The sequence below is a fragment of the Balaenoptera physalus genome (genome assembly GCF_965194825.1).
Source record: "Balaenoptera physalus genome assembly, chromosome: 17".
NCBI classification, from domain to species: Eukaryota; Metazoa; Chordata; class Mammalia; order Artiodactyla; family Balaenopteridae; genus Balaenoptera; species Balaenoptera physalus.
In genome coordinates, this window is record NC_138895.1 from 42,051,107 (window position 1) to 42,123,195 (window position 72,089).

The following is a 72,089-nucleotide window of genomic DNA, read 5'->3' on the forward strand; positions in this document are numbered from 1 at the left end:
GTAATCTCTCATGATCCTTTGTATTTCTGCAGTGTCAGTGGTTACTTCTCCTTTTTCATTTCTAATTCTATTGATTTGAGTCTTCTCCCTTTTTCTCTTGATGAGTCTGGCTAATTGTTTATCAACTTTATCCTCTCAAAGAACCAGCTTTTAGTATTATTGATCTTTGCTATTGTTTGCTTCATTTCTTTTTCATGTTTATCTGATCTGATCTTTATGATTTCTTTCCTTCTGCTAACTTTGGGGTTTTTTTTTTTGTTCTTCTGTCTCTAATTGCTTTAGGTGTAAGGTTAGGTTGTTTATTTGAGATGTTTCTTGTTTCTTATGGTAGGCTTGTATAACTATAAACTTCCCTCTTAGACCTGCTTTCACTGCATCCCATAGGTTTTGGGTCATTGTGTTTTCATTGTCATTTGTTTCTAGGTATTTTTTGATTTCTTCTTTGATTTCTTCAGTGATCTCTTGGTTATTAAGTAGTGTGTTGTTTAGCCTCCATGTATTTGTATTTCTTACAATTTTGTTCCTCTAATTGATATCTAGTCTCATAGCATTGTGGTCACAAAAGATACTTGATATGATTTCAATTTTCCCAAGTTTACCAAGGCTTGATTTGTGACCCAAGATATGATCTATCCTGGAGAATGTTCCATGAGCACTTGAGAACAATGTGTATTCTGTTGTTTTTGGATGGAATGTCCTATAAATATTAATTACGTCTATCTTGTTTAGTATATCATTTAAAGCTTGTGTTTCCTTATTTATTTTCATTTTGGATGATCTGTCCATTGGTGAAAGTGGGGTGTTAAGGCCCTCTACTATGATCGTGTTACTGTCGATTTCCCCTTTTATGGCTGTTAGTATTTGCCTTATGTATTGTGGTGCTCCTATGTTTGGTGAATAAATATTTACCATTGTTTGTTATATCTTCGTCTTGGATTGTTCCCTTGATCATTATGTAGTGTCCTTCTTTGCCTCTTGTAATAGTGTTTGTTTTAAAGTCTATTTTGTCTGATATGAGAATTGCTATTCCACCTTTCTTTTGTTTTCCATTTGCATGGAATACCTTTTTCCGTCCCCTCAGTTTCAGTCTGTGTGCTCCTAGGTCTGAAGTTGGTCTCTTGTAGACAGCATATGTACGGATTTTGTTTTTGTAGCCATTCAGCCAGTCTATGTCTTTTGGTTGGAGCATTTAATCCATTTACATTTAAGGTAATTATCAATATGTATGTTCCTATTACCATTTTCTTAATTGTTTTGGGTTTATTATTGTAAGTCTTTCCCTTCTCTGTGTTTCCTGCCTAGAGAAGGTCCTTTAGCTTTTGTTATAAAGCTGGTTTGGTGGTGTTGAATTCTCTTAGCCTTTGCTTGTCTGTAAACTTCTTAATTTCTCCATCAAATCTGAATGTGACCCTTGCTGGGTAGAGTAATCTTCGTTGTAGGTTTTTCTCCTTCATCACTTTAAATATGTAATGCCACTCCCTTCTGGCTTGCAGAGTTTCTGCTGAAAGATCAGCTGTTAACCTTATGGGAATTCCCTTATGTGTTATTTGTCATTTTTCCCTTGCTGCTTTTAATATTTTTTTTGCATTTAATTTTTGATAGTTTGATTAATATGTGTCTTCGCATGTTTCTCCTTGGATTTATCCTGTATGGGATCTCTGCGCTTCCTGGACTTGATTAACTATTTCCTTTCCCATATTAGGGAAGTTTTCAACTATAATCTCTTCAAATATTTCCTCAGTCCCTTTCTTTTTCTCTTCTTCTTCTGGGATCCCTATAATTCACATGTTAGTGCATTTAATGTTGTCCCAGAGTTCTCTGAGGCTGTTTTCAATTCTTTTCATTCTTTTTTCTTCATTCTGCTCTGCAGTAGTTATTTCCACTACTTTATCTTCCAGGTCACTTATCCGTTCTTCTCCCTCAGTTATTCTGCTATTGATCCCTTCTAGAGAAATTTTTATTTCATTTATTGTGTTGTTCATCACTGTTTGTTTGCTCTTTAGTTCTTCTAGGTCCTTGTTAAACGTTTCTTGTATTTTCTCCATTCTATTTCCAAGATTTTGGATCATCTTTACTATCATTATTCTGAATTCTTTTTCAGGTAGACTGCCTATTTCCTCTTCATTTGTTAGGTCTGGTGGGTTTTTGCCTTGCTCCTTCATCTGCTGTGTGTTTCTCTGTCTTCTCATTTTGCTTAACTTACTGTGTTTGGGGTGTCCTTTTCACAGGCTGCAGGTTCGTAGTTCCCTTTGTTTTTGGTGTCTGTCCCCAGTGGCTAAGGTTGGTTCAGTGGGTTTTGTAGGTTTCCTGGTGGATGGGACTGGTGCCTGTGTTCTGGTGGATGAGGCTGGATCTTGTCCTTCTGGTGGGTAGGTCCACGTCTGGTGGTGTTTTTTGGGGTGTCTGTGGCCTTATTATGATTTTTGGCAGCCTCTATGCTAATGGATGGGGATGTGTTCCTGTCTTGCTAGTTGTTTGGCATGGCGCGTCCTACACTGCAGCTTGCTGGTCGTTGAGTGGAGCTGGGTTTTGGCATTGAAATGGAGATCTCTGGGAGATTTTCTCCATTTAACATTACATGGAGCTGGGAGGTCTCTTGTGGACAAGTGCCCTGAACTTGTCTCTCCCACCTCAGAGGCACAGCCCTGACGCCTGGCTGGAGCACCAAGAGCTTGTACTCCACATGGCTCAGAATAAAAGGGAGAAAAAAAAGAAAGAAAGAAAGATGAAGATAAAATAAAATAAAATAAAGTAAAATAAAATAAAATAAAGTTATTAAAATAAAAAATAAGTATTAAGAAAAAAAAAATTTTAAGAAAAAAAACCCCCAAATCAGACGGCACCCTAGGTCAAATGGTAAAAGCAAAGTAATACAGACAAAAATCACACACAGAAGCATACACATACACAAAAAGAGAAAAAGGGGAAAAAATAATATATATATATCATTGCTCCCAAAGTCCACCTCCTCAATTTGGGATGATTCGTTGTCTATTCAGCTATTCCACAGATGCACGGTACATCAAGTTGATTGTGGAGATTTAATCCACTGCTCCTGAGGCTGCTGGGAGAAATTTCCCTTTCTCTTCTTTGTTAACACAGCTCCCGGGGTTCAGCTTTGGATTTGGACCCGCCTCTGCATGTAGGTCGCCTGAGGGCATCTGTTCTTCGCTCAGACAGGACGGGGTTAAGGAAGCAGCTGATTCGGGACCTCTGGCTCACTCCTGCCGGGGGGAGGGAGGGGTACGGATGTGGCACGAGCCTGCGGCGGCAGAGGCCAGTGTGATGTTGCACCAGCCTGAGGCCCACCGTGCATTCTCCCAGGGAAGTTGTCCCTGGATCACGGGACCCTGGCAGTGGCAGGCTGCACAGGCTTCTGGGAGGGGAGGTGTGGATAGTGACCTGTGCTTGCACACAGGTTTCTTGGTGGCTGCAACAGCAGCCTTAGTGTGTCATGCCCATCTCTGGGGTCCTCACTGATAGCTGCAGCTCGTGCCCATCTCTGGAGCTCCTTTAAGCTGAGTTCTTAATCCCCTCTCCTCGCGCACCAGGAAACAAAGAGGCAAGAAAAAGTCTCTTGCCTCATCGGCAGCTCCAGACTTTCCTGGACTCCCTCCCAGATAGCTGTGGCACACTAGTCCCTTCAGCTGTGTTCACGCAGCCAACCGCAGTCCTCTCCCTCGGATCCGACGGAACCCCGAGCCTCAGCTCCCAGCCCCCACCTGTCCCGGTGGGTAGGCAGACAAGCCTCTTGGGCTGGTGAGTGCTGGTCGGCACCAATACTCTGTGCGGTAATCTCTCCACTTTGCCCTCCGCACCCCTGTTGCTACGCTCTCCTCTGTGTCTCCAAAGCTTCTCCCCTCCACCACCCACAGTCTCCGCCCAAGAATTGGCTTCTTAGTGTGTGGAAACCTTTCCTCCTTCACAGCTCCCTCCCACTGGCGCAGGTCCTGTCCCTATTGTTTTGTCTCTGTTTTTTCTGTTTTCTTTTGCCCTACCCAGGTACGTGGGGAGTTTCTTGCCTTTTGGGAGGTCTGAGGTCTTCTGCCAGCATTCAGGAGGTGTTCTGTAGGAGTTGTTCCACGTGTAGATGTATTTCTGATGTATTTGTGGGGAGGAAGGTGATCTCCACGTCTTACTCTTCCACCAACTTGAGGATCCTTCATGTTATATCATTTATAAAATATCAGAGTCAAGCTTCCTCTGCATACTTACACAAATTTGCAGGATAATTTATGATTATCTCATATACATGTGACATAGCTATTTTATTGTGAGCTGACATAAAAAGCATAAACGTGTTAATGTGTATTCATTCTGCTATTTCTCTATTACTTTTAAAAGTATTTAGACAAGGTAGTTCCTGGATAGACTGCCCATTAATTACTGGAGACAAGAGCTAAAGGTGTTCCTTTGTGAAAGGGCTGCTTTGTTCCTAGACATCTAGGGAAGTCCTTTATTAATTACACAAATTTTATTTAGTTTACCTCAGTAAATAAGAATGAAACAGGAGTAAAATGATTATATCACTCTGGGGTTGTGGGGGAGAAAAGCACTAATGCAAGAACCCACTCTGTTTAATTACCCAGGTTAGTTGCCCTTCACTGAGACATCAAGGGTATCAATGCTTTTTTGCACTGTAAGAGCAAAAGGTGACCTACGGAATTTATAAACCATATTATCTTTCTTGAATCTCTTTAAGTACATTTCCAAAGTATTGATGTTTATATGAAATACTCTAATTTCGAAGTGTGTGACAAATCAGCTGCTAAAAGGAGGGATGATTGCCAGCTCTCATAAGAAAGACATATTTCAATTTTATTTTATTTTATTTTGCTCTTTTCATGGCAGTGTAACTTCTTCCCAATCAGTTGTGGAGTACTTTCATTCTGTTTATCAGGATAATGAAAGTCTCAACATTTCTTCTTTCAGGGAAAAGCGGCTGGAAAGAAATAAAATGAGCAATGTTTTCTTGTTCTTTTGTGAATTTTATAGAGACAGTAACTTGGCACAGACCCATGTTTCCAACATCTTACCCCTAAGGAGCTAGTTAGTGTAAAAAAAAGAGAAAAAGAAAAAGAAAAAACCCACTTGGGCAAATGCAGGCACCAATCCCCTCTCTCAAAAACTAGAGGAGAGAAAACAACCCATGTTTTATAGTGTATTACCTGCAAGTGCAGACGTGACTGTGGTAATCTCACTTTCGTTGCCCACAGACTGTAAAATATTTATGGAGACAATGTGATTTGGGTCAAGACATTAAATAAAGTAAAAGTTGCTTTATTCAATATGTGATGAACAGTATCCATGTTAAAAACCATTGGGAAAAGTGTTCAAATGAAAAAAATATGCTTAAAACAAATTAATCTGTTCAATGTTCATAAATGTTTTAAGAAATGCAGACAAATGAGTCTTGAAATCCATATTTATTGTATACAGTTGAAAAACTAATAGCATTTATTTAATCCAGAGGGGGAAGCAACTCAAAATTTGGCTTTTAATGGTCAACAGGAAATATTTTTCCTAAGAAATTACCAAAGTGTTTGTTGTCAACCAAGCTACAATAGGGTTATAACTCTTCTCTTGGCAAATAGCTAATGTTATTAGTCTAACATTGATTTATAAAGAATAGGTTCCTTCCAAACCTGCAGAAAATCTTAAGTCCTGACTAAAAACACTGTCTAGATTGAAAGAATGTGTGTGTGAGAAGTGCAAAGCCAAGTGTTGACTTGAGACTTGTGTATTGCTCCGTGGCTATTATGCAGCAAATTAGGTAATATATTCACTCAGGGATATTATCTGGTGCTGATTAGGGTCAAACTGTGGGGTCTTGCTCTGCTGGGTCATTCTCTAATCTGTATTCATGATGGAAAAAAAAAAAAAGCTTCATAATTTAAACAGAGAAGTAAAACACAGCTACCTAGTTTAATGGTCTTTATGAAAGCTGCCCCTTGAAGCCTACGTTCTGGGTTAGTCAGTGAACTTAAGGTCAAGTTGATGGTGACAGTTTCACTCACTCACTCATTCAATGTTTGCTAATTATTTATAAATTCCTTCCTTGAGAAGAAACAGAGATATCCATTTTCACCAAAGCAAACTTCATATAGGTATGAATCCAAATTCAGTCTCAAGCATTATGCAAATGAGTGTATGTTTTGCTTTCTTGTTTGTGTAAATGAAAGATGTGGAAAATCCTACATGACACAGTTCAGGTAAGCTTGAGTCTAACTTCAAGGTAATATTAATAATAAAGCCAACATTTATTAATAGCCAACAGGATAATACATATTGGGCCTGTACTAATTGCCAGGCACTGTACTAGGTGCTTTCTTTAAGTTATCAAAGTGGTTTAAATAATTTTTAGGTTTGAGCGAATCATAAAATTTAATATAATATAACATGGCAAAGAAATCTGTTTGTTTTTTCTGTTCTTTATGGGCATGAGGCTTTGTGAAGCATCACCAACTAATCATAGACATGATGCCTACCAGTGAGAGGGTTTCATGGAAGACTAAAAGAATATATGCAAAAATAGTGCTAAAGTTATTAAAATCATTACAGTTCAAAGGAAATTGAAATGTTAAATGCCAATAATTGTCCTTTTAGTGGTATATTTCCTTTGCATTCATACAACACTCTAGATTATGAAACAGACAAACTGAAAAACATTAGAATCTGAGGTTGGAAAATGAAGGGTTAAGTGACAGTGAATTTTTATATTCTACTTATAAAAATATTTCTTATCCCAAATGCTCCATGTGATTATGGTTCTTCCAGATCAATTAAAACAGAAAGAACAAAAAATAAACTAATATGTTTAATTTTTTTTGGCAGTCTTTTTCTATTCCAGTGGTTGGTTTAGCCTGACACTTGCTTTTATACAACCTGTGAGATAATTGCGGTTTTAAAATTTTTAAATGGTTGGAAAAAAATTTAAGAAAAATAATACTTAATTACATGTGAAATTATAGAAAATTCAAAGTTAAGTATCTACAAATAAAGTTTTAGAGGAATACAGACATGCTTATTCATGTACATATTATCTATTGTGATTTTGTGCTATAACAGCAGAGTTGTGTAGCAGCAACAGGGAATGTAAGGCCCCAGAAGCCTAAAATATTTAGTAACAAGATCATTAAGAAAAAGTTGGCTATCTCTATTCTAACCCAATAAAATGATAGACTCATTGCTAAATTGTACTAAGTCCAACTAGTTGTTTGAGACCCATCTTCAATGCGACACACCTGGTTGTCAAGAACTGCGAAGGGTTTGATATTTTACTCATAAACTTGAAAGTTTGCCTGACACATTTCATGAATGCAAGTAGAGGACATGAAACTCCTGGGTCAGGGACAAAAGACAGTTTACTACTCAGCATTAGCAGTAGCCAGAGTATCAGCATTTCTGAGCTGGTTTTCCCCAAAGGGTCAGATGATTACTGCATACAGGGTGGGTGGGTTGAATTGCAGGAAAAGAACTCTGAGCTTAAAGATCTGGAATCTTTCATACTTGATAGTAGGCATGCCTGCGTTTTGCTCCAGAAAAGGGTGTTATCTGTATCCTCCAAGGCCATTTACACTACAATCATCATTGAAAACAAAGGAACAATGGTAAGTCAGTGCATCACTTGCAAGACATGAAGAAATACAAGAGAGTTATTCTGAATCATTTCCAACACTGATTATTTTTGTTACCTTTAGTTATGAAACCAAATAAATATTGCAAAACTGTTTAGGAAAATAGCTGAAAAATCAGAATTTACTTGAAAAATTTCAACAATGCAAATAATTTTAATTTTTATCTATAATTGTTAAAAGTCATTTAGATAGGTAACACAAAATGGGACATGGATGTTTTTTTATCAATTTGGGAATACACATTCAGGCCTGTATAGCTCAAAATCAAATCTCTCATTCTTTCAAATATGTAGTAAGCTGTACTGTTTACTTTATAGTGGAATTGTTTACCTTCTCTGTGGTTTGATTTTCAGAATGGAATTTTATTATTTGATAGAATTTAACAATCTTCTGAAATTGTGGTTTTAAAGATTACTCATGCTATTCTGTTTCCCTGTGGCTATTAGAATTCTCATGGAAATGTTTCATTCCCTTATCTCCAAAGTAGAAATTCATTGTTAGCTCACTGTTTACCAGCAGTCTGCAAGGGCACTAAACTATAGCCCTAGACTGGAATCCATGATCAGGGAAGTCAGGCTAGCAAGGAGGCTGCATCAGAATCATAAAATTACAGAAGAAACATCTTTCAAAAGTACAATGCACTCCTTCACAAACACTGGCTTCCTTCCAACAGTTTCTGTCTTAGAAGGTAAGTACTCAGAGAGGTAAATACTCAGAGAGGTAAATGATATTAAGGGTTTGACAAAACAGCTCTGGGAATCCAAGCCCATTTAAAGAAAGTAACGTATTATCTCCTAAACATGTTGAAAAATAATTTAATAATTTAAAATAATAGAATGTAGCTTTGCTAAACATGTTATCTTCTTGTTGTCTAAGGATCAGTTGTTCCTGAATGAGCCAGTTGGACAATACATTTTGTGTTCCTTTCCATTGGGCTGTCCAAAGACTCTAAAAGACTGACTGCTTTGGGATTTGCTTTTTTGAATAGACATCAGTAGGGTATAACCCCAAACTGTTTTATTTATACATATATTTTTTTTCCTCTTTGCCAGCATTTTCTTTTCCAATTAATTATTACTAGAAGTAAATAAAACAATTTTTAAAACAAATTAGTCTCAATCACAAATAACATACTATCAAAATGTCCTTTTAAAATGGCTGTTTTACTTTATTTTTACTGAAAGTGAAAAAAAAAAAGAAATGTTACAAACTGAAACTGTCTGAAGTCAGGTAATTGGTGAGGCAAATATTTTTTTTTCTCATCACTGTTACTGATTGAAGGAAAGTTTTGAAATGCTTTAAATCACAAAGGCTTTAAGATATACTGAATTAAATTTTTGGATCACCTTGGTGACAGTGCTCTGAAAGGAATTTTACATCAACAGTCCCCCCAAATTTAGTGGTAGAAATAGCTTCTGATCAGTTCTTTGGAACACTGACAGGTGAGAAGTGAAAGTGAGAAGTCTGGGACACCATATTTAGGTAGTTTTTTAATCTTGAAGTTGAGGAATGTCATTTATACGTAACATCTTGTATTTTGTGGTAATGAGACTTCGGGGTAGGATTTTCCAGTTAAATACACTGACCTCCTCCAACTCCCAGAAATCCTGCTCCTGACAGATAGTGGAAGTTGGATGACTATAGCTTCATGTATTTCACCTTCCAAAAGATAGACACTATTCTTTTTGTTTCCTTCCAGATTTATTGAGATATAACTGACACATAGGACTGTATAAGTTTAAGGTGTACAGCTTATAGCTGTATTTCATGTATTTAGCTTCACGTATTTCACCTTCCAAAAGATAGACACTATTCTTTTTGTTTCCTTCCAGATTTATTGAGATATAACTGACACATAAGACTGTATAAGTTTAAGGTGTACAGCATAATGATTTGATTCACATACATCATAAAATGATTACCACAATAAGTTTAGTGAACATTCATCATTTCATATAGATACAAAATTAAAGAAATAGAAATTTTTTTTCCTTGTGATGAGGACTCTCAGAATTTACTCTCTTAGCTTTCATTTATAATATATAGTAGTGTTAATTATATTTATCATATTGTACATTACATCCCTAGTACTTGTTTATCTTATAACTGGAACTTTGTACCATTTGAACTACCCTCTCCCCCACCCCCTCCTCTGGAAATCACAAATCTGATCTTTTTCCATGAGTTTATCTGTTTGTTTGTTTTTGAAGTGTAAGTGGCTTCCAACACTCTGATAGTTCCTTGAACACAATATAGTGATTCGATATTTCTATACATTTCAAAATGATCACCATGATAATTTAAGTTATCTGTCACCACAGAAGAATATTACATAGTTATTGACTATTTTCCCCACACTGTACATTTCATACCAGTCACTTATATTGTAGTAACTGGAAGTTTGTACCTCTTAATCTCCCTCACCTATTTCTCTCCTCCCCCAAACCTCCTCCCCTTTAATTATCACCTATTTGTTCTCTGTATATATGACTGTTTCCATTTGTTCATTTGTTTTGCTTTTTAGATTCTGCATATAAGTGAAAACATACAGTATTCTTCTTTGTCTGGCTAACTTATTTCACTTAACATAATGCCTTTTAGGTCCATCCATATTATTACAAATGGCAAGATTTCATTCTTTTTTATGGCTGAGTAATATTCCACTACATCCATCCATCCATCCATCTATCTATCTATCTATTTATCTATCATCTATCTATCTATCTATCGATCTATCATCTATCTATCTATCATCTATCTATCTAATCTATCTAATTTCCTTCTTTATTCATTTATTAATTGATGGGCACTTAGGTTGCTTCAATATCTTGGCTATTGTAAATAATGCAGCAGTGAACATAGGGTGCATATATCTTTTCAATTTTTCTTCCAATAAGTATCTAGAAGTGGAATTGTTGGATCGTATGATGCTTCTATTTTTAATTTTTTGAGGAACCCATACTGTTTTCCATAATGGATGCTCCAACTTACAGTCACACCAACAGTGAACAAGGGTTCCCTTTTCTCCATATCCTCATCAACACTTCTTTTTTCTTGTCTTTTTTGATAATGGCCATCTTAACAGGTGTGAGGTGATATCTCATGGTGATTTTGATTTGCATTTCCCTGATGATTAATTATGTTGAACATCTTTTCATGTGCCTGTTGACCATTTATATGTCTTCTTTGGGAAAATGTCTATTCAGGTCCTCTGCCCATTTTTTAATCAGATTTTTTTTTTTTTTTGATGTTGAGTTGTATGAGTTCTTTGTATATTTTGGATATTAACCCCTTGTCAGGTATATTATTTGCAAATATCATTTTCCATTAGGTAGGCAAGATTTTCTTTCTGTTGATAAGTTTCTTTTGCCGTGCAAAAGGTTTTTAGTTTGAGGTAGTCTCACCATTTTGCTTTTGTTTCCCTTGCCTGAGGAAACAGATCCAAAAAAATATTACTAAGACCAATGTCAAAGAGTGTACTGCCTATGTTTTTTTCTAGGAGTTTTATGGTTTCAGGTATTAACTTAAAGTCTTTAATCCATTTTGAGTTTATTTTTGTGGTGTGAGAGAGTTGTCCAGTTTGGTTATTTTGCATGTAACTGTCCAGTTTTCCCAACACCATTTATTGAAGAGGTTATATTCTTCCCATTGAATATTCTTGCCTCCTTTGTCATAGATTAATAGCCTATGTAAATGTGTGTTCATTTCTGAACTATTCTGTTCTGCTCTGTATTCTGTTCCATTGGTCTATGTGTCTGTTTTTGTGCCAGTACCACACTGTTTTGCTTCCTGTAGCTTTGTGGTATAGTTTGAAATCAGAGAGCATGATACCTCCAGGTTTGTTCTTCTTTTCAAGATTTTTTTTCTTTTTTTTTTTTTTGGCTAGTTGGGGTCTTTTGTGTTTCTGTACAAATTTTAGAATTATTTGTTCTAGTTCTGTGAAAAATGCCATTGGTATTTTGATAGGGATTGCATTCAATCTGTAGATTGCCATGGGTAGTATGGTCATTTTAATAATATTGATTCTTGCAATCCATGATCACAGTGTATCTTTTCATTTGTTTGTGTCATCTTAAATTTCTTTCCTCAACGTCTTTTAGTTTTCTGAGTACAGGTCTTTTACCTCCTTAGTTAGATTTATTACCAGGTATTTTATTCTTTTTGATGAGATTGTGAATGGGATTGTTTCCTTAACTTCTGTTTCTAATAGTTCATTGTTAGTGTATGGAAATGCAATAGATTTCTGTATATTAATTTTGTATCCTGCAAATTTACTGAATTCATTGATGAGTTCCAGTAGTTTTTTGGTGGCATCTTTAGGATTTTTTTATGTATAATAATGCATCATCTGCAAACAGTGATAGTTTTACTTTTTCCTTTCCAATTTGGATTTCTTTTATTTATTTTTCTTGTCTGATTGCTGTGACTAGGACTTCCAATACTCTTTTAAATAAAAGTGGTGAATGTGGGCATGCTTGTCTTGTTCCTGATCTTAGAGGAAATACTTTCAGCTTTTTACCACTGTGTATGATGTTAGCTGTAGGCTTGCCATACATGGCCTTTATTATGCTGAAGTATGTTCCCTCTATACCCCTTTTGTTGAGAGTTTTTAATCAAAAATGGATGTTGAACTTTGTCAAAAGCTTGTTCTGCATCTATTGAGATGATCATATGGGTTTTATTCTTCAGTTTGTTAATGTGGTGTATCACATTGATAGATTTGCAGATATTGAAAAATCCTTGCATTCCTTGGTTAAATTCCACTTGATCATGGTATGTAATCCTTTTAGTGTATTTTTGGGTCCAGTTTGCTAATATTTTGTTGAGGATTTTTGCATCTATGTTCACCAGTGATATTGGTCTGTAATTTTCTTTTAGTGCTGTCTTCATCAGCATTGTGTACCAAGGTGACGCTGGCCTCATAGAATGAGTTGGGAAACCTTCCTTCCTCTACATTTTTTGGAATAGTTTGAGAAGGATAGGTGTCAACTCTCCTCTAAATGTTTGGTAGAATTCACCTGTGAAGTCTTCTGGTCCTGGACTTTTGCTTTTTGGGAATTTTAAATTACTGATTTGATTTAATTACTGATAATTATTCTCTTCATATTTTCTATGTCTTTCTTATTCAATCTTGGGAGATTGTACATTTCTAGGATTGGCCCATTTCTTCTAGGCTACTCATTTTATTGGCGTATGATTGGTTGTAGTAGTCTCTTATGATCTTTTGTATTTCTTTGGTGTTGGTTGTAACTTCTCTTTCATTTTTGACTTTGTTGATATGGACCCTTTTTTTCTTGATGAGTCTGGCTAAAGTTTTATTAATTTTGTTTGTCTTTTCAAAGAACCAACTCTTAGTTTCATCAGTCTTTTCTTTTTTTAAAATTTTTTTAAGTCTCTATTTCATTTATTTCTGCTCTGATCTTTATGATTTCTTTCCTTCTATTAACTTTGGATTTTGTTTGTTCTTTTCCTAGTCCATTTAGGTGTAAGATTAGGTTGTTCATTTGAGAATTTTCATGTTTCCTGAGGTAAGCTTGTATTGCTGTAAATTCCCTCATAGAACTGCTTTTAACGCTTCCCATAGATTTTGGATCATTTTGTTTGATTTTTATTTGTCTCCAGATAGTTTTGGATTTCTTCTTTGTTTTCTTCAGTAATGCATTTGTTGTTTAGTATCATATTGTTTAGTCTTCAAGGGTTTGTGTTTTTTGCAGTTTTGTTCTTGTGGTTGATTTCTAGTCTCATTGCATTTTGGTTAAGAAAGATGATTGATATAATTTCAGTATTCTTAAATTTACTGGGACTTGTTTGTTGGCCTACCATGTGATCCATCCTGGAGAATGTTCCTTGTATAATTGAAAAGAATGTATATTCTGCTGCTTTTGGATGGAAAGTTCTATATGTGTCTATTAAGTCTATCTTGTCTAACGTGTGTTTTAAGGTCAATGTTTCTGTGCTGATTTTATGTTTGGATGACTTGTTCATTGCTGTAAGTGGGGTGTTAAAGTTTCCTACTATTTTTGGGTTACTTTTAATTTTTCCCTTTATGTCTGTTAATATTTGCTTTATGTATTTAGATGCTCCTATGTTAGGTCCATATATATTTACAATAATTATATTTTCTTCTTGGATTTATCCCTTGATCATTATGTAATTTTCTTCTTTGTCTCTTGTTACAGTCTTTGTTTTAAAGTCTATTTTGTCTGATGTAAGTATTGCTATCCCATCTTTCTTTTCATTTCCATTTGCATAAAATATCTTTTTCCAACCCTTCACTTTCAGTCTGTGTTTTTCTTTAGATCATTAATGAGTCTCTTGTAAGCAGCATATATATGAGTGTTGTTTTCATATCTATTTAGCTACTCTATGTCTTTTGGTTGGAGCATTTAGTCCATTTATATTTAAAATAATTATTGATATGTATGTACTTATTACCATTTTGTTACTTGTTTTTAGTTTGTTTTTGTGGTTCTTTTATTTTCCTTTCTTCTTCTTTTGCTCTCTTCCCTGTGATTTGATGACAACCTTTAGTGATATGTTTGGATTTTTTTCTTGTGTGTGTGTGTGTGTGTGTGTGTGTGTATCTAGTATAGATTTTTGGCTTGTGGACACTAGGAGTTTATATATAGCAATCAGTATCTATATATATTTCTATATCTATATGGTTATTTTAAGTTGCTGATCTCTTAAGTTCAAACACATTTTAACAACCCTGTATTTTTACTCCCCACCCTACCAATTTACTGTTTGTGACATTAAATTTTACATCCTTTTGTTTTGTGTATCCCTTAACTACTTATTGTGGATATAAAAGATTTTACTACTTTTGTCTTTTAACCATCCTACTAGCTTTATAAGTTGATTGATCTACTACATTTACTGTATATTTCCCTTTAACAATGAGATTTTTCCTTTTATAATTTAATATTTCTAGTTTCAGCCTTTTCTTTTTAGTTTGGAGAAGTCCCTTTAGCTTCTTGTAAAACTGCTTTGGTGGTGCTTTTAGCTTTTGCTTGTCTGTAAAACTTTTGATCTCTCCTTCAAATCTGAATAAAGCCTTGCCAAGTAGAATACTCTTGGTTGAAGGTTTTTTCTTTCTTTCATCACTTTAAGTATATTGTGCCACTCCCTTCTGTCCTGCAGAATTTCTACTGAAAAGTAAGCTGATAGCCCTTTATGAGTTCCCTTGTACACAATGTTGCATTCTCCTTGTTGTTTTTAATATTTTCTCTTTATCTTTAATTTTTGCCATTTTAATTATGATGTATCTTGGTGTGGTTTTCTTTGGAAACCTGTTTGGGACTCTCTGTGCTTCCTGGACCTCGATGTCTGTTTTCTTTCCCTGATTAGGAAAATTTTCAGCTATTATGCCTTTAAATATGTTTTCTGCCCCTTTCTCTCTCTCTTCTTCTTTTGGGACCCCTATAATGCCAATGTTAGTTCACTTGATGTCCTAGAACATCTCAAACTGCCCTCATTTTTTAAACTCTTTTTTTTCTTCTGTTCAGCTTAAGTGATTTCCATTACTCTGCTTTCTTGTTTGCTGATCTGTTCCTCTGTATCATCTAATCTACTGCTTCTTCCTTCTAGTGTATTTTTTATTTCAGTTATGTATTCTTCAGCTTTGATTTGTTCTTCGTTACATTTTCTAACTCTTTGTTAAAAACTTCTAACTTCTTTGTTCATCTAGTCTTCTCCCAGGTCCTTTGAACATCTTTATGATCATTACCTTAAACTCTTTACTGGGTAGATTGCTTCTCTACTTCACTTAGTTCTCCTTCTGGGGTTTTATCTTGTTCCTTCATTTGGAACTCATTTCTCTGTTGCCTCATTTTGTCTTATTTGCTGTTTTTATTTCTGTGTATTTTTATGTAGGTTGGTTACATTTCTTGATCATGGAGGAGTGGTCTTATGTAAGAAATGTACTATGGGGCCCAGCAGCACCCTCACCTCTGATTATGAGAGCTATATGTTTTGGAGGTGCTCTTTATGTGGGCTGCATGTGTCCTTCTGCTGTGGCCAGGCCAACTCCTGTGAGCATGCTGATAGGTGTGGCTGGGCCCTTGTCCAATTGGTTGTCAGACCTTGCCTTGTGTGGTGACTGCCTGCTGCTGGTGGGTGGGACTGGGTCCTGGCACTAATAAGTTTGAGGAAGGATTTCAAAACGGCACTTAACAGCATTAGTGTTCCTGTGGTGGGATGAGCTTCTCAACATGGCTGCTGCCAGCATGTATGTCCCCAGGGTGAGCTTTAATTGCCTCCTGCCTCACTGGGAGGCTCTGAAGGATCACCAAGTAGGTATGTCCCAGGTTCCTTTCAGATTACTGCTGCCCTGGGTCTCACAGTGTGTGAGATTTTATGCATTCCTTTTAAGAGAGGAGTTTCTATTACCCATAGACCTGTGGCTCTCCCAAATGTAAGTCACACTGGCCTTCAATGCCAAATATTCTGAGGGTTCCTCTTCCTGGTGCCAGACCCCCTGGCTGGGGAGACTTATGTGGAGCTTGGATCCCTTGCTCCTTGGGGAGAACCACTTCAATTGTAATTATCCTCCCTTTTGTGGGTTGCCTACCCAGAAGTATGGGTCTTAACTATATGTGTCTCCGTCCCTCCTACCTGTTTTATTGTGGTTCCTTCTTTATATCTTTAGCTGTAGAAGATCTTTTCTGATAGTATTCAGGTTGTTCTCATGGATAGTTTCTCTGTAAATACTTACAATCTTGGTTTGCCTGTGGGAGGAGGCGGGCTCAGAGTCTTCCTTTACCGCTATTATGGCCACTCACTAAGAACAGAAGCTATTCTACCTGGAGCTTGCTGACAGCATCTGAAAATTCTTTGTCACATATTTTATTGGAGGGAAGTCATGTTGAAGTCAGTAGTAACATGGAGAGAGTCTCAGCAATTTATGGAATCAAAGTTGTTTGGTTTTGATATTCATTTTTGCTTGGGTTCTAAATAGTACACATTATTTCCACCCAGAAGACATTATACTGGTATATCATGATATATGGCAGCTTAACCATTCCAAATGGATTCTATTCTAGCCTTAAAAATTATATTATTTGAAGTTTTAAAATGACTTACAGTTTTAGTTTTCAGTTCCACATTGAGAATTCTAAGATGAACAGTGATTTAAAAAATATTTAAAGTCTACAGATACACAGACAATATTTTCTTAATAAAACATGAGTTGGTGGATTTTTTTCCCCATTCTTAGCTAATTTTTCAAGACAAATCACTCTACCTTTGAAACTGTATGCTCATACCCACCGGGTTAAAATAAGGCAAAAGATGATTAATTAAGACCCTTTAGCTTAGTTTGCAGAAAAATAGGAAAACTACAGATGAGAAAACAGCTGCTGACATCTTCCTTTGACTGAACATCACTCAGATGTATTTAAGGACTAGAATGATCAGTGAATTTTAGATGTCATGGGCTGAAAATTTACTGCCTTAAACACATGGACCCCCCCTGAATTTACACATACAACCCATGAAGAGACTTGAAAGACAGTTGCACCTGCTCAGAAGACTCTTAACACTTCTCTTTACCCTCCTACCAATCATTTCTTAGTCCCAACACCCTCTTATTCCCTCCTCCCACAATAAATGTCCCACACAAAAGCTGATTGGGGAGACAGAACTGAGCCTTGCCTTCTGTCTCTTTGCTTGGCCACTCTACTTTAAAGCCTTTTCTCTCTGCAAAAGGCCGTTGCCTTGGTATTTGGACTTTCCATTGAACAGTGTGAAACGAGCCCACTTGCTCAGTTACACCATCCAAGAAGTAGCTAAAACTGTATGTTTATCTTCAGAATACTCGAATGCTAGGGATTTGACATAGAAATGTTTGAGAAAAGCAAAGACAAAGGCATAAATGTAGGAAATAATAGGACATATTCATCCAAGGAGTTTAGTATGATTGGAGCATAAAGTCTGTGAGAGAGAAATAAGACTTGAAAGGTAGCCAGAGGTAATAGCTTGAATCATTTTAGGTTGAGAAGTGATTTGATCACTTTTAAGTTTTAGGAAGCTTAAACATGCTGCTGTTGTGTGAATGACAGATTGGAAGGGTGCTAAGCAGATGAACTGGAAGCTAATTGGGAATGATTTGTAATAACTATGGCATGAGTCAAGGTAGCACCAGTTAAAACAGACTGTGGAGTTTCATATGAAGGTACTTAGGAGATAGAATGAATGGGTTCCATAACTGATTAGATGTGGGTTTAATAGAGAAGGACTAAGATGAATCCCAGGACAACTAATTGTACAGAAGTTCCATTAACAGATATGGAGGACACCAGAGGATAATCAATTTGAAGGGAAGATTATGTTATACTTTGTCTGTGGAGCATCAGAGTATAGACGTCCAGGCTGAAAAATAAAATGGAATTGAGGCAGTGTCAGTCAGTTCTGCTGCAGTAACAAACATCCATAAAACAGTGACTTAAAAACAACAGTTTTATTTTCTGCTGATGTTACATAGCTCTCTAACGCTTACTTAAAGACATCAGATAAAGGAGACTTTATCAATTGGAAAGTGACTGGTCCTTGAATAGGAGAGAACTTTGTATCAATAAAATTGCACACTGTCTTTTAGAGACTTCTGCCTGGAAGTCACACATGTCTCTTCTAGTTAAAGTTATACTGGCCAAAGAAAGTCACACAGGCATGTGTAACTAACTTCAAAGGAGTAGGAAAGCACAATCTTACTCATATACATGCCTAGAAGAAAAGAGCAGAACCAGAACATTGATGGACAGTAACATAAATTGGGAACCATCAATAATAAATGCTGTTTGAAGGTATTATAGTAGATAAAATCAGCTCAGGGATTATATATATTTTGAAAGTAAAAGAAAGCTAAGAACAGAATCCTGGGGTACGCCAACATTTAAGTACAAGAATTCTTAATAAAGATGACTATAAAAGGAGACATCAGAGATCTGGGTGAAGAATCCACTACAAAAACTTTGGTAAAACCATCAACTAGAATTGACAAAGCAATTTCACATACAATATCATTTTAAAATCCCCATTAAGTATTTTGAGACTCTAGGAAGTTGAGTAATTAGGTTTTGTTCTATGGAGTTGAACCTATTATGCCTTCCAATATTATCCAAGTGACTGACTCTTTAGGAGACTATGGAAAGTAGGTAATCATTAGTAGGACAATGAAGCTTTTTTTTTTTCCAAAAAAAATATTAAAAAGGAGGCTTAACAGAGGTGAGAATGCATCGCAAATCCTGTGTCCTAGGAGAAAAAACACCTAGTAAATAAAGAAATATGCACAAGAAAGTGACCAGTGCAGGGCAGAGTCTTGGCTGTCACTTCATTGGTATATGGATAGGTTTTACAATGGTGGTAACCTTTCATTACTGTTTCCTTAAGATAACTTCCCAGAAGTGGAATTGTAAGGTCAAAGAATTGCATACTTTTAATACACATGATATGTCATGTCTATGAAGCCTCCAGAAAAATTATATCCATCTATGCTTGACTCACCTGGGTTTAGGAGTGCTTATTCTTGAATTGTTGTAATGTAATTGTTTACATTTTTCGAACTATAAATAATGTTAGATAATGTTTTGTATAACATTTTACTTTTCATTTCTGTTGAGGTATGACATTTATATATATGCTTTTATTCATCTGTATTTCTTTTTTTAATTAATGAAATTGCCTGTCATATTCTTCTCTGATTTTCTTTTGGGTTTCCATCTTTTTTTCTCATTGATTTTTTTCCTTCCAGTTTTATTGAGATATAATTGATGTACAGTACTGTATAAGTTTAAGGTGCACAGCATAATGTTTTGACTTACATACATCATGAAATGATTACCACAGTAAGTTTAGTGAGCATGTATCATCTTATACAGATACAACATTAAAGAAATTGAAAAAAACAGTTTTTGCCTTGTGATGAGAATGCTTCTGGTTTACCCTCAACAACTTTCATGTATAACACACAGCAGTGTTCATTACATTTATCATGTTGAACATTTTTTCTTACTGATTTTTAAAAGCTTTGATAAATATGTAGAATATGTGTCAAATATATACATATAAAAACTGCCTGTATGTCCAAAAATAGGGTATTTTAAAATTTAATTTTGGTATAAATTTTCATACATTTACCCAAAATATGTTGAACCCACAGGTTTCCGAATATTCAGATAGAAGTTGGGGATAGCACAGTGAATAAAACAGACATGACCCTGTCCTCATTGATTTCATGACCAAGAAATGTAGATAGACAAGAAGCAACTAAGCCAATAAGTGTTTATTATTGTGACAAGTGCTAAGAGAGAAATGTGAGGATGAAAATAACTGTAGGTTGAAGGACACTTCTTTAGATAGTATCACCAAGAAAGCTTTTTCTGAGTTGATGATATTTAAAATCAGAGCTGTTGGATGAGCAGTGGCATACAGTCAGCATTCCAGGTTGAGAGAACACCCTGTACAATGGCTCTGTGGGGAAGAGACATTTTAAAAAGACCCGTGTGGCTGGAGTGTGGTGCATGAAGGGGAGGAACCAAGGAATAAGGCTGGATGAGTGGCAAGAGTGGATTACGCAGGGCTTACAGGCCATGCTGAGTTGATTGGATTGTATTCCAAAGCAGTGAGGAAGTGATTGAAATGTTTTACAAAGGAAATAACATGATTTTATTTCCATTTTAAGACAATCACTCTGGTTGATCTGTATAGAATAATAGAAGGGCGAAGAATAAATTTAGCATGTGTGTGTATCTATTATAGAATGTTGTATCAGTTAACTATTGCTGCCTAATAAGCTACCCCCAAATCTATTTGCTTAAAACAACCACCTCTCAAAGTCTATAAAGAGGTCTGAAGGGAAATTCTGTTGACTTGGATCTGTTTGCTACAAATGTGCTGCAGTCCACTGGCCTAAGCAAGTCACATGGCCAAGCCGAGGGTCAGTGTGTGAAGGTACAAGAACAAGAATGAACACAGGATGGCATGAAAAATTCGGACCATATATTCAATCAATTTAACCCAAATTTCTGTAAGTGAAAAGGTACACTATACTGATAACAATTTTATATATAAAACTATATGTGTAATGTAATATTTTAAAGAAAAAAGCTACTTGAAAGGTATACAGTTGATCATTGAACAACACAGGGCTCCAACTTTCCTTGAAGTTGAAAATCCATGTATAACTTTATAAGCCCTTCATATCCATGTTTTTGAATCCTCAGATTCATCCACCATGGATCCTATAGTACTTTAGAACTTATTTAGTGAAAGAAATCTGCGTGTAAGTGGATCTGTTCAGTTCAAACCTGTGTTGTTCAAGGGTCAACTGTATAGTGTATTGATATGTTAACTGTGATTATCTCTGGGTAGTGGGATGTAAGGTGGTTTGAGTACTTTATTTTTCTGTATTTGAAAAATTTTCTGCATAGAGTTTGTAGTAATTTTATAATAAAATGCTATTTCAGAATTCTAGACAAAATCTTTGTTTTATCATAGAGAATGGAGATGAGGGAATAAAGAAGAAGAAAAGAGAGGAATTGAGTTTATTTGTCACAATAATCTCAGAGGTCAACCTGTATCCTGATCACATCCTAGCTCCCTAATCTGTCAAATAAAGCTAGCTAACTGTAGGTATTGTTTTATTATGTCAGCTTCTCATTTCTTCTAGGTAACACTAGAAGAACCTGCTCAACAAATATTTTCCTTGCAGAGCAAAAGAAGTCCCAAACATTCATGTCATCTTCTACCTCTCTCTGGCAGGTCCACATGTTCTGTTATTTTCTGATTTAAGTGTAACAAAACAACTCTTGGATGGATGCACCATGGGTAGTATCAACATAGAATTTTCCACTATTTATGAATCTATTTATTGATTGTTTTGTTTTGATTGCATTGTTTTGTTATTGATTGCATTGTTTTGTTCTCAAGTTCACCTGTGCTTCACCCACTAGTGTCTGGAAATGACATTTCATGTGAGGGGAGGCTGGTCAGTATATAGTGAGAAGAGTGTGGTCTCTGGGGTAAGAAGGTCTGTATTTGAACTATTTGACCACATGGACAACTCATTTTATCTTTGAGGTGTCAGTATCCTTATTCGGAAAAAAAGGGATAAAAGAATAATAATACCATCTACATATGGCTACCCAGAGAAACAAAAGTGATACCATATGTAAAAGTCCTTTTTAAACTGTTAATGCTTTCAAAATGCTTAGTCTCTTTTGGTACCATCTATTACTTGAATTAAACATAGACTTTTTTTTGTCCTCTTTTGAAAGTCAAAGAGCTCTGAGAGGAATAAGATCTTATGATAAATGCACCTACATAATAATAAAGTCTTACTGTCAGAGAAGAAAAAATAAATGTGCCATAACACATTGAGTTCAAAAGTTGAGGAGAGAAATGGTTGAGTCAAATTTTAAGTGTTTTAAAGTTTGCCTAAGACTGACATCCATTTTCTTGATCAAAAACTTGAGGTGTTGAGGAGAGCATGTTCAATAAAAGCATTTATTATTATCAATGGATTTTAAATTGCTTTCAAGAAAATTGTTCTTGATCAAATTTGTCTTGCCTTGTAGTTTAAAAAATGTAAATATAGCAGCTGCATAGCACAGGGAGATCAGCTCAGTGCTTTGTGACCACCTAGAGGGGTGGGATAGGGAGGGTAGGAGGGAGACGCAAGAGGGAGGAGATATGGAGATATATGTATATGTATAGCTGATTCATTTTGTTATAAAGCAGAAACTAACACACCATTGTAAAGCAATTATACTCCAATAAAGATGTTTTAAAAATGTAAATATCATGCAAATCAAAACTACAATGAGATATCATCTCACACCGGTCAGAATGGCCATCATCAAAAAATCTAGAAACAATAAATGCTGGAGAGGGTGTGGAGGAAAGGGAAAACTCTTGCACTGTTGGTGGGAATGTAAATTGATACAGCCACTATGGAGAACAGTATGGAGGTTCCTTAAAAAACTACAAATAGAACTACCATATGACCCAGCAATCCCACTACTGGGCATATACCCTGAGAAAACCATAGGTCAAAAAGAGTCATGTACCAAAATGTTCATTGCAGCTCTATTTACAATAGCCAGGACATGGAAGCAACCAAATGTCCATCGACAGATGAATGGATAAAGAAGATGTGGCACATATATACAATGGAATATTACTCAGCCATAAAAAGAAATGAAATGGAGGTATTTGTAATGAGGTGGATGGAGTTAGAGTCTGTCATACAGAGTGAAGTAAGTCAGAAAGAGAAAAACAAATACAGTATGCTAACACATATACGGAATCTAAGGAAAAAAAAAAAAAAAAGGCCATGAAGAACCTAGTGGCAAGACGGGAATAAAGACACAGACCTACTAGAGAATGGACTTGAGGATATGGGGAGGGGGTGGGGTGGGATGTGACAGGGTAAAAGAGTGTCATGGACATATATACACTACCAAATGTAAAATAGATAACTAGTGGGAAGCAGCCGCATAGCACAGGGAGATCAGCTCGGTGCTTTGTGACCACCTAGAGGGGTGGGATGGGGAGGGTGGGAGGGAGGGAGATGCAAGAGGAAAGAGAAAAGGAACATATTGTATATGTATAACTGATTCACTTTGTTATAAAGCAGAAGCTAACACATCATTGTAAGGCAATTATACTTCAATAAAGATGTTTAAAAAAAATGTAAATATCAATGGGTTTAGCAACAAATAATCTTTATAAAATAGATACTATTAAGTATATTTGAAGGCAGTTAAGTCAAACAAGAACATTCTGTATTTTGACCTTGTTCTAGGCATAAAGGAAACTCCAGGAGCCCTGCTATTCCTATCAGTTCAGATGAAGTGATTGATTTCTTTTCAGTTGAAATGAAAGCTTGTTTTAAATATTTTGAAAATTGTCCAGACAATCATAACTTTCAAGCTGTCAGAGAAAGCAGAACTGTGACAAGAAAAATAGTACTGAATTCAGTTGTCCTATCATATGTAACTGCATGCACTTTTGTTGTCATGAGGCAGAAGGGAGAACAGAAGTAATATTGATGATCAAATATGTGAACTGCTGATCTAAACCCAAATGAAAACTTCTTGGTTGAAGTTGCAGAAAGGTAGATCTTTGGCAAAAATTAACTCTCCATATGGGAAGTTCACTACTGAACACCTCCTGCACTAAATGAATGTAGTGTCAACACAGTGTTCCTGGTCACTTGGTATCCACTGAGCTCTCTTTTTGGCCTTGTTATTTATGAGCTTTGTGACCTAGGTTCAGTATTAAATTTCTGAAAAACTCATTTTCCTCTTTTGCAAAATTTACTTTATGCCATTACAAAAATACACTTTATTTAGTGTCTATACACCAGGCAAATGGCATACATTATATCTTTTCATTCTCAAAACAGTACTACTAGTGAAACTGAGGCAAAATAGAAAATAAACAACTTGCCCAAGATCACATAGCTGATAGGTGGAGCAATCTTAATCTAAATCTAGTTTTCTACCACTTCACACTGCCCATCAGGACATGGCATAAAATAAACACTCCCCAAACGTTAAATCTCCTCTGTTTGTTCCCTCCTACAAAGTACTATTGTTATTGAGAGGGACTCTCAACAAGATTTTCTTCGGAGAAAACCTGTAAGGGTAAGAAAAAACAAGACTTTCAGGAATCTTTCAATACTTTCAGTGGCCCACTAGGCAGGTTGGTGGATAAAAAAAGCTTTAGTGATGGGAAGAGATGACAGGAGAGATGGAGGAAGTGAGGGGTGAAGAGAAAAGCAATAGAAAGACATCATAAAGATTATGGGGGTCGAGGAGGATGGTCAGGGATAGAAAAAGATTTTAGCAGGAGCTTTGAGTTTGAAATTCTAGGGGAAGAATGTAGTGTCTAAGGAGAAAAATCTAAGAAGGTTTTCTATGTGAAGAACTGTGTGAAACTACTACAGTGCTCTTTAAGGGAACTCAAAACAAAGATCTGCCTTATTGTCAGAGAGAATCTGCCTTATTGTCAGAGAGAATGGATTTGAGTTGCTGTTTTTTTTTTTTTTTTTTTTTATTGAGATGTTGTGCAGACACTGGGCCGGGCTATTTATGCAAACTTCCTGCTTCAGGAAAGGGTCACTGCATGTTCATAACCATTGTCTGCAATACACAAAGAAGTATAATCCAGAAAGAACTGTGGGGTCATGGAAGAGCAGCGAGGAGAAGAGGAGAGTCCAAGTTTTGGACTTAATTGCTAGAGTTAAGTAATATACTCCTTTGTATACTGGGGGTCATAATATCTGTCTCAAAGAGATGTGAGGCTTAGGTGAGCTGATAGTGTGTTATAAACTATAAAAGCTTCATGAAGGACTTCCCTGGTGGTGCAGTGGTTAAGAATCCACCTGTCAATGCAGGGAACATAGGTTCGATCCCTGGTCTGGGAAGATCCGACATGCCGCAGAGCAACTAAGCCCATGGGCCACAACTACTGAGCCTGGGCTCTAGAGTCTGCTAGCCACAACTACTGAAGCCCATGCACCTAGAGCCCGTGATCCACAAGAAGAGAAGACGCCGCAATGAGAAGCCCGCGCACCACAATGAAGAGTAGACCCCGCTCGCTGCGACTAGAGAAAGCCCATGCTCAGCAATGAAGATACAACGCAGACAAAAATAAATAAAGTTAATAAAAAAAAAAAAACTTTATGAATGTAAGTTGTGATTATTATACAGCACCTAGATTTGTTAGCTTCCCAAGAAGTTCTATGATGAGCAAGGACCACCTTACCAAAAGGCACATTTGGATTTTTCTCTTTCTTGGAACTTAGTGGCCTTCTATAAATTAGTAAGTGTTACATGGTTCTGTCCTAGATGAGGTTTGGAGAGTGAGGAATTTTGGGGAATTGTACTTTAAGAGTAGGTTCTGATGATGAGTCAGACAGCAGTGATCATATTTTCTAAATCAAAATTAAAGACATATTATCAGACAACAGGACAGAGTATTTCAAATAGTATATATCTGGAAAAATCTAAGGTCATTGGTCACCAGAACTATAAACTGGCATTTCTAGCAAAGACAGTCCAACCTCTTCTTCTTCAAGGTCTTTGATGAAGGGCAAAATTCCAAGTTTATGAAGAAGTGCACTGCAAGTCTTTTAATTTTCCCTTCTGCACCAAGGGCGACAAATAATTAGCACTTTCCTAGGTCTAAATAGGAGAACAGAGCCCAGAAATTCTACTATCAATGCTAGCGCTTTCCTAGGTCTAAATAGGAGAACAGAGCCCAGAAATTCTACTATCAATGCTAGCTTACTAGGAAAAGACATACTTGTGCCATGCATCGCTAAGGATTATAACAGATTAGGAACTAAATTTGAGTTAATTAAAAATAATCAACAATAATAAGAAGAGAGTTTCCAGAAAATTACCATATTGATCAAGTTGCTGTCTAAACAACTTGGAAAACACAGAACAAATTTTGGAGGCCCAATGCCAAGTATCTGAAGAAGTTCATTAAAATTTACTTTAAAATGTTACAGAATTCAATTAATTTTATTAATAATGATCATAAAAATACATAACAAATAAATAGCTAGAAGGAGTTTAAGCTTGAGAGTCTATATAATAATGCAAAACTTAAAACGTAAAATGTGACATGACTTTAAGAAGTTAGGATTGAATGTGAAAGTTGAAGATTAAAAAAAATGAAAATAACAATGTTTGACAATAAATAAAAATGTCTGATGTGCTATGAAATACTTGAATGGGGACCTAAACTTTGAAATAGATAATACTGTATTTTGAAAGATAGATTCTTTTAAATCAAGGGCTACAAGGCTTGCCACTAATTTATTGAGGGGGAAAACCTATAAAAATGAATCTTAGTGTCTTGTATAGTTATAGCTTGGTTGGATTTAGATCTAGTTATGATCTACTTTAAAGATTTTTAAAAAATCTCTTCAAACATTGTCACTTGAGAAACTCCTAATTTATCAAAGTGAGTGTCTTCTTAGTGAAATAAAATGTTTATTACATGAAGCTTTCAGGGTCTTTAGATGAATGAAAGTAGATTTTGTAAAATGGATTACCTGGTCTAGCTCCCAAAATTGTCATAAAACACACTGGATGACACAAATTAACCACAGTTAAAATGTTTCTACTGGTGTGAAAATTAATAATCTATATTTCATTTGTCAGATTTACTTGTATACAGCTATTTCCCAAAAGGATTTATGATAGCTGTTTGTTTTCTTGAACATTGTTGTCTGCTCTCTTGTTTCAATTTTGTGACTCCTGTTCTCTGTTCAATAAAAAAATATACATGGGAAAGGTTGATTGAGAAAACAACCTTTCTAAGAAATAAAGGCAGAATCCAGACTTGGAGGATAACCTCTGCCAAAAGTCATAAGCAAACTTTTCCTTCAACCCACCAACTCTGAGCTCACTCATAATACATAAAGTGAAGATATCCATCACTCAGCTAGGCAATACCTACACTAGTGGGAGGATGAGAGCTTTGACAATAAACTCTTAACTATGATAGAAGTTAGGTGCCCAAAGGAGAAAAAGACAAACACAGGCCCAGGGCTCCTTAGTAAGTTATTTCAAAAATAAGATGAAGAGTGATATAGAAATTAGAACTCAATATCATGAACAGATAAACAGTTCTCATTCCTTCCAAGTTGTCTAGGTGATTTGCAGAAGACTGGGGAATTACTTGATTCCCCTTTACTTTCAGAAATAGGTGAAGTAATTAAAAATCTTCCCCAAGAGAAAGTTCTTGGCCCTGGTGGATCTACAGGAGATTTCTATAAAACCTTTGGCTTAGCCCTATCTGTACATTTGCTTGACAAGCTCAATCACTTGGGGGACTCAGGTGGATTCATCCCTGCCAGCCCTTACATCCAGATTATCTTAATTGCTAAAAAGGATAAAGATACAGAAAACTGTACCACATCTAGGTTGAAACCCCTGATTAAAGTGGATATCAATTCTTGGAAGGGATCTTGATAGTTCTCATCATTATTTGAAATCTGGGGCACAGTAATTAGGCAGTCGCTTGGGGATGGGTCATTCTTTGCATAAAATGATTATTTTTTTACCTGGATAACAGTTTCTGTCAGCATGACAGGGCACTAGCAAACCCATTTATCATTTTTCTACTAAAGGACAGTTTTTAATTTTGGGCAGAGCAGTGAGTATCAGGGATGTACTATAAGCTCAGCAATCCAAGGTCTTCCATTATTTAATAATATGTCTTTTGCTTCTGCTCCAAATGAGTAAGATAATCTCTGTTTTGCTATTTCTCAATGTCGTCAGAGCTGAAGTGGGGAGGCTGGTGTTACATTATACTATTAGCCTGTTGCTACACACACACACATACACACACACACACTCACACATGGAGGTGTGGAAGGGATAAATTAAAAAACATCTTGCAGTATGATTCCAGCTATATTACATTCTGGAAAAGGCAAAACTTTGGAGATAGTAAAAAGATCAATAGTTGCCAGTGGTGGGGGTGAGGGGCAGATGAATAGGCAGAGCACAGAGGGTTTTTAGAGCAGTGAAACTGTACTGTATGATACTATGATGGTGGATTCATGTCACTATATATGTGACTAAACCCATAAAATGTACTACACCAAGAGTAAACCCTAATATAAACTATGGACTCTGGGTAATAAAGATGTGTTGATGTAGGTTTATCAGTTGTAAACCTACATCTGGTGGGGGATATTGATAATGGGGGAAGCCATGTATGGATTGGGGCAGAGGGTGTATGGGAAATCTCTATACTTTCTGCTCAATACTGCTGTGAACCTTAAACCATTCTAAAAATTAAAGTCTATTAAAAAATACCTTGCAGGAAAAAATTATTTTTGGTTCTTAAAAGTACAAGTAAGTGGTGGTTGAATAAATGAATTATTCAATAAAGGAGGGTGGGTTTTCAGCCTTCAAAATTCCTGCCTCTAATGTGGTATTCAGAGCACTGCTTTTTATATCCACTCCAGAACAGCCAACACCTGGTAGAATTGTCTCTGTATCTGAGATTTTATTTTATTTATTTAGGTTGCGCCAGGTCTTAGTTGTGGCATGCAGACTTTTTAGTTGTGGCATGCAGACTCTTAGTTGCAGCATGTGGGCTCTTAGTTGTGGCATGCATGTGGGATCTAGTTCCCCAGCCAGGGATCAAACCCAGGCCCCCTGCATTGGGAGTGTGGTGTCTTACCCACCGGGCCACCAGGGAAGTCCCCTGAGATTTTAAAGTTCATGCCCAATCTAGGACGTTTAGCAAGGGGGTGGGGAGGGGCTACTGCTAGGCAGTTCTGTGTACCAAGTGGTCAAATGCTTCCAACTGTGTTTTCAAAAGTTGTGGTGTTTTGTTTTAAAACTGGAGTTAAAGAATGGTATAGAAATGTGAGTGGGAGGGAAAAGAATAATCTAACAACAATAAGAAAAGACAATTGTCACCAGCAAAATTATTAAAAATTCATGATTTTTCTCAATTGTGAAACGCCTATAGTCATACCACCTGGGGTTAAGACTTGACATATTTCAGTACCTAAAATGTATCTCACCTTGTAAGTGTTTGGGGGGGAATTCTCCAAGGAAAAGCACAAAATGCAAGGGGAGGAAGTCTCGCTTAAAGAAGCTTTCGTTAGGAATTTGGACAGTGAGGCATGTTGCGTTCTGTACGAAACTGTCCTTCAGATTTACACCAAATGAGGTGTCAAGTAGGTAAGTGTGAAGATAATCTCAATCTTCTGTGTGGTTACCAAACTTTCCACGTCTTAGCTTGTGAAGCAATTATCATAGGGCACTGCTCTGAATTCCAAAAGTGGAGGGCTTTGTCTGAAGCTCTGTGGATTAATAAATTTGGTTCCAGAAACAGTATAAAACTCCTCTAGTTTGAGGACATAGGAGGCTAGACTGATTAATTAAAATAAATATATTTTTAAAAGTGGATTTTGTATCACAGACAGTCCAAATTCCCTTTTTGCTATAATCTTCAGATTTTAATTATTTGTGTAAAGCCAGCTAGATATAAGATATAATTGGGCACACAATAGACAAGGACCCCAATCTCAAGTGTGTATGGTGCTCAGAAGTTGAGGCTTCCAATTAGAGGAAAGGCTCTAAGGTGAGAGCTGGGATGGTAAGATCAAAATCAGAGTATTACTCCGGTAAGGGAGTGAGAGCCAACATAAACACTCAAAATGAAAGTGGGGTTTGGAAAAGTCACACTAAATGGAGAGAGGGTTTGAGGGAACCAAGAAAGGAGGAGTAGTATAACTAGGATGGAATGTGATATGAACCCAGATGAATTTTGGAGGTTCAGGACTTAACTGAAATACTGGGCTCATTTAAGCATTCAAAGCAGGGTGAAAAGTAGACTTTTCATATAATAATAAGCAAGTACTGTGAGGATAGTCAAGGTTGGGAAGAGGCCTGTCTTTTTATTCCTCTTATATGTTCCCTATTTTCCCTTCTGATCACATGGTATGTAGTTTATTCCATGGATTAGCCTGTGAATGTTTGGGAGCCATGGGATCTTGCCCATTTATATAAAATCAAATGTGAACTGCCTTGTCCTCATGCCTTTTATATTCAGTCTCTTTCTATTGGACTCCAGTTTGTATATTGCTTCCAGGAGCTCTCTGTCACAGTGCCGCTTGGCTCATGAATTTACAGTGACTTCCTATTTCTTCAAATCCATTATGCAGATATCAGGATCTCCATTAACCCCAATGTAACTTTCCCAACTCACCTTTCACTCTTCCTACAGGGTCTTCTATTCTAACAAGGGAAGTAATTTTCTCTCCTCCAGTCCTTACCTATTCTCTTATCATTCTTTTCTATTTGCTATCCTTCAACCCAAAGTGTCCTCTTCTTTCAAAGCTCATATTAAGGTTCACTGGGTATAAGAAGCATTTGCTTATTAAGTTTACCTTACTTACACTTTGGTATTTTATTTTATCTTAATATATACTCTCTTAAACTTGCATGTAGCCTTAGAATTTTTTCCAAGTTGACTCATATATGTGTAGGTTTCTGCCCTAATTACATGGTAAGTTCCTGGGCAACATACTTTACTTCTTTTATATTCTCTTTGAGCCTCAAAATGGAAGCTTGAATACATAGGAGGCACCTAAGTAATGCTTATAAAACAGATGATGACATCCCCCTACTGTGACTCCCTATTATAGAGTAATAAGAATTGGTTTTGTAATAGAGAAAATGTTTAATTTTTGTGGTTTTTAATTAATAGTGTATATAAAATTCCATAATTTATATTACTCAGAGTTACAGTGTACTGTGTCTTAATATGGGAATTTTAAGGTAAATTATTTTACATTTATAAACATTTATACCTATTCCATTTATTTGGGGTGAGAAAGAGTTAGGTTGCTGCTTTGGTTGGTAGTGTAGTACTAGAGAGATTCAAATAAAATTGGACTGCTTATTAGCACAGGTACATTTTAGGTTCAATCAGCAGAGCACAGTTTTCCAAAGCTAGGTCCGTGGGTGGAAGGAGCAGATGTTAATCTATAGAATCCTACTACAGGCATATAAGTAGCTATATAGGTATTATTATAGGTATAAGTACACAGATAGTTATATAGTTAGCAGATGGACCTGTAATATAAACTCCTGTAGCTGGTAGTGAGTAGAACCTCTATTTCATATACAGCTGTCTTATTTGTTGTCAAATCTTTGGTTAGGCAAAATGTTGTTGTGTGGTCTTTTATCAATGTCACTGGTATTCTAATAACTTTTTAAGGATGACTTGTTCTATGCCCCAGATCTTATTTCCTTGTGTTTCAACCCAACAGTGAGTATTCTATTAATGACTGTTCTGCATACTGAATGGAGAGCGTTTTGTTTAAAAAGACCTATTTTTCTTTCAAACCAGTGAGGATATCATGTGCCAGATGGTTAATTCCCATGAGTTAATGAGTGTACCCATACACTTCATGATTTGAAATATCCTGCGGACATGTCCTTTGGTGAAAGGATTGCTAGATTTTAATTTACATCTGTATAAAGTACATATTTGCTTTTTTTCTGCTGATACCTGGAAATATAAATTTTTATTCATCATGTGTGAAATATATGCCATTTTAGTTATATAGTCCTCTGATGTTTGTGACTTAAATAATTTACAGAAATATACATTCTGATCACACTTTAAGATTACATTTTAATTATCAATTGCATTTAAATTAGAGAGTGAGAACACAGCTTTCTGATGTATGTGTGAAGGGTAATAGTTGGCAATATTCAAATGAATAATTCTTGTGTCCCTGTGTCAATAAGATTTATATTTTTAACTGATGGAAGTTCTTTATCACATCCAATTAATGGACTAATAATTTATAGCTATTTAAGATGAAGGAGATTCTTGTAAAGCAATAATGTTAAAATGTCCAAAGATTGGCAAAGGTAGAAAATAACATTTGAATCTGCTTTGAGAAAAGCCTAAAATAAAAACCATCAGTACATTAGATATTTTCAAGTAGTTGGGTAAGGATAGTTGATCCATATAGCTGAGCTTATATAATAGTTTATGCTGTAGTGATTCCAGGATATAAAGGATGAACATAAAAAACGAATTCATAATAAAATATTTATACTAACAAACAATAAATTTATAGGTTTTTAAACATAAAAAAATAAAATATTTTTATAATACTCTACACATGACTGTAATTTGTATATGCAACAAAATTATATGGGTTATTAGCGGCCTACAGTCCATGGTGCTGGCCACAACCTCTGTAGCTAAGCAAAATACTCAGAAGTTTCAGGGCTTCAAGGTAAGACAGATAACTCATCTCTAGGTGCTAGAATCACTTCAGGTTTCTTATACCCTGTCTCAATTTACAATAACTTGGACTGGCATGACTCCTTCTTTTGTTAGGTGAGAATGAGGGAGGCATCATTTTCTCATTGGGCAATACACCTAAATTTACTCAGGGAATTGACCAAAAAATCAAACCGTAGAGCTGCTGGTAAGAGGATTTCAGGTAACCAAACAACTGATAGGGCTCAATGAAAGCAATAGCTGAACAAACAAACAGATAAAACAAAATCTTGGGTATTCCTTGGGTAAGTAGTTGAGATGTGAAGTTCCCTCATCATTTTACATGTTTAGAACAGGACAAACTCAAAATGTTGAAAAATAACTTTGTATCCTGTGTCTTACATACCAGAATGTAAATACTCGGAAAGAGAGAGTTTGGGGACAAATTTACAGTGGGAAACTAAATACAATGTAATAGGACTTTTTTTTTCTGAGAAAAGGAGCTTAATAAACTAGTTAAGTAGTCCTCCTAGCATTTCAACATAGACACACTGAGGCAGGATCAAGACGGTAGAGAAGGAAGACTGTGAGCTCACCGCCTCCTAGTTTTGACACATCAAAACTACAAGTTTGTATATAAAAAGTCTCTCTGAGAATGATCTAAAGACTAGCAGAACAGCTGTTCTACAATTAAGGACATAAAGAAAAAAAAAAACACACTGAGACAGGTAAGAGGGGAAGAGAAGCAATTTAGTCAAGACCCACACCCCCAGTAGGCAACACAAAGTGAAAGGAGATATCTCAAACTTGGAGGTCCTCCCTAAGGAGTGAGAGGTTAGAGTCCACTTTGGGCACCCTAGCCCTGGGATCAGTACATGAAAGACAACTCCCCCCTAACTGGTTTTGAAAACCAGCAGGGCTTAGGATCAGGAAAGCCAGAGGGCTGTAGAAAACAGAATCTACTCTTAAAGGGCACACAGACAAATTTACTTGCTCTGAGTCCCAGCACACAGGCATCAGATTGAAAAGTGCTTGACACTCTAGCCAGCCTTCCATGGCTATTCCAGCATGCACCCTAGCCCACACTAGGCTCTGGCTCCAACACCACTGCCAAAGTAGTGGCTCCCAGCACACTCTGGGAAAAGCCCCAGCTGGTGTTGGGCTTTGGCTCTAGCCACCTTCCACCAAAGCAGCAGCCCTGGATGCACCCCAGGAGAAGCCCCAGCCTGTGTCAGGCTTTGGCTTTAACCCCTCCAGCTCCAGATCCCTTTCCCAGACACACCAAGGTGATGGCCTTGGCATGCACCAGAAGAGGCCCCAGCTGCGGCTTGCTTTAGATCCAGCACTCTTTCTAAAGCCACCAGACACACTCAGTCTACATAGCGATGCTCCTACACAAGGACACATCTTCAAGACTGGGACAGGTAACTGTTTTGTCTAACTTATAGAGAGAAACACAAAAAGTCAAACAAAATGAGAAAACAGGAATATGTTCCAAGTGAAAGAGCAAGATAAATCCCCTGGGAGGTGCGGCAGGGGAACTATTGATATGGAGATAAGTAATTTACCTGATAAAGAGTTCAAAGGAACTGCCACAAAAATGTTCACTGACTTGGAAGAAGAATTGAGGAACACAGTGAGAATTTCAATAGAAAATTTTTTAAAAAGTACTTATCAAATTTGAAAAATACAATAAATACAATGAAAAATAGGTTAGAGGTAATCAACAGCAGATTAAATGATACAGAAAAATGCATAAGCAACCTGGAAGAGAGAATAGCAGAAATCACCCAATCAGAACAGTACAAAGAAAATTTGAAAAAATGAGGATAGTTTAAGGGACTTTAGGGACAACATCAAGAATATTAACATTCACATTACAGTAGTTCCAGAAAGAGAAGAGAGAGAGAAAGGGGCAGAAAACATATGAGATGACTAAATGGTGAACAATTTCCCTAACCTGCAGTAGGAAACAGACATCCAGGTCCAGGAAGCATAGAGAGTCCCAAACAAGATGAACCCAAAGACATCCACACCAAGGCATATCACAATTTAAATGGCAAAATTTAAAGTTAAAGAGAGAATTTTAAAGGCAGCAAGAGAAAAACAGAGTCACATACAAAGGAACTCCTTAAGGCAATCAGCTGATTTTTCAGCAGAAACTTTGCTGGCCAAAAGGGAATGGCATGATATAGTTAAAATACTGAAAGGAAAAATACCTACAACCTAGGATATCATTCAGGCAAGGTTATCATTCAGAATTGAGGAGAGATAAGAGTTTCCCAGACAAGAAAAACTAAGAGTTCATCACTACTAAACTGGCCTTACAAGAGATGTTAAAGGATCTTCTTTAAGTGGAAAATAATAGGCCATAATAAGAAATGTGTTTATATGCAAAGGAAAAATATCTTGCCAGTAAAAGCAAATATATAACAAAGGCAGTGGATCAACCACTTAAAAAGCTAGTAGGAAGGTTAAAAGACAAAAGTCATAAAATCACAATAACTGCAGTAAGTAGTTAAGGGATACATAAGAAAACATAAAATTTGGATGAGGGAGTGAAAAATGTAGAGCATTTAGAATGCGTTTGAATTTAAACAACTATTGGCTTAAATATATATGTGCATTTACATATGTATATATACATATGTTTTTAATCTACATATAAACATACCTCATGGTAACGAAAACCCAAAAACCTACAATACATACACACACACAAAGAGAAAGGAGCCCGAACATTACATTAACAAAAATCATCAAATCACAAGGGAAGAGACTAAAAAAAGAAGAGAAGAACTGCAAAAACAATCAGAAAACAAGTAACAAAAGGGCAATAAATACACACTTTTCAATAATCACTTTGAATGTAAATGGACTAAATGCCCCAATCAAATGACACAGGGTAGCTGAATGGATTAAAAAGAAGACCCATCTATATGCTGCCTACGAGAGACTCACTTAAGAGCTAAACACACACACGGACTGAAAGTGAGGGGATATAAAAAGATATTCTATGTAAATGGAAATGAAAAGAAAGCTAGCTGGGGTAGCCATACTCCTATCAGACAAAGTGGACTTTAAAACAAAGGCTATAACAAAAGACAAAAGGGCATTACATCATGATAAAGAGGTCAATCCATAAAGAGGATATAGCATTTGTAAATATATATGGACATAATATAAGAGCATCTAAGTACATAAAGCAAATATTAACAGACATAAAGGGAGAAATCGACAGTATGTAATAATAGCAGGAGACTTTAATACTCCACTTACAAAAATGGATAAATCATCCAGACAGAAACTCAGTAAGGAAACATTGGCCTTAAGTGACACATTAGACCAGATGGACTTAATAGACATCTACAGAACATTCCATCCAAAACAGCAGAACATGCATTCTATTCAAGTGCACATGGAAGATACTCCAGGACAGATCACATGCTAGGCCACAAAACAAGTCTCAATAAATTTAAGAAGATTAAAATCATATCAAGCATTTTTTCCAACAACAATGTTATGAAAGTAGAAGTCAATATCAGGAAGAAAAGTGGAAAAACCTCAAACACTTGGAGACTAAACAGCATGCTACTAAAAAATAAATGGGTCAATGAAGAAATAAAAGAGAAAATCAAAAATACCTTGAGATGAATGAAAATAGAAACACAACTTTCCAAAATCTATGGGATGCAGCAAAAGCATTTTTAATAAGGACGTTTGTAACTATACAAGGCTACCTCAAGAAACAAGAAAAAATCTCAAATAAACAACTTAAATTTACACTCAAAGAAATTAGAAAAAAAACAAAAACAGAAAACAAAGCCCAAAGTTAGTAGAAGAAAGGAAATAATAGAGATCAGAGTGGAAATAAATAAAATAGAGACCAAAAACAATAGAAAAGACCAATGAAACTAACATCTGATTCTTTGAAAAGATAAACAAAATTGATAAACCTTTAGCCAGACTCATATCAAGAAAAAAAGAGAGAGAACACAAAGAAAATTAGAAATGAAAGAGGAGTTACAACTGATGTCACAGAAATACAGTCATAAGAAAATACTACCAACAATTATATGACATTGAATTGGACAACCTAGAAGAAATGGATAAATTTCTAGAAACATACAATCTTCCATAACTGAATCAGGAAAAAATAGAAAATCCAGTATTGAAATTGAATCAATAATCAAAAAATTCCCAATAAACCAAAGTTCAGAACCAGATGGCTTCACAGGAGATCTACCAAACATTTAAAGAGACGAGTTAACACATATTTTTCTCAACCGAGTTCTAAAAAATTGAAGAGGAGGGAACACTTCTAACTCATTCTTTTTTTTAAAACATATAATTTTTTAAATAATATATATTTTTACATTTTATTTTATTTATTTATTTATTTTTTGACTGCGTTTAGTCTTTGTTGCTGCACATGGGCTTTCTCTAGTTGTGGCGAATGGGGGCTACTCTTTGTTGTGGTGTGAGGGCTTCTCATCATGTGGCTTCTCTTATTGTGGAGCAAGGGTGCTAGGAGCGCTGTCTTCAGTAGTTGTGGCACATGGGCTCAGTAGTTATGGTTCTTGGGCTGTAGAGCACAGGCTCAGTAGTTGTGGCACACAGGCTTAGTTGCTCCACGGCATGTGGGATCTTCCAGGACCAGGGCTCGAACCCATGTCCCCTGCACTGGAAGATGGATTCTTAACCACTGCACCACCAGGGAAGTCCCAAATTCATTCTACAAATCCAGCATTATCTTGATAATAAAACCAAAAACCTTACCAAAAAAAAAAAAAAAAGAAAGAAATCACAGGCGGTATCCCCAATGAACATAGATGCAAACATTTTCAACAAAATATTAGCAAACCGAATTCAACAATACATTAAAAGATTCATACATCATGATCAAGTGGGGTTTATTTCAGAGATGCAAGGATGGTGCAATATCCACAAATCAATCAATGCAATACACCATATTAACAAAACAAAGGATAAAAATCGCATGATCATCTAAATAAATGCAGAAAAAGCATTTGATAAAATTCAGCATCCATTCATGATAAAAAAAAGTAACTCTCAACAAAAATTGTATAGAGGGAATATACCTCAATATAATAAAGTCCATTTATGACAACCCTACAGCTAACATCATACTCAATTGTGAAAACATTATGGAGTTTCCTCAAAAATTAATAATAGAACTGCTACTGGGGCACCAAGACTGCTGTGTAGATGCTACCGGGTGGTACTTTCTGCTGCTGCTGCAGCAGTACCCTCTTTGAAGAACACAGCCCTCCTCAGTCCAGGGGTATTACAGGCAATAAGGATCTTTCATACAGGGCTGCCAAGTCTTGCCCCTGTACCACCTCTTCCTGAATATGGAGGAAAAGTTCATTTTGGGTTGATCCCTGAGGAGTTCTTCCAGTTCCTTTACCCTGAAACTGGTGTAACAGGACCCTATGTGCTCAGAACTGGGCTTATCTTATTTACTCTCCAAAGAAATATACGTGATAACTCCAGAGACTTTCTCCACAATATCAACAATAGGATTGCTTGTCTATGTAGTTAAAAAATATGGTGCCTCTATTGGGGAATTTGCTGATAAAGTCAATGAGCAAAAAATTGCCCAACTGGAAGAGGCAAAACAGTCTTCCATCAAACAAATCCGGGATGTGATTGATCTGAAGAAGTCACAGCAGGCACTGGTTCTAAAGCTCCATTACTTTTTTGATGTCCAGAGGAATAACATTGCTATGGCCTTGGAGGTTACTTAACAGGAACAGTTGCATAGAGTATACAAGGAGGTAAAGAATCGCCTGGACTATCATATCTCTGTGCAGAATATGATGTGTCAAAAGGAACAAGAGCACATGATAGACTGGGTGGAGAAGCATGTGGTGCAGAGCATCTCTGCACAGGAGGAGAAGGAGACAATTGACAAATGCATTGCACATCTAAAGCTGCTCGCAAAGAAGACTAAAGCACAGCCAGTTCTGTAAATGCATCTATACCAACTGAGAGAGCTAGAAATAGTTGACTGACTAAATGGAAACTAGCCTATGTGACAGAATCTTTGTATATTGCTGTCTACTGAAGTTAGAGTTGACGTTTCCTAAAAATGAAAAGTTTGAGTTTCATATAATGTGAGAAATAAAACAATCTATTGGCCAGTAAGATGTTTCTCTCATCCTTCTTGCTCTACATTGAATTGTTCCATGATCACTTCTGAATAAGCAGTTTGCTTTGAATAAAATTTGGTACCGGACTAAAGATTATCAAGTTATAGTTTAAATTTTTAATTAATTCAACCATCTTGCAATAAAGTGACAAACAAACAAACAAAGACATAGAACTTCCATACAATCCAGAATTCCACTCCTGGGTACTTATCTGAAAAATGAAAACACTAATTTGAAAAGGTAATGCACTCCTATGTTCATTTCAGCAATATTTATTCAATACAATAGCCACAATATGGACGCAACCTAAGTGTCCATTGACAGATGAATAAATAAAGAAGATGTGGTTATTATTAGCCATAAAAAAGAATGAAATTTTACAATTTTTGACAACACGGATGGGCCTAAAGGGCTTTATTTATGTGAAATAAGCCACACAGAGAAAGACAAATACTGTATGTTCTCATTTATATGTGGAACTTGAAAAACAAGACAAACAAATATAATAAAACAGAAATAGATTCACAAACACAGAGAACAATCTAGTAGTTGCCAGAGGGTAATGGGTGAGGGGATGTATGAAATAGGTGAAGGGTCTAAGAGTTTCAACCTATCAGTTATAAAATAAATAAGTCAGAAGGATATAGTGTACAGCACACAGTAATAGGGTAATAACTTTGTATTTTGCATAATCTATAAAAGTATGGAATCACAGTTTTGTACACCCAAAACTAATATAAGATTGGCAGTTAACTCTACTTCAATACAAAAAAGAAAAAAAGAAAGAAAGAAATCAATTCAATAAATCACTTAAAAAGAAGGCAAAAAATACATAGACACATTAAGGGGTGTACTAAGGGTATTTAATAAGATAAAGTAAAATCAAATAGCATTTAAACAAAAGTATAAGAAAAGTCTTCATGTTAAAAACTTTAAAATTATTAAATGTCATTCAGAGCAAAATAAATGAAGCTAGGTTTTTTGGTATCCATTTAATGTTGGACTTTAGAAAAGATTCGTTAATAACTGGCTGAGGAGATAAAACTAGAAGCCATGTGGGTTTTTTATTCACAGATATTTATCATATCATGTAAGAATCAATTCAGATATCTGCAAAGAGAATACATTATGATGTCAAAGCTTTTCTCATATTTTTACTTTGTATTTAAATCCAAAATCAGATAATGGATACAACACATCAAAGAATTCATTTCTCGCTGGAGTCTGGCTATTTTGCTTTGATATTTTCAACTAACTTATTTTTCCTGTATTACATTTTACTTTTTCTTCATCTTTTTTTTTTCACATCTGTACATTTCTTTTTTTTTTTAAATTGAAGTATAACTGATTTACAATGTTGTGCCAATCTCTGCTGTACAGCAAAGTGACTCAGTTTTACACACACAGACTTTTTAAAAAATATTCTTTTCCATTATGGTTTATCCCAGGAGATTGGATATAGTTCCCTGTCCTATACAGTAGGACCTTGTTGTTTATCCATTCTAAATGTAATAGTTTGCATCTACCAACCCCAAATTCCCAGTCCATCCCTCTCCCTCCTCCACATTGTACATTTCTTTGCTTCATCCAGTTCAATTTACTCTGCTAATGTTTAGAAAGAATATTATAACTCAACCTTAGTGTAATAGTTTATAACCTCCTGATAATGTGATCTTTTTAAGGACTGTTATATTGACAAGTAAATTATACTTACTTCAGCCAATTGTATGTACTTATGTACTTCAAATTTAACTTTATCACTAGTTGTCAAATTCTCCCCTGTGGCCTTTTTAATGTTCCAATGTATTTGGCAATATATGTTTTTTATTGACATTTCAATTTTGTTTTGCAGCATGCTAAAGTTACAAGAAAACAAATGACTGAAAGTTAAACCTGGGTCAATCCAGGCTAAAGTTAAGTTTCAGGAGTCTTTGGGAAGACCTTATTTTTGTTGAATGGGTTGACTTCTGGACCCTCTAGAATCCAGAAACATTCAATCAAGATCTGGATGTTGAACTTTATTTGGTAGGACGTAAGAACAGGGACAGGAGATCCTCACAAAACAAGTCCAGAATTTAGACTTTCTTTTCACTAACTCTATGTTTTCATTTTTTGTTTTGTGGTCAGTGAAGGAAACCCCAAATCGTTTAAACGTTTTGCTTTTTAGTATATAACATTTTCCTTTAGTGAGTTATTTACTATTTTGCTTGTTTTGTTTCTTATTTCATGACCAATTCATCCCAGATGCTATAAATTGCTCTTCACAACTTTGTTTACCTTGATGTCTCCTATTTTCTCCTGTACCTAGTACCAGGCATGATGCCTACTAGATACTCTATCTTTTTGATGACCTATAGTTGCTATGTCTCACACACAGATAATTCACACATAAACATTACTATAAACAGAAACATGGATTGTACACTACAGATTTTGATCTGTGTGTTTTTCCTTTAATTTTATTAATTTTGGAAAATCAAAGTAATGGATGTTTTTGATTTGACAGTTCTACTGACTACTTGTGCTGTAAGCATTTTAGAGTTGCACTGTTCAAAACAGTAGCACTAGCCACATGTGCCTATATGAATTTAAATTTAATTAAAAGTAAATGAAATTTAAAATTCATTTTTTTCCAATACACTTGCCACATTTCATATGCTCAATAGCTACATGTGACTATTAGCTACTGTATTGAAGAATGCAGATTATAGAAGATTTTCCATATTGTAGAAACTTCTTTTGGACAATGTTGCCTTAGAGTGCTCTCTTAGAAGAGCACCCCAAGAAGACTATTGCAGAATGACAAAAATTCCTTCCTTTTTGATTTCATATTTCTTGAGAAAATTTCTGCTACTTCAGACATGCAATATAGGCACAACCATTCCTGGCACTAAGTGGATCAAAATGACCTTAAATTGACTGCAAACAAAACCACAGAGTAAGATTCAAACGCCAGGAGTTATATCTGTCAAAGGACTTGTAGTGGCTCCCTTGGTTCTTTTCCTAACAGTTTCAAAAATGCACCAATGTTTTTATAGATTGGCCTGGCCTATTTCTATAAGAGATTACTGTCAGACAATGGAGAATGTCATACATATAGCATGTTTTCTGGGTATTCTGTCCTCAAACAGAGACAAAAATCACTGGGAATATTGAGAGTAGATACCTCATCCCTTACCCCACCTCTTTTAGTTGTTACAAGCAAGTGTTCAAAAGGAAGTGTTCTGGTATCTGCATGTCATTGCCTAAGGAGAGACACATTTTCCAGTTCAGATTTATATCAGAAAGTTATGCTTCCTGCCAAAAGGAGATTTAAAGACTACACCGTCCCTGCATCACAAAGAGAAAAAAGATCACCCAGAACCCAGGAGCAGATAACAAACAGATCACTCTAATTAGAAAAAAGAGTTGCAATATCCAAGAAACAGAGGCCAACCACCTCTGGGCAGTTTAAGAGACCTCTTGTTCATGCCCTTAAAATGAACCTTTAATAAATTATACATGATGACTAAGATTAAGGGCCTCCATATGAAATAATGACTTTCTATCATAGACCAGCAAAGATCTAGAAAAGTGAGGGATATTAACAAATAAAAAATGGAGAATGATCCAGATAAAACCAGAACATGAGCTATTCTTTTTGCCATACTGCTGAGGAGTTTTCACCAGCTCTGCATGAAGAGGAAATAGAAATTGTTATCAGAATCCCACTGTTTTGCTGATTATATTTATAGAATTTACCATTTTCAAAATGTGTCTGCAAAACTGTTAAATGACTAAGGAGAAAGTTTCCATGGTAAATAAGTTTAGGAAGCAATGAGTTAAATAAGATTAAACAAATTGAAAAAATAACTATAAGACTTCTCAAGACTTTCACCATGCTAATGTGTATTGTGATTCTCTAAAAGGCTGTGGGAGGGAAAAAATATTTCTTACGCTTTTGTAATAAGTATTTGGGATTTTAGGTAAAGCCCCCAGGCAGAGGAAAATTGGTGTAAGTAGCTTCATATTATAAAGAATAGCTACTAAACACATTGTCACAGAACTTAAGGGTGACAATATGATAATAACAATGCTGATGTAAATATTTAATGTGAGTACTTATAAAACTCTCAGAACAGTGCCTTGCACATAGTAAATGCTCAGAAGTGATAGTTATTATATTATTTGGGGACTTGATGGGCTGTGGGAGATAGAAGACATATGGACACACTCTTGATCAAGCAGAAGCAAGGATGCTGTATAAATCTCAATGACAGGAAGTCAAAAATTGTGAAGTGTTCTCACAGGGCCTGGAGGATTGGTTCATGCCTTATCCCCTTCCACATGTGAGACTGAGTGATGGTCATGGATTGCTCAAAGAGCCAAATGTGGAATGGTGGTTGGTGGTAGTGTTGGGGGTGGAGGGAGCTGGCTGATGAGGAAACAAGCTAGAGGCTATAACTAGAGGTGAGCCAAAACCCTATGGAAGTGGTAAACTTTAAAATTCAAATTGAATTCATCTCTTGACAGCAGTGAACAAGCTTTTCTTACTGATTTTAATGTTGGGGCACAGTGAGCATGCCAGAATTTTATATTTATTTATCCAATGTTGAAAGAGCAGGAAAAAAAGTCAGATACAATATCCATAATTTTCTACTCTGACTTATTAGTTACTACTGTCCTTGAAAAGATGTCTGCTCAAGACCATATCTCAGGCCTGAGTCTCCCTAGCTGAGTCTCTTTAGGTAGGATATTTGGTGAAGCACGTTTTGATTAAGACAAATTTTACTGGAGAGGAGTAGGCCAGGTCCTAACAAATAAAGTCAAGACCTGGAAGGTTTAGCAAGTGAAAGAGAAGGATTCCAAAGGAATTCAGTCCTTGAGGAAAGGAATTTATCAGAATTCAGAAGGTTGAGAATTGGTTCCCTGAATCTACTTCTCTTCTTTTCTCCCCTGCTAGTCCCCAATGGTACTTTCCCCCTGCTTTCAGTACTATCACACACCTCCATTCTAAGACCACTCCAGCAGAGACCTTGGAATTGATGGTGGTCGAAATTGACTCTGGGGAAATAAAAATGAATTATAAATATAAAAGATAAGAGATTCCCAATCAACTTAAGAAATGAAAATTAAAATAAGGAGATAACTAGATTTTAAGCACATGAAAAGATATGTTCAGAATACTTTCCAAATGAGGGCAAACTTGTTGGAACCAGAATTTTATTGTAACATTGATTTTCTGAGTAAGTCTCAAGGAATAAATGATTTAAGTTTTAGGTTTTTTAATAAACAAAAAATATAACATTGTTCCAATAAAGATAATGATAGTTTGGCATTTAAAAATATCATGAACACTGTAAAAATGAGTGCTGCAGCTGCTTCTACCACTCTCACATGGATAGTCAGGATAAATGGTGGTAAGTCCTGTGTAGTCTCTAAAGTAGTCTTGACCCCTGTATCAGTTATCTGTTGCAGCATAACAAACCAGCCGCAAACCATAGTGGCTGAAAAACTTCAACAAGTTATTACTTGTGTTAACTGGGCAGTCCTTTTGCTGTTCTTGCCTAGCTCACTCATGAGGCTTCAGACAGTTGAAGGATCGGGCTAAGTGGCTGGGATGGTTGCAATAGCTGGGACTCTTTCTCCATGTTTTTGCGTCTCTGGAATTTTCACAGTATGGGGGTCTCAGCTTCTGCAAGGGCAGAAGCTGCAAGGTCTTTTCAGACAGACACTTGGAAGTCACACAGCTTTCCTTCCACCACATTCCGTTAATCAAAGCTAGTCACAAGGTCAGTCCAGATTCCAAGGAAGGGGAATTAGATCCCACCTCCTCATGAGAAGAGTGGCAAAGCCACACTGCAAGGGGACCCATGTCTAAGGAAGAGAGATTTGTGGTCATTTTTGCAAATAATCTACCACAGCCTCTTAGCCATTACTGAGGAGTAAGAAGGAGATTTAACAAGAGAGGGATAATTATTTCTAAGGAATAATTTTGCCTCTGTCCACCCTTAAAACCTGTAACTTTAGACCTTTGGCCTAAATGTTGACTGTAATTTTTATATTGATGTATAAATGTTAGAACTGTACTATACATTGTATTTGGGAAGTAGATAAATTTCTTCAAAGTTTGTGCTGACTTTTTATTCATAAATTGACTTTCAACTTTGTAATTTATAAGCTTAAAAAGAGTAGTCCCCATTTATTTTGCCCTCTTTCCAAGATATAATCTTTGTAATCATCAAAGAAGCCAGCATATTTTAATTCTAAAATTGTTTTAATTATGTTATTTAATTATGTCAACATTGTTGACATTATGAGCTTTTGAATTGTGAATTCAATAAAGCAAAATACAGTTGATGTTTATATTTTAATTCCTTTTATTGTTTGCATTTCAAATGGCCAAACAGTCTGCAAAGACTGACAAATTTCTTGCACCTGTGTCTGCATTTCTTCAAAAGTCAGGATACCAAATAGAATAATTTGTTGATAAACAGAAGGCCTTATTAGTGTAGATGACACTTCTGGGCTTCTGGAAAAAAATCACCATAAATCTGATCATGAAATCCACTAGATTATCATTTAGAAAGTCTTTTGTTAATGGTCATAGACCCTCTTTTTAAGTTCTCCCTCTCTTCTTTTATTCTCTTGATGATAAATAGGTTGAAATCAATTTTTAGTGTGTGTGTTTGTGTATATATCTATGAATTTCTGAAGGAAAGGAGAGAGACAGAGACAGAGATACAGAGAAAGAGAGACAGAGAGAAAATGAGAAAGGTTGAAGGTGCTCTACTCATCCCACATGTTTTGACCTCATCCTTGTTTTGTTTACATTCTTCTTGCTTTCTGGAGACCATCATGCTTAACTCAATTATTCAATTTGAGTCTCCAAAATCTCCCAAATCCCCCCAATTCAGTGGCTTTCATTGTCCTTTTTGGAAACACCTCTGATTATTTTTAAACATTTTGGAAAATTGTACACTTATATGTAACTGTCCAATGTGATGAGAAGGATGATGGTGATGAAATTGTTTGTCTCAATATTTACTGAGTACCTCCTTTATTCCAGGAACTTGCTAAATATTGAGGATACAGAAAAAGAATACATCGTGTTAATTTCTCTCAAAGAATTCTTCATATCAGGAGTTGGTGAACTTCTTTTCTGTAAAGGGCCAGGTAGTACATATTTTAAACTTTGTTGGCCATAAAGCCACGGTCACAATTACTCAACTTTGTCTATATATAGCACAAAAGCATCCCGAGAAAATACATAAATGTGTTGATGTGACTGTCTTCCAATAAAACTATATTTACAGAAACAGATGGTGAACTGGATTTTGCCTCTGAGCTACAGTCTGATGACCCCTGTTCTATATAATTGAGGGACATAAAATTTAAGAGCAGTAAAGTGTTATAAGTAATTTGCTAGTAATAGGTACAGGGGCATGAAAGAGAAAGTGCCAGTTCTCTGGGGTAGAAGTGGTCAGAAGAAACTTGGTATAAGAAACGAATAGGTTTCTGTCAAGTGTACTAGGAAAAGAACAGACAAACTAACATTTCCCAGGAACTACAAGTGGTTTGGAATGACTGGGCCACAGAGCATAACCACCATGTTGTGCCAGTCATGAAATTTCTAAGCTCAAGGGAATTTTAAAGTTTCTCTACCCAATTACTCATCAATCCAGTGATACTTTTACAACATTCCAGAAAGAATTTGTGAAAATGGCATGTAGGGATCAGTATCACTACATGCTTTAAACCTTATGTATATCAAATATCTATTAAAACAAATATCTTTACATCAAACAAATAGTTAAAGCAGAGCTGATTGCTCATTTATTTCAAGCAGCCACCAACACAATAACATTTTCATTTCCCTCTGTACACGCTGCCCCCTTCCACCCCTCTCTCTGCATGGGTTTAGATTCACAGTGTCATTTGTCTCTTAGGAGGGGAAGATCCAGGTTTGTGGAACCTGAAAATTATCCTTTTGAGGCTCTCTTTATAGAAAATAAAACTATAAATACAATTTTGCTAGGTTAGCTTTTGGGACCTTGGAAGGGATCTGTATGAGGGAGGGGCCCTGAAACTTAAGTTTCATCAGCTTTGTGGCAAATCTGCCTCAAATAGCAATTGAATTTTCCAAGTCTCATTAAACTCTACAGATCTAAAAAACTAACTCATACTCTTTCCCCTCAAAATCTGCCTATATTTGGCATATGGAAGCACCCAGATTTTTGAAATCTAGAAGTACTAAGAGTCATCCTCTACTTGGCTCTCTCTAACACACCAAATCCAACCAAGGCCAAGTTCAGTGGCTTTTATCTCACGAAGAGCTCAGGTATCTGTCTCCTCCCCCTCACTGTCCCCACTTCACACCTGCCCATTCCACGAGCTAGTCTTGTCGCCTTCAACCCCACCTTCATGTTGTTTCCAAAAAAGGAAAAATTACTTTCTAAAATGTAAATCTAATAAGATTACTCACCTGCTTAAAATCTCTCAGTAGCTCTCCATGATCTCTCAAAAACCTTTATAATGATGTACTAAGTCTTTCATGATCAATCTTTGCGACTTATTCTCATTCCAACTTTTCTTCACGAACTTTCTAGAATGACCTTTCTGGCCCCAAAACACAATGTCAAACTGTGTTTAAAATTTTCTCAGTGTCTCTCTCCATAGAAGAAATATTTAAAACTTCTTTGCACAGTGTACAAGAACCTCCATAAGCTGGTCCCTACTAATTCATTCAGCCTCATCTCTCTCCAAGCCTCCAAACACATCATATTCTCTCAGGCTGCCTTGACCTGCAGCCACTATGTATGCTGCCTGGCGCACCTTCGTCTTTCTGGTCCACCTGGTTAACTACTTCATTATAATTCCATCTTCCCTGAGTTCTTTGGCTTATACCAGGTGTGATTTTTCTTCTACATTTTGTCTAGTTCTCCAATAAAGAGATTACCTTTTTATCTACACTGGTTTACTTTAAAATCTGTCCCCTTTCTATAATCTAGATTTAAGCTCCTTTAGGAAAAAACATACTTTTAATTTTTAAATTCCTCTTTCTCTGTTATTATTCCATGCACAGTAACACACAATATATACTTCTTGAATGAATGAATGAGTGAATTAATGGGTTTGAATGTGAAAAAATTGCACACAGATGAACCACTCATAGCAAAGACATTTCTGTGCAACAAAAAGATATTCTGTTTCCTGCATATTAAAATAATGAACTCTGTCATTTGGGTATGAGATTTGGCATATATACAGTCCTTCTAAGTCACAGTCTTCCATAATTTGTTCTAGAAGAAGCCACGTTAGTGCTGAAGCCCTAATCAAGCATGTCCCTTCATTATGTTAGTATTGGTTTAACACATAACAGTCTTTGAAGTCCATTCAAATGAAAAATATTTCACCATTCCTTGACATTAATATTTTCTTTTTTTCTAAGATTGGGGAAGGAAGAAAGGGGAGTGGGTTCTATATTCAACTGACCTGATTATCTAGGGTTTGGGCAGCCTTCCCTCTTGGTGATTTCTCTCTTACATTTAAAGGACTTTGATCTGTCTCCATGCTGGCGTAGCCTTTACTCTGATCAGTCCTATATCCTCATTTCCAACACATGTTTCTTCCATTTTAGATGTGTTCCTGCCTCCTTCCTATTGTGGTCTTCATCTTTCCACTATAGTATCTCATCTTAAAATAAAAATCTTCCCTAACATACAGACCTCCCTGTACACTATAATTGGTGCTTCTTTAGCATTTGTGTGAGTGCTATAACCTGCAGCTGAGACTCTGGCTACCTACATTAAATCAGAAATAACACAGTGGCCGAGTGAGCACAGGACAAGGAAGGAGGTTGAGGCAGATCTTCTGAAAGTGGGGTCTCCACCACAGGCATCAGAATCACGTGAGGTACTTGTTGAACATTCTGATTCTTGGATCTTATTAAATCAAAATCTGACCAGCCCATGAAATTCTTAAGCAGACAGAAATTTGAAAATGTGTGCATTGTGATACATTTTTAAAGTGTCATACTTCATTTAACATGCCTTCTGGTTAAGCAGAATTTGGAAAACAATGATAATCATGAAGGTACTTTATAAACCTGCAGGTTAGTGAATTTTATTAGACTGTAAGTTTCTTGTAGGAATAGCAAAAACCTTAGCCTCATCTAAGCTCAACAACATTATAGGAACTCAGAAAATAGCCATTAAATTAAATTGTATTTTGAATCAGTAACTTTAAAAAATGAAAAACTCAGATAGGGCACTTGCTATTTAGACATTAAACTTTATTCTGGCAAATCCTATAATCAATTAATGTTGTCTAAGAACAGAGAAATTCCATCATGCCTAAGGAACAGAGAAATTCCATCAATTTCTAGCCCTAAGATTAATTGCCTGGGTGGTCTGGTCAATTTTATAGCATTTCCTTGCCTCAAGGTTTTCATCTTTCAAATGGGAAGCATACCTATGGAAATTCTTATTTCATGTGTGCTATAAATAGTAAATACATTATGATATGGAAAAACAGTTTGGAAAAACACAGCTTTTCTTCAAATACATTTTATAATAAAATCTGAACCAAGGTATTTTTAAATTTTTTACTCAGTAGTATTTAGTTAAATGGTTGCTTGTTTAAAACCTTTTCTCCCTATTTAGGCCTCTTAATAACTATCTACATAATGAGTGAATGATGTGATGTTGGACCCACTTCCTGCAAAATATTCAGTTGTTCTCATGGCACGCAAGACTTTTAAACCAATAATTTGAGAATTAAATCATATTATTATTCAATTACTGTATAGTTTTAGAAAAAATATTTTTAATTTATCAGTATGTTGATAATTTATCATGACAGTAGCAACATTTAAAAAATATCATCCACCTTCATTGGACTTAGTATTAAACTTATAATCTTGCGGTTAGTCTACTAATAAGTGTATATAGATACCATCCTATAGTTCTTACGATTTCCATTTTTATCTTATATTTTATTTTCTTTGGGTATTTTTTGTTGTCCTTTCTTCCTTCTGTTCCCCATAATTTTCTAGGCCAAGGTTGAGGAAGATCTGATGTTATGCCTTCTGTTTGATGAGGACCACAGTTTGATCTGTTTGTGGAGTCTAGACATTTTTCCATCCCCTTCACATTCCCAAGGCGTCTGGATGGGAAAGGGAAGGGAGGAAAAGGAGTAGTTGGAAGGAGGGGGAAGCACAGATATAGCTTCCATGTAGTTTCTACTCTGTGCAGTTCCCTTGTTGATTGAAGCATGCTGCTTTCTAGCTTCATCTTGCAGGATGAGGAAGGGAGGAAGTTGTCAGGCAATGTCCATTTTTGCCTCTTCCTGGGGAACCATTGGAAGTGGTACACCTCAGGGCTTTGGATCTCCCCCTCAACCCCATTAATGAGGGTGACTTGATCAATAAGGAAGTGCCATGGACAATGGAGAAGCTGTCCTACTTCTAATCTGCTTCGGACTGAGAGAATAAAAAAAGGAAACTAACCTGTCTCAGTGTTCTGCTATTAAATAGATACTCTGCTAAGACACTGACATATTTTTGCTACAGCCCTGTGAAGTGGCTATTGTTACTTCTTCATTGGTAAAAAGATAATTAAGCTCAAAATTTAATCAGCTTGCTTAAGTCAAACAGCTACTAAGAAATGGAACTATAATTGAACTAAATGTGAGAACTGGACTCAAACTCCATGTTTAATGACTTTAAATCCACATTGATACACACACTCCTCAAAATGGCCCAAGGAAACCAACTTTTAGACTTGTGCATATATTACATGTTAAGAGGTACTGACCAAGGTCCAAGGGGATTATCCTTTGAATAAAGCTCACGCACAAAACCAAACCAAACCAAACCAAACCAAAACCAGAGCTTTCAAGGTGAGTGGTCTTTGGGTTATTTAATGTTTTCTATTTCAGGGTAGTCATGATACTAAGTCCAGATAATGCTTTTGTTTTATACTTAGTTAAGTATTATCAAGCTTGTTTTTGACTGCACCTAGTGGATATTGCAGAGTATGTTTACCTAACTACCCCCCTAAAAAAATTATACTCCATCACTGTATTGTTAGGGATGAATCAATTTCAAAACCTGCTCCAGTGTAGACACTTCTTTTGTTTCCAGTCTCCTGATTCCTGTGCTTATCAGTACTATATAGTTAGCAATATGTACTTAATGATTAATATAAGGCAAGAATAGCATTGATGCAAAGAAAGAAAATATTTAACCCTACTTGTATTTAAGTCCTACACAAAAAAGACTATGCAATACATAGTCCTATGCAATTTAGAATATGTTTAGGGCTGACCCTTGGGAAAATTATAAAGGGATGAAACTTGTTTTCAACATCCTTAGCTCCTACTTTCAGAATTCTTTGTAGCATTCTGTAACACGTATTATTCTTCTTAATGACCACACATTTAAACAGCCAAATAAACAAGTCTCTAATTGTTGAAATGCATCAAATAGAAGAATATTTGTGGGGGCTTGTTGATCTGAAATCACAGCATTCTGCACTATTTGTAAGAAAGGGTCGCCCCTCAGCTTTACAGAGTCCTAGAGGTAAGGTCTCACAGTATAAATGACTAGAGAATATAAACTGAGATCCTAGGTAGAAACATTGAAACAATTCTTTGAAAAATGAAACCAGGCTAACAGGATGACTGGTGTTCACTTCCAGCAGAGGTAGAGACAAAGACCCCTCCCATGTTGGTTTTGATTGTCAAAAACATTCAGAGTTATCTATTTACAGTTGCCATCCGAAATGCATGAAGAGAAACGCCTGCTTTTCTCCAAAATTTTTTCCTTCTTATCAAGATAAAAACAGAAATCTTAGTTCAAGTTCTTCTATTAATATTCCAGAATAAGCAGGCAGAATTGTGAAAGGTTCTATAAACCTTTAAATTGCCATTAGCTAATCAGAATCATTGTTCAGTGACCATTTTTATTAAATGACCACTGAATCAGAATGTTCATACTGCTTTTCAATTAAAATGTAGAATAGCCAGAACTGACTCAATAGCACACAGAGCAGCAGCAGAATGACCCAGTGAAGCTGCCATTACCCAGAGGTAATTGACCACTTAAGAACTTAAGTTAACTTCTTGATGTAGCCAGTTATTTCTGCTTATGTCATTTCTAAAGGCTTTTCCTACAGAAAAGAGCACTCATAAACAATATATCATGTAATAAGGTGTTCCAGATAAAAACTGCTCATGATTTTAAAAATTCCATCAAAGCATGATGCTATTCTTTTTCCTTGTCATTTGTTAGGGATTCATGCAATATCCTAGGGTGACTGAGTGAAGAAGGGTGATAAAAAAATAGAGGTGACGTGGATAGCTTAGGTATGACTAGTAAAGGATAAGACTAGTAAAATTTATTTTGAATTAAAGTGTACTTATACATGTGCTCAGACACACACAGACATATACAACTATTTGAAAGATCAAAGCAATTGATGGCAAAATGAAAAATTTAGTCCTTAAATTAACACAAACATGGCAGTAGATAATGTTTGGCTATTTCTTTCTCTCACAGAATTAATAGGGTTGTTCTTTTAATTTTATTTTTGTTGTTGTTCCATGAAAAGTAGAAAGAGCTTAATTACACCAAGGTAGGATGGACTAGCTACTAAAGAGTTAAGTTTTCTGTAAGAAGAGAAACACAGTTAAGTACTACATCACAAATTACCATTTTTATGTCACCACCCCACCATGACTTTAGCACTAAGCCTGCTACATCTTCACACTCTCATTAGGATATAATGCATATTCATGGTCCTGATTATATAGCCACTTTTTTGACTTGTTTTAATTGTGCATGAAGACACTGTGACAGGAGACCTGACCTTTTCAAGATCATTTTCTCTCCATTGCTTTTCACAAAGCTATTAACTTGTCTCCTTCCCAAAGATTGCAATAATTTATTTCCCATTAATAAAAAATTCCTGGTGCCATGCAAATTAAAATTTATTCAGCAAATAGAATTCTTTGGATTATTTTCTAATGGCTTTAAATACTTCCAGTTTAGGAAGAAAAATAATATTAATGGGTACAGGCTGAGTGGATAATTGCATACATTGAAGAAAAATGAATATACAACCAATGCTGTAGCTTACCTCGCATCAATTACCCAGAAGAGTTGCTTTACTATTTTCAAAAAATATATTAAATAATTTATTTCAGGGGTATCATTATGGTCTTGAAATTATCCCAATTGAATGAAAAGCTTAGCAACTTCCATCTACAAACAATACATGTTGGTATAAGAAATCCAGACCAAGTTAAAAAACTGTGTGTAGGTGTAAATGAGATTATTTAAGGGGGTCACTTAGCTAAAGTGGCAACTGAATTGCAATATAATGTGAACAAGGGAAAAATGAAATTCAAGGAAATGAATTTCTTTTCTTACTAAGTGGCACCTTTCTCTTTGTAATCAAGAGTACCCTGTGAGAAAACCAAATTTCCAGAGGATGTTGTTTTTGAATCTCATTCTGAGAGAAGTTAAGTATATCTTCTTCATGTTATGCACTCTTTTTCTTTTAAAGTGATGAAAATTGTGTGTTAAAATGTTTATATGCAAAATGTTTTAGACCTAAAGTGCTGTGGGTAGCACATTATATTTACTCTCAACCTATTTGTTCCATATAAAAATAATATCAGTGCCTAAAGGATGTCAGTTTTACTCTGAACCATCATAAACATAACTCTTTCTGGTTTTTGACATACCAATTGCATTGGACAAGTGGGATTAGAAAGCCCAAGAGAACTTTGTGCGCTTATAATTTTCCAATGGAAACAAAGCTCTTTGAGTATTTTCTTCATAGTCTGGGAAATTAGAAAAGGAAGGAGTGGGTGGGCAATCTAGTTAACCTGCCAACTGGGGCAATTTTCCCCCTTAAATAGAAGGCTTCATTGTCTCATCCAATATAATTTTAAAGACTCCTTCCCCTGTTTTCGTTCATAGTCCAAAAGGAAAAAGAAAGTTAGGGGAAGAACTGTTATTTTGATGTTGCAGAGTGTGCAGTGAGCTTTTACACATATTATTTCACTGGACCCTCAAGATTATTCTTTGAGCCAGTTAGAATAATTTTTCACACCTTGTTTTACAGATAAAGAAACTGAAAGCCCAAATGAAATCATGTGTTCAAGAATTTTGGCTAATAAATTAAGGAACCAGGGCTCAACCCAAGATTCTGTGGCCCTTCCTAAGTTCCTGCCAAATTAACTCAAATAAGCTAGCCTTATCAGCCTCTGCAGCATTGGTTGTCAACTGGGAACAATATTGCCCTCCAGAGAATATTCCACAATATCTGAAGTCATTTTTGGTTGTCACAATTTCTGTGTGTTTGTTGGAGGGTTCAATTGGCATTTAGCAGCATCCTACAATGCACAGGACAGTCTCCACAGCTCAGTATTATTTGGTTCAAAATATAAGAGTGTGATTGTTGAGAAATCCTGGTTTATAAATATGAGTTTTAAAAGAAATGAAATAGAGGTAAACAACTTTTGAAATAAAATTCTTTACAGATGGATTTTTAGTTTGATTGGAAAGTGTGATAAAGACTGTAAAACAATGGAAATAAAAGTAGGAGAAAACCAGAAAGCAAACAAGCAGAGCCAGAATATAAGGCAAAATAGTCCTTAAGAGAAAACAAATCCTGGGAGGAAAAAATAAAGGAGTAAAAAGGAAATGTTTAAATTAAAGATCAGTGAAGGTCCTAGAACAGAAAGCAGATGAAAAAAGTTCTAAAATTTGTTCAGAAATAAAGACCAAAGATGATATGAATGACTAGGCATCCAGAAAATTATACTGTCACGAGAATGGAGACACTTGATAAAGTCCTGGAGAAATCCAGTAACAGGAAGTACTGTTCGATGGACCAATCTGAGAAGTACAGAAGAAGAAGAAAGGGACTAGGAAATACTCTTTAATGCAAGATACAGCATCAGTGTTTCAAGTTCCCAATGCTTGGGAGATAAAAAGAAAGAAAGAGAGCAGCTAACTGGGCTACCAACAAAGGTAAGGGTGGAACACCAACCAAATAGGAGTTTAAACTCAGCACAGAGCATTCTTGCTGTGGGAGTTCATCTTCCTTGTTCTGAAATCTTCATATAATGTGTATTGCAATCAATTTGGTTAGAGGAGTATATTTTACCTTGTTCAGTCATTTAAAAAAAATTTTTAAAAACACTTCATTTTAGAATATGTTAGAGAATATTCTAATGCTTTGTGAAATTTAAGGCAGACCTGGAATTTCCAACCCTACTAGGAATTTAAAATTAACAAGATTCAATAAAATCGTGGTGGGTTGGGGTGTGTGTGTGTGCACATGCGTGTGTGTGTGTGTGTGTGTGTGTGAAACATGACAGATCCAGTCTGTTGAAAATAAAGATTCTCAACAATGTATAGCACTTTGGGTTTCCTGAAACTAATTCCAAAGCGCACTTCCGTGTGTTTGTGTTTTGTGGGGGGCGGGGGGAGCGGGGCTTTCCCATACCAACAAGCAATTCTCAGACAGCAGCAGGGTGTCTGAGAATTCAACTCAATTCTGACACTATCTACCTGAGAGGGTCAGATTCCTAGGTTAAGGGCTCAGTCCTACAAGACTCCCCTCCCCCCTTCGCCCCCACCAAGCGCATTTCAAATGCCAGTCAGAAGTCCAAGTTGTTACCTGTGCTTCTGACAGACTGGCTACAAACTGGAGGTTCCATGACCTCTTCCTTAGGTTTTATTAATTTCCTAGAGTGGCTCACAGAACTGAGAGAAACATCTTACTTACTAAATCACCAGTTTATTATAAGCGGATATAACTCAGGAACAGCTAGATGAAAAAGAGGCACAGAGACAAGGTGTGGGGAAAGGGTGTGGAGCTTCTGTGCCCTCTTTAGGTGCCAGTCTCTCAGCATCTCTAGGTGTTCACCAACCAACAAGCTCTCTGAGCCTCTTTCTTTTTGGGGTTTTTAATGGAAGCTTCTTACATAGGCATAATTGACTAAACCATTGGCCAATAGTGATTGAACTTAATCTCCAGGTCTTCTCCCCTCCCCAGAAGTCAGAGGTCACAGGGTTGGCTGTCCTGGCAACCAGCTCCCATCCTAAGGTGCTTTCCAAAAGTCACCATTATCACAACAAAAGACACTTTATTGCTCTTATCACTTAGGAAATACCAAGAGTTTTAGGAGCTCTGTGCCAGAAATGGGGACAAAGACCAAATATATGTTTCTTACTATAGATCACAATATCAGAACAGTTTCAGCTAAACTTCCTTGCCTTTTAGCCATCTTGTTGAAACTATGAGAGAAGACTGATGAAAGACAGGCAGTTTAGGATCAAACAACCTGAGAAAAGGCTGTGAAGCCCATCCCTAGCTCTTACTGGCTTATGTAGTGCAAACATTCCCAAACTTTTCAAACATCAGTTTCCTATTTGGTAAACTAGGAATAACAACAACTATTTCCCAGAGTGGTATTAAAAATATTTCACAATTAGTATAGTATGGATCCTGATCAAACAAAATGGGTGCACTGACTAATCAGAATGGACACTAGCTATAAACAACCAATATGACCAGACCAATCACTGGCTATCAGTCTTGCCTTGCTTACAAAGTTCTGGGGAGACATATAATTTTGTTTGTTCATTTACTCATCTATTTATTACATATTTATTACACATGTACTAGGCTCCAGATGCTCCATTGGTACTGGGAATATAGAGGTAGATAAACACTATTTTCATGAAAGACTCAAAGTCTAGTGAGAGAAATAAACATGTAAATTAAAAATATAATTGCATATATATGAGGAATTATTAATATTGAGCTTTATTCAATTATCACTTGCTTTTGGGTTCCACTCACATCCAAGTCCCCAGCCTTAACTTTTCTTTGATGTTTAGTCCTGCCATCATTGGGTCTTTCCTATCATTCAGGTCCTATATCTAGTCCTCAGCCAAACCTGTTGACATTTCCCTGTTTAATTTCCCCCCATTCCTTTCCAGGCCCACACTAACTCAAACCTTACTACTTCCTGCCTGACCCCCATTCTAGGCTCTCTGCTTTTGCTCCTACTATATATATTCCCAATTCTTAACTTTTTTCAACTACCAATGTCTACATTTTATTTATTCTTCAAGACCCTGTCATGTCACTGTGTTCTGTTTTCTATGGGTTATTACTTTCAGAAATTAACTCACTCATGTATTTTCTTACATGGTTATGTGTCTCCCTCCCCTTCTGACCCACCCTGACTATTAGCTACATGAGCAAAAACTTGACACATAGTAGACATTCAGTAAGTATGTGGTGAATGAATGAATGAATGAGTGAAAGAATAAATGATTTGCCACGTTCTTCCCAACCCCTCAGACACAACTGCCTGAATTCCTACACAACTGTATCTGTGTTTGTCTTTTGTCCAGCTCTGGATTCTCACAGTTTAGTGTCTCTATCATCTTACCAATCATTACTTTTAAGAGTTCTTGGAACTCTTGCACAAATGATTCTTCATATAACTAAAAATTATAATTTTGCTTGACCATAAATTCTTTCTATTGATATCCTCTCAATATCATTGCTAAAACAAAACTCTGTGTCTTTTAAATATTTATAGCTTTGACATTAAAAAGAAACCTTAGTATTAGTCCATTAGAACAACCTACCAAAAACTCAGTTTCTTCTGCACTTAGATTATTAAAGTAAATTAAAGAATGTAGATTAAAACTCAAAGTATGTAAACCCACTGTTTCTCATTTGCTGTGTTAATGAAGCCTGCAGGAAGACGTTGCCGACTCCATTAGCCTGTGTTTTCATTTTCTGTTTCTCTCTCCACTCAGTCCTTGTGTTCTATGCCACCCGTTTGAGCCTTTGACACCTTTCTCGGATTAAAAATGGATCTTATTCAAACATAAACTGTTCAAAACACTTGTGTTAATCGTAGTACATTGACAGAGAACCATTGTAAAGGCTCAGAGTAACCTGTTTTATTTTTAAAATTTTTTCTGAATAATAAAATATATGTTTATTTTTAGCAAACTTGGACACTACAAACAGGGAAACACACTAGACAGTATATACTAAGTGCCAAATTAGTGGTGCTGACAATGATTGATTGATCACTCTAGTGATTGATTTTGAATGAATTGGATATGAAATGATAGTATAACACTCAGATGAAAGGAAACCCTGACCAGTATTATCCTGAAGGAGACACCTCTGCCTTCAGAAATCTTAATTTACTTACATTTTAATCACATTTCAAAAGAATTCCCTGTTTAGCTCCCTTTCTTACTCCTCACTTTCCCATAGTATTTGACTCATTGCGAAAGTTTATATTAGTGTTAAATAAAATGTTCCTTATTACAGAAGCTGATATGAAAAAAATGCTGCAATGACTTAGCAGACTTGTTTGGGGAATGTTTTTCAGCAAAGAGAGGGCTACCATCAGCCATTTTTGCTGAAAGTGATTTAGCAATCATTATTTAGGAGATAGCCATGGGATATTTATTTTTTCCAGAAAGGCTCTTAAGGGTGCCCTAATTTATGTGGTCATTTAAAAGTATTGATTATTGCCTAGTGGCATTGGAGGTATGGATGCTGAAGTCAGGACTGAGTTATGGATTAGAGAGTTGAAAATTTATGCTGTGGATGCATATCTGCTTAATTAAACAGAAGTCATATACTCTTAAGTGAGACACTCTTTCAGCTTTGCCTATCAAACAAGAATATAGAACAAAGATATTTGCTTATGAAGAGTTAAGGCAAACTATTATGACAAGCCAGTAGCTATTGGTCAGCCTCAAGCTCTGAAACACCCAATGTCATTTGATGTACCCAGCTGAGTTACCATTGTTTGAGTTCCACTTTTACTTCTGCTGGGAATTGTCTTAGCACTTCCTGATGTACCTGAATAATGAGGTTGTTGCACCTGTGAAATAATTATCACACAAGCCACCATCACCCAGGGGATGTTCAGTGCAGCATATGTGCCAACTCATTGTGTACTGGTGGGCTGTCTTCCTCCTTATACCTTTCCTGCTTCTTCTCTTTAGTGCAAACATGCTATTTAATCAAATGAGACTAACTTGGCAAACAGCATAAAATTCATCTGCACCTTCTTCAAATCACCACTGAATACAAATTTCCCATCTCCAATTTTATGTCTGAGGTATGGAATGAATATAAGATAGTCATATTTATGGTCAGCAAAGCTGCTCTGCTAAAGAAGGAGGGATATAAAAAACTGATGGGTATGAACATGTGTCAAATCTTATTATTTGGAAAGAGAATCAACAAATAATAAAATCATTTTTCTTTCTCATTGAGAAAATGTCAATTTAGTTTAAGATAGCATGATATAAAAACTTTCCTTTAGGTCCCATGAAAATCTTCCACTTATAAAATACATGTGCATATTGGGATTTTTTTGGACACCAAGACATGGAAAACTACATTGTAAACTTAATTTTCACATGTATGCACATAGAAAATAGAGATGTTTCGTGTTCACAGTGATGACTTTAGTACTTTTACAATAATTTCAATAAATACGTGCAGCAGAATTTGATAGTGGTGAATGTTAACCCATTCTGAATTTCTGAAAATCAACTCAGAGTAGTACATCAATGGTTTATGTGATCAGTGGTTTATATCTCTGAGTATTAAGTGTCTGGACTAGCTCTCTCATCCCCCCTTATAAACTTCTTCTTGTTGGAAGGGTTGGAAAGTTAAAAACTACATTTCTTATGCTGTCTCACCACCATGGTTCTGATTTCAAATCAGTTTCTACACATTATACTCAATAAGAGACTTGGGGGTAGACTTGAGGGAAAGGCCACCTTCTGATACTTCTAGGTCAGTGGTTCTCCAAGTTTGGTCCCTGACCAGCAGCAGTACCGTGACTTGGGAACTTGTTAGAAGTGTAAATTCTTGACCCCACCCTCAACTTACTGAGTTAGAAATTGTTGAGGTAGGTCCAGCAATCTGTATTTTAACAAGATTTCCATTTGATTTTGATGTACACTGAAGTTTGAAAACCACTTCTAGGCTATTAGTAGCTGATTAACAAGATAGTGGACACTTGAGGCTTCTTTGTACAGCAGTCTATTCTCCAGCTTCCTGAGTGTTGAGGTGCAATTGAGCAGACACATCTTCATGATCTGACTTCCTAATTGAAAAGATGGGTGTCCATTCTCCAATTTCTCTGAAATGAGAGGCAATTATATCCCTCACATTGGTGTCTTGTGTTTAGCAGAGTTTCTGAGGCAGCCTCCAAGACAGGAGATGCCCTAGTGAATCACCTGTATTGTTCCAGAAGTCTGAGGAAGACCAACCTAAAACTTGCTTCTTCTAACCTTCCTGTACTCTCATAAGCATCTACTTATATTACATACTTTCATCTTAAAATATCTAGGTTGAGATCTCTTTCCTACACTGAACCATGGTTGAGCCATTCACTGATGCAGTTTTGAAACATGGACGCCAAATTCTTTGCACATTTTTTCATTGAAAGGTGGAATCTCCCTTTGAACTTGGGGTCTATGATTGCTTGACCAATAGCACACAGTAGAAGTGACACAATGCTAAGGTTTTAAGAAATTGGCAGCTTCCATTCCTTGTCTATTGGGACACTGGTTCTTGTAAAGCAGACACCAACCTGTGAGGAAGCCAGACAATAGCCAGCACTGAATTACCAACCATATAAATGAGACATCTTGGGTGAGGATTCTCCAGCTTCAGGCAAGCAGGCCCAGCTGATGGCACATGGAGCAAAGATGAACCTTCCCTGCTGAGTTCTGCCCAGATGGAAGACTCAGGAGCTGGGGGAAAAAAAGATTATAAAGTTTAAAAAAAAGTTTTAAAAAGACTTTTAAAAAGTTACTATAAAGTTTATACTAAATATAATCTTGCCAGTCTGATATTCCTTGATTTGCCTTTCTACTATCCCTAATTCCAGGGTTTTGTTGTGGACATTACTCTTAAATAAGGTAAAACTAATTAAACCTGGACACTGATCCCTCTTATTTAAAGACATCAGAAGACGCTGCTGTTGTTTTAAGCCACTAGGTTTGTCATGGTCTGTTATGCAGCAATAGCTATCTGGAAAAGCAATAGCTTATCTCTAAGCCAGAATATTAGTAGCATTAGAACAAGGATGTCAAATCTAGGCCAGAGTGTTTTCATAGTTTGGGTTCCCCTAAAGCAGATCCAGATGTGAGGTGGTTGGGGTGTGACATTACAAACAAGACAGGAGGGGATCTTGAAGAGGCCCTTCCATAGCTCTTATATCACATCACAGAGCTAGTTCTAATATTTTCTCTAAGTCTGGTTGTATGAAATTAGCATGTTTTCTGCCATGGAGGCACCTGTGTACTAGAGAGAATGTATGATTTTCTCTGTATATATTTTCAAGAAAGCATAATTTTTCTCTTTTCCAGATGAAAAAACAGAAGTGCAGAAAGGTTAGGTAATACTCACAACATCATATATTTAAGAAGTGAATGAAATGATAAGGTACCCAGCCCTGGTCTCTCTGAATCCTAAGTAATATTCAATCATACAGAACATAGTGAAGCAGAAACTTGGCCATTCTTATTGAAACTGTAGATCTTAGAGAAATCAGGCAAATGAGATAATTCAAGATTATAATAATTAAAACAAATTATCTTTATAAAGTATTATTATTTTAACTCATTCACACAATGTTTTATTTGATCTTCACAAAAACTTTATGAGATAAGTAGGGCAGGGATTTGGCTTCATGTATTTTTTTGTAGCTTAGAATAGTAAGACTCAGAATGTATTAGTGATTTGTCCAAATCAATGTTTGACCTGAGTCATCTATTTTGGTTGTGAACATGGAGCAAATTTCCTGGGTAATTCCTAATTTTCCACCATAAAGTTATAACTAATAGGTCATTTTAGTACCCTTTATTAACAATTCATTGTTCTATGTTTTAATGACCTTTTCCTTTGAAAATTTTAAATTCCATTATCTATATCTTTATTCACTGAAATGAAGAACTAAATATAGTAATAATAATTTTGAACTCTTCATTTCTTAAATAAAAAAAATATCTTGGAAACATAGAACTTCAAGATTTGAAAAATACCTTTAAGAAAAATTTTTAAAATGTCCCTTCTTACAGGGGCTTCCCTGGTGGCGCAGTGGTTGAAAATCTGCCTGCCAATGCAGGGGACACGGGTTCGGGCCCTGGTCTGGGAAGATCCCACATGCCACGGAGCAACTAGGCCCGTGAGCCACAACTACTGAGCCTGTGCGTCTGGAGCCTGTGTTCCGCAACAAGAGAGGCCGCGACAGTGAGAGGCCCACGCACTGCAATGAAGAGTGGCCCCCGCTCGCTGCAACTAGAGAAAGCCCTCACACAGAAACGAAGACCCAACACAGCCAAAAATAAATAAATAAATAAATAAATAAATTAATTGAAAAAAAAGTATCCCTTCTTACAAATAAAGAAACAATAAACGCTCTGAGAAGTGAAGTGACTTTTCTAAGGTCATGGCTAGTTTATGCAGAGTGAGGTCTAGGACCCACACTTTCTGACTGTGCCCCTCAAGACAGTACATACATATGCTATCTTCTTAACTGTTGTGCACAAAAGTGCCTGTCACAGTGTGGAGTCTTTAATTTTTATTGAATAAATAAACAGTATCAGAACCGACTCTGTTTCTATGATAAGCCACTTGAAGGCAGGGATTATGGTTTATTGACTTTGTATTTCCTACAATGCCTAAGGACAAATTTTAAGCTCAAATCAAATACCCAAAAAGATTGGTTGAATTTGATTTGGAAACGAGGATGACAGCGTCAGATGTGTGGTGTACAATACTAAGCCATTTTCTCTCTTCTTCCCTCAAGAAATTTGCATTTTAATGTATGCTCTCTCCACAAGCACTTTCAGTTGTCACAAAATAGTAACAACTAATGTTTGTATGTCTCCTTCCAAAGTTATTTCCCCTACATGCTTTTATTTGATTCTGTCACAACCACGGGAAGGTTTGTATGGGGGAGGGAACACGTTATAGAGGCGTTAATGGATTTGTTCAAAGCTATGCAAAGAATACATGTAAAGCAGGGGATTTGAATTTAGGCTTCGTGTTCCAGAAGTCATGCTCTTTTCAGGTCCTTTCTTGAACCAAAGGACCAGCTAGGAGATCACTCATTGAGGATAATGGATGAAGAAATAAGAGGTCATGTCTGAAAAATAGTTTTACCAAACAAATTCTGTAACCTTAGACAACCTTTAATGTTTCTAATTTGTTCATGGAAAAATCCCACTTAAGACAATCCCAGGAGGAAGAAGAAAGGTGTGGAATAAATACTCTCTCCCTTTTTATGTAGTAAATACCACCCTTTGTTTCTAAACACTCTAGTGCAAGATGAGAAATCCTAAGTCCCCTTAAGTGCCCTGACATTTCAAAGTATGTTATTATCGAATACAGATATTCAATTCAATTTGAAACAGGAGATAATAGTTTATGTCGGTATTAGATTCCAGCCAAATGCTTTCCATAACAAAATAAAAATGTGAGAATACTACTTCACAGTTTGTGCTACAAGAGTATTGCTTTCATTTCTTCCAGAGAATAAGTATGTGCACGTCCATGTGCCATCTACTATGCGTTATCACTTTATTTGCAGTATATAATAAAACCCAAGGAGACATCTCTTTTGTTCACAGTGTTACTCTGAAAAAGAGAGGACATATCTGTTGGCCAGTCTGATATTCCAATAGAGAAGGGCTGTCATTAAAATCTTGCATACTATCAAGTGGGAAAGCAGACTTATATTGCAATTACTTTCCTATTAGCTGCTGCCCATTGCTCCTGACAGGTATAAATTAGATCTCGCTGGGTTGCCTACAGATTAATGAGTTCCCAAATTGGCATTCAATTGTTTGGGAGTGAAAGGTAGAAAAGGGAGGTAGATACAAAATCTTTATACACCTGTGATTAGGGGATATTTGCTTTCATTTCATATTTTTCTTCCTTCCTCGGTATCGCTTGGGTGATAACTGACACTTCTATCTGAGGATTGCTTTCTGAGTAGCAGAAACTTGCAGCTGAGGCGAGGCCAGAATTAATAATTTGCGTGAGCAAACACACAGCTGCTGTTTGTGGAGAGAGATTCTATTAACGAACAGTGAATTCTCATAATTAGCCGAGCAGTTTCTGCAGCTGCCCGCCTGACCCCCAGACTACACAAATTGTGGGTGGTGTTCGGCCTCGAAATCAATCTTACCTAATTACTATAAGCATGTTCCTCCAGTCCTAATGACTGCAAAAAATTGGACATTTCTTACTCATTCAAATGCTCTTATTAGATTTTCCTTTGTACCTAAATTTATATTTGTCTATTAGCATTTCTAAGAGTGTACAGGTGTAGTTACAAATCAGACACAGAGAAGTATAATTCATGTTCCTGCAGGCATGCACCCGCCAATGTCTGCTCTGCAAACAGAAGCAAGATCTGTGCTTCCTGAAAGCATCATCTCCCAAACAGCATTTAGAGAACATTCTGTGGGTTGGTAGTCATTCAGAGACCTGTTTCTCTTCTATCCCCTGGGTCCCTTTCACTCATCTGCCACTCCTCTCTTCCTCCATCAACTCCTCCAAACTCTAGTCAGTTAAAAAGGAAGAGATTATGCATGCCATGGGTAAGCCCCAGCCTCATGGGAGCCAGGTTTCTACTTGTCATTCTGTCACCCTGAAATCAAGCCAACTTATTTGACATTGATTTGCTTGACAAGGGTGTGGCTGAGTGTCCCACTCTCAGTATTGCCCACCCACATTGCAGCAACTTCTAAGACATGCACACTATTAGTTTGTTCAGGTAACTCACTACTTTTTCTTTGCAGAAGCAAAGTTTGGACAAAGCCTCCCTGCTGTCTGGGACATATTGCTGGTCTTCCATCCACATTACCTGAGCACTGGGAGTTGTGTCTGCTGATACATGAGAACATGTGCCCATAACCCAGATATATTTCAGCTACATCACTTTTCACTGAACCTTAAGAAATGTAAAAGTGCTTATTCTGAATTAAGGTTATTACACTAGGCAGTGTAGTGCACAGTTTGGACCTTATCATTCATTCTACACTTAGAAAACAGAGTTGAAATTTTTTCCTCCATGAACAATATCATCCAGGTCTGAGATGAATGAAACTAGTGTGAGCACCACTGAAACTATAACCTCTCTTTGGTCATGTCAGATCGTTTAGTTGTTTTTCTCTTCCCTTTCCCTTCTTTTCCTCTCTCCCTCCCTCCATCCCTTCCTCTCTTCCTTCCTTTATTAAGTGCCTATTATCTGCCAAATACTGTGTTAGTGTTAGGTACTAAGTATACATTAATGGACAGAATCAATATGGTCCCTCACCTCATGGTGCTTCTACTTAAGAGGGGAAGACAGACAATAAGCAGGTAAATATATAGATATAGATATAGATATAATTACCAACTACAAGAGACAGTACAGTGTTGTTTGAAGAGCATGAGTTATAGAATCAGACTTTATGGGTTCAAATCCTGGCTCTAAAACTTACTTGCTGTTTGACTGTGGACTAGTTATTAAACCTTTTTTTGTTCCTCAATTTCTTCATTTTAACATAATAAAAGTATGTATATTCATGATTAAAATGAGAAAAAATTGATATCTGCAAAAAACTTGGAACATGGTCTGGCATGTAGGAAGAACACAGTACATGTTAGATACTATTGTAATTGTCATGAAGGAACAAAACACGCTTCTACAAGAAATAATGGGGGAAGCTGCTTTAAATGGGTTGAGAAGGGTAATCCTTTCACTGGAGCAGACCTGAAGAAGAGAGATGCTGACCTTGGGGAGAGTAACAGGTGTTGTCTCGGCAGTGAAGTTATATATGCAAACACTAGGAGGTAGGACAAGCTTGTTGGGTTCCAGGAACTAAACAAAGGCCAGTGTGGCAAAGGATCCAACACTGGGTAGATCAGAATAGTTGAAAGACTAAATGCTCCAAAGAGTAAGCATAAGGAATGCTTTTAAATATCCTTTTGAGAAACCAATGTCACAATTCCATGATCATTATAAATTCTATTAGAATCTTTGGTCTTAAGATGAGAAACAACAGAATCCTCTAAAATGGTGCACTGAGGAAAATAGATGTGATCTGATTAAGTAGGTTGTGAGTTTTTTTTTCTTCTTAATCAAGCTCTAAGTCCATTTGTCTTAATGGCAGCTACATAAAAAGAAAGTTTGTGTGATGAGCCTTTATTGAAATCAAGAGTTGAAAATCACATCAGAGCTCAAAGAGAAGAAACAGAAGGAATTTTGCAAATCAGACCTAGTGAACTCTGGGGTATGGAAAATAGAACATTCCCTACCCCCAACCCCAAGTCATAGGCTAGCACTCACTTTAGAGCCTGAATCTTTGGAGCAACCTTGACATAACTAGGCATAAGTGGATGTAGGAAGGGCTACATTACATATCTCAGTTAAGGAAAAGGAGTTTTACATTCACGTGGCAGGATGAGAAATGAAGCGACACTGGCTTCTATTTACTCAGTTTGGAAACAGTCAAGGGCTACCAAATGCTCTGCAAGGGAAAGGCCACGGTACCATAAGAACTTAATGCATCTCCCTCTGAGCCTTGATGGTTTGAGGCACCAGGTGATGTTATTTCCTGTAGTCTTATGAACAGAAAAAAGTATATTTTAAAACAGACTGAAACCATTCACCCAAAGTAATTAATTTAACATTAAATATATAGACAGTATTATGTAATATTTTAAAGTATATGAACATTCACAAATCATCAATTCATATTTGGTCATAAGCCAAGACTAGCTCTTTAAAGCAGAATTTAATTAACTTTTCAGTACATAAAAGTGATAAGGGAAAAATAGTCCCAAGACTTCCTCTGTCAAAGGTAATCTAGGATCCAAGTTGCATCACTGTCTGGCTCCTTTCTACCAAGAGGACTGGACATGAATGCAGATCAGGGCTACGATTGGATCCTGAGACATATATTCACATAGGAGAAGTCATTTAAAGGGTTTTTTATTGCAGGCTGTTGTACCTGGAACTTATGGTTAGGACCTGAGTTTCCAAGAATGATTCTTACTTGTGGTTCCTGCACTTGTAATGGAATCACTTGAAATGCACACAGTTAAGAAGCAGATTTATAGGCTCACTACTCACTGCCTAAACCATAACCTGAGGGGAGTGGGGGAGAAGGCTGGACCACAAATTTCCAGTGAGTTTTATTCTCACTAAAGTTTGAGGATACTGCTTAAGTTCAGAGGATTAGATTCATAAGATTTACTCCAGAAAAATGAAAGAAATTCATTTGCAAATTTAAGGGTGAGTTGTATGTTATAGAAATTTTAAGTTTTATTTTAAAGAAAATATTTACATTTTCCAAATTCAAATTTTAAACTCACCTTGTGTGTGTGATTCACAGAGTAACCATTATTCTGGATAAAAATCATTGAGCTGACAATATCAAATGCTAGCGAAGATGTGGAGCAACAGTAACTCTCATTCATTGGTCATGGGAACACAAAATGGTACAATCACTTAGGAAGTTTGGTGGTTCTTAACAAACCTATCATACTCTTACCATATGATCCAGCTATCACAGTCCTTGGCATTTACCCAAAGGAGCTGAAAACTTATGTCCACACAAAAATCTGTACATGGATGTTTATAACAGTTTTATTCATAACTACCATAACTTGAGAGCAGCCAAAATGTCTTTCAGCAGGTGAATGGATTAATAAACTGAGGTACATCTAGCAGATAATGGAATATTATTCAAATCTAAAAAAATGAGATATGAAGCCATGAAAAGATATGGAGGAATCTTAAATTTACATTACTAATTGAAAGAAGCTAATGTGGAAAGGCTACATACTGTATGATTCCAACTATATGATGTTCTGGAAAAGGCACAACTAGGGAGACAGTAAAAAGATCACTGGGTGCCAGGAGTTGGGGGAGAGAAAGGGATAAATAGGAGGAACACAGAGGATTTCACAGAGGGCAGTGAAAATATTCTGTATGATACTATAATGGTGGATACATGTCCTTGTACATTTGTCCAAACCCATAGAATGTTATAACACCGAGAGTGAACCCTAGTGTTAACTATGGACTTTGGATGATGATGTGTCAATGTAGGTTCATCAATTGTAACAAATATACCACTCTGGTGGCGGATGTTCATGGTGGGGGAGGCTATGCCTGTGTGGGGCAGAGGATATATGGGAAATCTTTTTACTTTCTGCTCAATTTTGCTGTGAACCTAAAACTTTTCTAAATTTTTAAAAAGTAAGTAAATACATCTAAAAAAATCATTGAGCAGTACAGAAAAAAGTATAGGGTATTTGGTACTTGAGATACCACATTAGGTGCTAACTAATGCCATGGGCTCTCTGATGCCAGCTTCTAATACCATACCTGGCACCAAGTGGTCCTCAGCAATTATTGGTTAAATTGATACTGAGTGGTCAAATCTGTGATTATTCAACATCTGAAATAGAAGCTGGATATTTCCTTGCTTTATCTATTTTTTAAATTGGAAAAGAGCTGTGTAAGCTGGGATGCTTTCCCACAAACTGAGTATATTCTTGGTCAAGTCATTCACCCTGAGCCTGAATTTCCCTATTTTAAATTAAAGAGGATGATACCCTCAACAAATGCTGGGAGCAGGAAATAAAATAATTTTTGTAAATGTGTTTGGCTGGAAAAATATAAAGGCATCCAGTACACAGTTAATAAAATTTATACATATTTGGTGGTTGATTCCTTTACAAGCACCAGCTTGGTTTAATTAGGAGCAGAAGTATGTGTTCTTATTACTTTCTCCAACATATTAACTGGTCAGTATGAACTTTTGGAAGATGGTTCAGATTTACCATATCTAAAATTGAGGGGGATTATGAACCCCTTAAGGTTTCTTTCACAATGTATTTAACTATTAAGGGGGAAGAGAGGGAAATCTGGTAAAAGCTATGAGCTCTCTTCCCAGGAAATGTATGTGGACATTTCAGGTGGCTCACATATAGATTCCACCTGAAATCCATCCAGGGACCCTAGGTTAAGAAGACCTGCATTAAAATGTAAATGTACTCTTTGAGAAGGGCTTCTTTTATTCATCAATTCATTCATTCATTCATTTCACCAACATTATTAAAACCTCTTTTGTACTGGATATAATCAATTCTTTTATTTTTTAACATCTTTATTGGAGTATAGTTGCTTTACAATGGTGTGTTAATTTCTGCTGTATAAAAAAGTGAATCAGCTGTATGTATACATATATCCCCTCCCTCTTGAGCCTCCCTCCCACCCTCCCTAGCCCACCCCTCTAGGAGATCACAAAGCACCGAGCTGATCTCCCTGTGCTATGTAGCTGCTTTCCACTAGCTATCTATTTTATGTTTGGTAGTGTATATATGTCCATGCCACTCTCTCACTTCGTCACAGGTTACCCTTCCCATTCCCTGTGTCCTCAAGCCCATTCTCTACATCTGCGTCTTTATTCCTGTCTTGCCTCTAGGTTCTTCAGAACCATTTTTTCTTTTTTCTTTTTTGATTCCATATATATGTATTAGCATACAGTATTCGTTTTTCTCTTTCTGACTTACCTCACTCTGTATGACAGACTCTAGATCCATCCACCTCACTACAAAAAACTCAATTTCATTTCTTTTTATTGCTTAGTAATATTCCATTGTATATATATACCACGTCTTCTTTATCCATTCATCTGTTGATGGACACCTAGGTTGCTTCCATGTCCATGCTATTGTAAATAGTGCTGCAATTAACATTGTGGTGGTACATTACTCTTTTTGACTTATGGTTTTCTCAGGGTATGTGCCCAGTAGTGGGATTGCTGGGTCATATGGTAGTTCTAAGGTACCTCCATACTGTTCTCCATAGTGGCTGTATCAATTTACGTTCCCACCAACAATACAAGAGGGTTCCCTTTTCTCCACACCCTCTCCAGCATTTATTGTTTGTTTGTAGATTTTCTGATGATGGCCATTCTGACCAGTGTGAGGTGATACCTCACTGTAGTTTTGATTTGCATTTCTCTAACGATTAGTGATGTTGAGCATCCTTTCATGTATTTGTTGGCAATCTGTATATCTTCTTTGGAGAAATGTTAATTTAGGTCTTCTGCCCACTTTTGGATTGGGTTGTTTGTTTTTTGATATTGAGCAGCATGAGCTGCTTGTATATTTTGGAGGTTAATAGTTTGTCAGTTGCTTCATTTGCAAATATTTCCTCCCATTCTGAGGGTTGTCTTTTCGTCTTGCTTATGGTTTTCTTTGCTCTACAAAAGCTTTTAAGTTTCATTAGGTCCCATTTGTTTATTTTTGTTTTTATCTCCATTTCTCTAGGAGATGGGTCAAAAATGATCTTGCTGTGATTTATGTCAGAGTGTTCTGCCTATGCTTTTCTCTAAGAGTTTTATAGTGTCTGGCCTTACATTTAGGTCTTTAATCCATTTTGAGTTTATTTTTGTGCATGGTGTTAGGGAGTGCTCTAATTTCATTCTTTTACATGTAGCTGTCCAGTTTTCCCAGCACCACTTATTGAAGAGGCTGTCTTTTCTCCATTGTATATTCTTCCCTCCTTTAACAAAGATAAGGCAACCATTTGTGCGTGGGTTTAACTCTGGGCTTTCTATCTTGTTCCTTTGATCTATATTTCTGTTTCTGTGCCAGTACCATACTTGATTACTGTAGCTTTGCAGTATAGTCCGAAGTCAGGGAGCCAGATTCCTCCAGCTTCGCTTTTCTTTCTCAAGATTGCTTTGGCTATTCAGGGTCTTTTGTGTTTCCATACAAATTGTGATTTTTTTTTGCTCTAGTTCTGTAAAAATGCCATTGGTAGTTTGATAGGGACTGCATTGAATCTGTAGATTGCTTTGGGTAGTAGAGTCATTTTCACAATGTTGATTCTTCCCATTCAAGAACATGGTATATCTCTCCATCTGTTTGTATCATCTTTAACTTCTTTCATCAGTGTCTTATAGGTTTGTGCATACAGGTCTTTTGCCTCCTTAGGTAGGTTTATTCCTAGGTATTTTACTCTTTTTGTTGCAATGATAAATGGGAGTGTTTCCTTAATTTCTCTTTCAGATTTTTCATCATTAGTGTATAGGAATGCAAGAGATTTCTGTGCATTAATTTTGTATCCTGCTACTTTACCAAATTCATTGATTAGCTCTAGCGGTTTTCAGGTAGCATCTTTAGGATTCTCTATGTATAGTATCATGTCATCTGCAAACAGTGACAGCTTTACTTCTTCTTTTCTGATTTGGATTCCTTTTATTTCTTTTTCTTCTCTGATTGCTGTGGCTAAAACTTCCAAAACTATGTGGAATAATAGTGGTGAGAGTGAGCAACCTTGTTTTGTTTCTGATCTTAGTGGAAATCGTTTCAGTTTTTCACCATTGAGGATGATGTTGGCTGTGGGTTTGTCATATATGACCTTTATTATGTTGAGGTAAGTTCCCTCTATGGCTATTTTTGTAGAATTTTGATCATAAATGGGTGTTGGATTTTGTTAAAAGCTTTTTCTGCATCTATTGAGATTATCATATCGTTTTTATCCTTCAGTTTGTTAATATGGTGTAACACATTGATTGATTTGCGTATATTGAAGACTCCTTGCATTCCTGAGATAAACCTCACTTGATCATGGTGTATGATCCTTTTAATGTGCTGTTGGATTGTATTTGCTAGTGTTTTGTTGAGCATTTTTGCATCTGTGTTCATCAGTGATATTGGTCTATAGTTTTCTTTTTTTGTGACATCTCTGTCTGCTTTTGGTATATAGGTGATGGTGACCTCATAGAATGAATTTGGGAGTGTTCCTCCCTCTACTATATTTTGGAAGAGTTTGAGAAGGATAGGTGTTAGCTCTTCTTTAAATGTTTGATAGAATTTGCCTGTGAAGCCATCTGGCCCTGGGCTTTTGTTTGTTGGAAGATTTTTAATCAAAATTTCAATTTCAGTGCTTGTGATTGGTCTGTTTATATTTTCTATTTCTTCCTGGTTCAGTCTCAGAAGGTTGTGCTTTTCTAAGAATTTGTCCATTTCTTCCAGGTTGTCCATTTTATTGGCATATAGCTGCTTATAGTAATCTCTCATGATCCTTTGTATTTCTGCAGCATCAATTGTTACTTCTCATTTTTCATTTCTAATTCTGTTGATTTGAGTTTTCTCCCTTTTTTTCTTGATAAGTCTGGCTAATGGTTTATCAATTTTGTTTATCTTCTCAAAGAACCAGCCTTTAGTTTGATTGACCTTTGCTATTGTTTTCTTCATTTCTTTTTCATTTATTTCTGATATGATTTTTATGATTTCTTTCCTTCTGCTAACTTTGGGGTTTTTTCCTCTTCCTCTAATTGCTTTAGGTGTAAGGTTAAGTTTTTTATTTGAGATGTTTCTTGTTTCTTGAGGTAGGATTG

At 36.3% G+C, this 72,089-nt stretch overlaps 1 pseudogene across 1 annotated transcript; it reads left to right on the forward strand.

Annotated features, from left to right (window-relative positions):
• Nucleotides 1-32,379: 32,379 nt before the first annotated feature.
• Nucleotides 32,380-42,051, forward strand: LOC309646735 (ATP synthase F(0) complex subunit B1, mitochondrial pseudogene; annotated as a pseudogene). The gene is made up of 3 exons: nucleotides 32,380-32,439; nucleotides 33,601-33,850; nucleotides 37,601-42,051. The product of its transcript is annotated as an ATP synthase F(0) complex subunit B1, mitochondrial pseudogene (transcript).
• The last annotated feature ends 30,038 nt before the right edge of the window (nucleotides 42,052-72,089 follow it).